Here is a 70,493-nt window from a genome sequence, read left to right as displayed (position 1 = left end):
CTTTCGCATCATCCACTCCGGGATGAATGAAGAGATGTTCTTTAGTATAGCCACGCACAATCTCACTGTGGTCGGAATGGACGTGGAGCTTATCGAAGCCACTTAACACCAATTACCTCATGATTACTCCCGGCCAAACGATGGACGTTTTGGTCTCACGACCAAAATCCCGCCGCTACTATATGGTTTTTAGTCCATTTGTGGACACCAATGCCCCATCAATAAAAACATCACGAGGGGGGTATTCCAATACTAGGGCAGTTATAACCACTCCGGAGACTCCGTGTTAATTGAGCTTCGGGTTTTACCAACAAGAGTGATGCCGGAAACTTCACTATTCAATTGAGGAGTCTGAATAGCAAAAAGAACATCCGTCCAAGGTTCCGACCAAAATCACTAGAACATTATGATGCAGATGTCATGAATCAGCAGCCATGTCCAGCTAATAAAACATGTCTTGGTCCAGGGAACACTACTATGCATTCCGCAGAGAAACTTGAACAACATAAGTTTTTCGGCTCCGTCAATTAGCATTCTCTAGGCATACTACAAGTAAGTAAATTGTTAGACCTGCCAAATTTTATCCTATTTGTTAGGATTGAATATTTCTCTCAAACCGACAGAGTTGATACGGGTTGAAATATTCTTTAAATCAAACACAATTTAACCGGTTAAAAGACCTTTGATGTCTTAAAGGTAATGCGTTAATCAACATCTAAATGTCTCTACAACGTTATGTTTGTGGTGTGTGCAGCAATATAAATGGAGTCTACAACAGAACTTTTCCGGATCAACCACCTACCTTGTTCGACTTCACCGGAAATGTTTCGGCCTTGGGGAAGCTGCCAATGTGACTACAAGTGTTGAAGATTGACTATAATGACGAGGTTGAAATAAGATTCCAGGGGACCAATTTCGGGCAGCGGAGAATCACCCAATGCATTTACACGGGTATAGCTTTTATGTCGTCGGGATGGGCGATGGAAATTTCAGTGAGACCGATATATCAAAAGTATAATACGGTAAATCCACCATATGTCAACACCGTCAGACTGCCCAAAAACGGGTGGGCAGCGATCAGATTCAAAGCCGATAATCCAGGTACTATGATTTTATCGCTACTTGCACGGATTTATACTTGTATACGAATGCATAATTGACAGATTAATCTACTACGGGTGCTTGTAGGAGTGTGGTTCATGCACTGTCACTTAGAACGCCATTCGAGTTGGGGTATGGACGCAGTCCTCATCGTCCGAGATGGGAAGAAAAAACATCAGAAGGTTCGTCCGCCGCCCAAGGACATGCCTCCTTGTTCCGTGTCTTCGTCGTGATGAAGTGTTCTTTGAGTTCATTGACAAGGCAAAGGCAAATTGATATCTCAATGGGAATAAAACATCTGTATCTTCGTTCGATTCATTGTATTCTTTTGCTATAAGCGATTCGAAATGTACTTGCCTGTTGCCGATAATAATTCCAGAAATTTAATCGATAGGGGCAAAATCTTCAACTATGTTGGCTAATAGATGTGCTCTGGAGAAAGGATTGATCACGCAGTCAAATTGTGTGAATTTTGTCTTCCTTGGGACCTTATCTCTAGTGAAGGTTTCATCATATCTGGAATTTTAGATTTAGCTTGTGAACGAGAATTTGTTGCGATTAATCTACTCTTGAACGAGATAGTTAGCATTGCAATGTCGGTATTGCGATAAAAAAGATAAATCATCCCATCGTTCTCGAATACTTAAAGCTATCAAAACGAGAGCAGGGTTTGGTATAGTTCATGTCACTCAACAAAATTAGTATACTAAGTAATGTGACCGGTTGCAAGTGATGAACTTCTCAAATTAGTTAGCATCGTTTCAAAAAATATCTTCACTTAGCTTTAAGATGATGTCGACTGTCACAAAATAATTGAAAGTGCGCACGTGTTTCTTAAAATTTATGTGAAGCATTTAAAAAAGTGCTTAATTAAATTATATTACCTACTTGGCTAAAAAGATGACAGAGTAATTACAGTTGGGACTTTAACTATTTAACTCCAAAACACGTGCGACATGCGTCATTTAATTAGAACCACTTGCTAAATTTTAATGACGACACTTCCACTTGTGCACCAGAAGATGCGGTCAATAGATGATGAATTTTTTTATTTTTTATTTTTTGTCAAAAGACAAACACGTGGTTCTGGGGTTTCGATTATAGTGTGACCATAGTGTGAATAGATTATAGTACTCTTGTTTTATACGAGGGTGGCAAAAGAAAATTGCAAATTGGAGCGGTTGAGGGGAGATACTGAGAAAGAACACTTACTCCATCATTAGTTCACATGAACAGAATTCCTGTTTTGGAGACATCGGGGACCTTCGTCTCGCAACAGCTGATCTTCTTCGTGGAAAAAGATGGAAAGAATCTAAAGGACATTGCACACTTTGCCCCTTTGTGAAACCCACCTTGCTTTCTTTAACCCCCCAAAAAAAAAAAACCACCTTTTTGGGTCCTCAAATGTTGGGATTTATGATTTGAGAATGGCGAAATTGTACATTTTGCTAATTTGATTTGTAATATGATGTCTGGTCCTAATGACATTTAGATACATTGATTCGAAAGTCAGATATACCTCGAAGCAAAGCAATCTACAACCATGTTAATAAATAGCTAAACAATGGTTCTAATCATCATACAATTTTAATTAATTCTTTTTGGGTTTTCTTCAATGAAGACTAATTATATTATATTCTAACTTAAGGTGAACATGCTTGATGTACTATTCTAATGACATATGATATGACTTAATTCTAACATAGCATACAATTTTAATCAAAAGACCTAAATATGCAATCACTATGACATGGAAGTTGTCGGGCAGGGGCTTGCTGCCCGGAGAGGCAGCGAACGGTGTGAGCTTCGGAGGTGTCCAGGAAGTCTCGGCTATGTTGTTTCACTAAGCAGGGCAGCCGCGCTTTGTCGTCGCTTTTTGACTGCAGTAGCGGCGTGATGGACGTTGGCAAGAAGGAGCGCTGAGCAGAGAGGGTAGCGGTGGTGATGATGGGAGAACGGTAATAATTCGAACAATATCGAATCAACGCATCAGAATAAAATAATCTCCCCTCTTGTGTAAACTTAATAGGAATCGATATAGTAGAGTAAAATAAATACCAAGCACGCGAACACAAGACGATTTTTTTACGTGGAAAACCTCCTCGATGTGAGGAGATAAAAACCACTGGGACCCGTAGTCCACACTGAAAATCTTCACTATCAATAAAATTGTTCTTCTCTAGCAAATACTAGAGGTACATAGCAGCAAACACCTCAAGAACATAATTATTGGTAATACACATGAACTTCACAAGAGATCAAGGATAAATCTGACCAAAAACATAGGTTTTGATCAATTCACGAAAAACCTGATGTATAGAGCTTCAAACGAAAATCAAATCGTTCAGATTCGATTAAATTGTGCCACGAACATACTGACAAAAGTTCAGCTCAATCGGACCACGAATCGACCTCCGACGCCAAAACTTGATGTAAATAAGATATTGCCTCAAACCCCATATTTTCTGCTTTCTCTTTTTCTCTTTGTTGTTGTTTCATTTTTTGCTGCTACCCCTTTATATAGATAGTGAGAAAAACCCTATTTCCTCATATAACTTATTATATGGGCTCAAGCCTTTTGGGCTTGCAACTCATTAGGCTTCCTCCACATAGGAGTGAACCCAGCTAACAAATCTCCCCCTCACGACAATGTGGAGGGATTCACCATCCCTACTATCAAACGGCAATGTTCAAGCTTTTTTCTTGGTAGAGTCTTCATCATCATATCGGAGCCATTATGATCCGTATGAATTTTCTCAAGTTCCAACAACTTTTCATCTAGAACATCCATTATCCAATGATATCTAACATCAATAGTTTCGATCTAGAATGAAAAGATGAATTCTTACCAAGATGAATTGCGCTTTGATTATCACAAAATAGCACATACCTCTTTACTTGAACCCAAGTTCTTCTAAGAACTTCTTTATCCATAGCATCTCTTTACTAGCTTCAGTTGCTGCAATAAATTCAGCTTCGGTTGTAAAAAGTGCAACACACTTCTGTAATCTTGACTTTCATGACACAGCTCCACCCGCAAAAGAAATCAAATATCTAAAAGTAGATTTATGAGTATCAATATCTCATGCCAAGTCGGAATCGTGTATCCAACTAACTCAAGTTTCCCGGTCCCGAAACTGAGTTTCAAATTTGAAGTTCCCCGAAGATACCTCATAATCAACTTCACCGCATTCCAGTGCTCTCTACACGGATTTGACAAATAGCGACTAATAACGCCAACGCATGCGCCAAGTCCGGGCATGTACATACCATCGCATACATTAAGCTTCCTATAATCAAGCATATGAAATACTTTCCATATCTTTCTTCTCTTTATCAGTCGTAGGACTTTGCATCATATTTAACTTAAAGTGGGCAGCAAGAGGAGTACTAACCACTTTAGCCTTGTCCATGTAAAATTTCTGAAGGATCTTCTCGATATATTTCTCTTGCGACAAAAATAACTTCTTAGCATCTGTCTCGAGCACTTCGATGCCAAGAATCTGCTTTTTGCCGAGCCCAAGTCTTTCATGGCAAAAGACTTGCTCAACTGTTTCTTTAATAACTCAATTCTTGAAGTATTCTCACAACAATCAGCATATCATTAACATAAAGCAAGAGAATAATAAAGTCATCATCATAAAATTTTTGGACAAACACACAATTATCTCAGGAAGTCTTCTTATGCCCCGTTAAATGTCATAACTAACACAAATTTCTTATACCACTGTCTTAGTGCTTGTTTTCGGCCATAGAGACTTTTCTTCAATTTGCACACATAATCCTCTTTCCCTTTCACTTTGAAACCCTCAAGTTGTTCCATGTATATCTCTTCCTCCAAGTCACCATGTAGGAAGTTCGTTTTTAACATTCATTTGCTCAATTTCTAAATCTAGGCTAGCTGCAAGCCTAGTACCATGGATAAAGACATTTTCACTACCGGAGAAAATATATCATCAAAATCAATACCCTTTCTCCGACCAATCCCTTAACAACCAATCTAGCTTTGAACCGTGGTTGTAAAGTATGTTCATCTTGCTTCAACCTATATACCCACTTGTTCTTCAAAGCTCTTTTACCTTTAGATAACTTCACCAATTCAAAAGTATGATTATCATAAAGTGATCATGCGTCTCATCTCGCATAGCATCGAACTAATTGCTTTTGTACTCATCTTATTGCTTCATATCACTGCGGTTCACCCGCATCGGTCAATAATACATACTCATCTTCGTAATACCTGGTGGAAGGTCATCGGTCTCTAACGGATCTTCGGAGTGGAACATCTAGTGGAACATCTAATTGAGCCTCAGTTCGGAATAGTATTATCTATTTCAACATGTTCGGGAACATGCGTTATTTGGAACATTGACTTCCTGCTGCTCTTCATCAACCTGGGTAGGAATATTTGTAAGAGGAACTGGATCTAAATCAACCAGATTATCACTAACCTGTGGTGCTGAAATCATCTTCGATTTCTCAATATCCTCTATTGTTTGATCTTCCATAAACACAACGTCTCTGCTTCTTACAATTTTCTTTTCAAGTGGATCATAAAATTTGTAGCCAAGCATATCCTGTCCATAACCAATAAATATGCACTGTCGTGTTTTTACATCAAGTTTAGACCTCTCATATTTGAGAACATGCACAAATGCTTTGCACCCAAATACACACAAATAATCATAAGAAACTTCTTTGCCTGTCCAAAATCTATTAGGAACATCAAACTCTAAAGGAACGCATGGAGTAAGATTTAATGTATACACAATTGTACTTAAAGCCTCACCCTAAAAGGATCCAGATAGCTTTGATTGTGAAAGTAAGCATCTTACCCTTTCAACTAGTGTTCTCGTTCATTCTCTCGCCTAAGCCATTTAACCGAGGCGTCTTGGGAGGTGTCTTTTGATGTCGAATACCTTGTTGTCAAAGTATTCATCAAAAAGGTCCAATATACTCTCCCCATTATCAATTCATGCATTTCAATTTCTTTCCAAATCTCTCTCTAACCGAAGCCCGAAATTGCTTAAAAGCATCTAACACTTGATTTTTAGTTTCAAGGTATAAATCCAAATTTTCCTTGAAAAATCATCTATAGAAGTAACAAAATAAAGAGAGCCACCAAGTGATTTTGTTTTCATAGGACTGCAAACATCAAAATGCACTAAATCTAGAATACTTGACTTTCTTGAAGGAGAGGAGCTTTTAAATGCAACTCTGTTCTGTTTTCCTGCTAAACAATGAGCACACTTCTTTAGCGCTGAACTTTTCAATCACGAAAGGAGCTTCTTCTTGGCCAATATTGACAAACCCTTCTCACCGATGTGACCGAGCCTCTTATGCCATAACTCAGCTGCATCTTCACTATCTTGCATTAATTTTGTCTCAAACAACTTTGCCCGCATAATGTATAACGAAGAATATATTTCACCTCTAACCACAACAAGAGAACCTTTGGTAAGTTTCCATTGACCATTACTGAAGGTGCTGCAATACCTCTCATCATCCAACTTACCTGTAGAAATCAAATTCAAGCGGATATCAGGTATATGTTTAATATTATTCAATACTAACCTTGTGCCATTGCTGGTTTCTAGGCACACATCACCGATGCCTACAACTTGAGCTAGTCCATTGTTTCCCATCTTCACGCATCCGAAGTCACCGACCCCGTATGATGTAAAGAAATCCCTACGAGATGTAGCATGAACGGATGCACCACTATCAATTACCCAACCGGTCTCATGAGAAACAAAATTCACCACATCACCATAAAAATAGTGAGAAAGTCTTCTTTAAGTGCAGCGACACGATTGTCATCACTATCATCATCACTTTCTTCTCTTTACCTTTCTCCTTTTGTTTCTCCCTTTTAACCGGTGACAAAACCTCTGAATATGTCCCTTTCCGGTGACAATAATGGCACTCAACATTAGCAAATTTATTATACTTACCTCTCGCTTTTGTCTCGACTTTTATCTCTATTTCTCGGATCTCGAGACTCACTTCTCCCATTTTCTTAACAACCAAGGCATCGAATGTGAAGAGGACGATCCCCGTGTCTTCCTTCTCATCTCTTCATTCAAAAATACTACTCTTGGCTAAATCCATGGTAATTGTACCATCCGAGGCAGAATTAGACAAAGATGTTCGGAACGTCTCCCATGAGTTCGGCAAAGTACCAAGCAACCATAGTGCTTGTATCTCATCATCAAACTTGATTTCCATCGTAGCCAACTGATTTATAATTCCTGAAAAGAATTTAAATGATCACCAAACGAATACCATCATGATATCTCAGAGCCATTATCTGTTTCATCAAAAATAACTTATTATTCCCAGTCTTTCGAGCATATAACTGTTCAAGCTTATCCCATGTACGTGTTTCCTCAATAATATGGTTTAAAACATTATCATCTACCCACTGCCTAATATAACCACACACTTGACGATGAAATATATACCATTCAGCGTTAGTTTTATTCTCTCGTTCCTCCTCAGCAAATACAAGCAAATAAAAATCTTTCACATATAAAAGATCTTCCATCTTCCCTTTCCAGATATGATAATTCGAACCATTCAGTGTAACCATTCTACTCGTATTCGTTTCCATTATTTAACACAAGGCAGAAAAAATCAAGCAATAACCCCGTTGCTCGATACCACTCGATGGGAGAACGGTAATAATTCGAACAATATCGAATCAACGCATCGGAATAAAATAATCTCCCCTCTTGTGTAAACTTAATAGGAATTGATATAGTAGAGTAAAATAAATACAAAGCACGCGAACACAAGACGATTTTTTACATGGAAATCCTCCTCAATGTGAGAAGATAAAAAACCACGGGACCGGAGACCACCTAAAAATCTTCACTATCAATAAAATTGTTCTTCTCTAGCAAATACTAGAGGTACATAGTAGTAAACACCTCAAGAACATAATTCTTGGTAATACACATGAACTTCACAAGAGATCAAGGGTAAATCTGACCAAAAACGCAGGTTTTGATCAATCTACAAAAGACCTTATGTATAAAGCTTCAAACGAAAATCAAACCGTTCATATTCGATTAAATTGCGCCACGAACATGCTGACAAAATTTCAGCTTAATCGGACCACGAATTGACCTCCAATGCCAGCTTGATGTAAATCAGATATTGTTAAACCCCATTTTCTTTCTTTTTTTCTCTTGTTGTTGTTTCCTTTTTTGCTGCTACATCTTTATATGATAGTGAGAAACCCTATTTCCCATATAACTTATTATATAGGCTCAAGCCCTTTTGGGCTTAACTCATTAGGCTTCCTCCACATGGAGTGAACCCGGCTAACGCGTGAGGTGTCCGTGCGCGTGGGGGCAGCGCGAGGGACCCACGATGAACGGAGAAGACTTCTTTCTCTTTTTTTTTCTTATGTCCTCTTTCGCGTTTTCCTTCTGCAGAACGTGCCCACTCTCTCTCCTTGTCCTTTTGTGTGAAAGGGCTCCTCTTCCTTCTCTCTCTCTACTTGCCATCCGTCAATTGTTGTGAACCCCACTAATCGTGAAGACTTCATGATTATACGGTGAAAGAACTAGGTCTAGCTTTATGCTAACGGGCTTAATTTTGGCCTTTCAAAGGTAATGGATTCTAATTTCAAGGCCTTTTACTAATTCCAACTCCTACGAGTTAAAATTAGTTCAATTGAGCTTCCAAATAGGACTCTCCCTCCTTGTCAATTTTCTGACCAGCAGGTATCTATTTTTTTTCTTTTTGTGCAAGCGCATAGGTATCTAATTAGCTTGGCCGAATTTGCTTCTTTCATGAGTTTAGTCCAATCAATTTAAGTTCAGAACTTTGATTCACCGCCGGTCCAATTTTAATGCCATTTATGAACTTATTTATTAATTAATTTTGTTCCTAATACCTATATGTAATATTGTAATTTAACTAATATATTTTTTAAGGAGCTGATTGATTCCTAAATTTCTATATTACTAACCGAGTCGTCAAAACTTAGGTGTCAATAGAGTACTATATAAATAAATAAATTAAATTGCATATAGATATTAAGACATTTTAATTTAGCCTATAAATTGATTTGATTGGTGCGAGACACACCGAGCTCAATTTTTGATAAGCCCGTAATTCCTCCATGGTGGCCGAAATTACTTGTGCCATGCACATGGATGTTCTAAATTGGGAAAGTCGATTTTTGAGAAGTAATTGGGAAATTTTGGTCAAATGGAGTACTTTCTATGCTGGAAAGTTGATTTTTGAAAAGGGAGGGATCCCTTCCTTGCGCACATCCGGGGCCCAAGGCGCGGATGCACCGCCATCCCCCCTCCCCACACACCACCGGCTAGGATCACGGAGCATCTTCGATAGTGCAGGGCCTAGAGAAGACAATATTATGGCTTGGGAGAGGGATGACGGTGCGTCCACGCCTTTGCCCCTACATAACGTGTTTCAAAGCCGTGAGAGCCGAAGCCCCAAAGTAGACAATATTACATAATGGGAGACCTGGGTCCTTACAAATGGTATCGGAGTTGACTCCCGACCGTATGTGGAGCCACAACAAGGATGCTGTGCTCCTAAGGGGTGGAGAGTGTGACGGCCCAGGTGGCGGTGCACAAGGAGGAGGGATGTCGGTGCGTCCACGCATTGGTCCCCAAGCATGCGCAAGGAAGGAATCCCTTTCTTGTCCCACATTGCTTAGAGGAGTCCTAAGTTAGTTTATAAGGCTTGGGTTCTCTAATTTGTGTAACGCGTTTCACACATGCTTCCACTATGCTAAGAACAAAGCCTTGAGGGTCGTCGACTAGGATGGCAGTGCGTTTCGCCTCGCCCCTACATAACGTGTTTTAAAGCCGTAAGGGCTGAAGGCCCAAAGCGGACAATATTACACAAAGGGGAGGCCCGGATCCTTACGAGCACGGTCAATTGAAAGGATGCCTTGTGTTGTGGAGGGAACATGTCAATTGAAAAATGACTGCTTGAGGAATGAATTACGTGCCAATGACATGGTGTCGAAATACATTAGGAAATTCCATACGTTGGGGATCTTCTCCGGTTATGAGGCAATATGGTGGGAATAGCATCAGTTTAAGGAAAGCATCTACACACCTCAATTTGATACTTTCTGTTTCGTTCTTCCTACATTTTTCATCAATTCCAAAAATAGATCTCTAACGAGGGAGATTTTTGGATGCAACGTAAGACATTTCCCGTCCTCCTAAACTAATAATTGTGTGTTGAAATTCATTAGTTTGGGAGAAAAACGAGAAAATACAATTGTACTTAATTTGTAATGATTAATTTGGATGGATTGTTGATGTCATTTAAAGCAAAAAAGTAAAAATTAAACGATTTTTATTTGATTGGTGTATTGGAAGATTTTCCTGAAAAGAAGTCATTTTCTTGATTGAATAACTCCACTTATAGAAAACAAGATTTGCTTGTATGGATGACCAAATCAACAGGATCTTTGATTGTTTTATTTTAACGGCTACCGTAATCTTCTAATCAATTGTCCAATGGCTAAGTATGGAGATTGATTCTAACAGAGTTTGTCCAATCAATGGGAAGTTTTGGATTCGAGAAGTACAAAAGAAGACCAAGGTGCTCAAGAGAGATTTATCAAGAGAAAACAATTCTAAAATTCAAGATAGCTTCACAATCTTTTATTGTCTTAAGAGAGCTTACCATTGTAATCGTTTAAGAAGTGTTAGTAGAGTATTAGTGCAAGATAGTGACACCTATTAGCTTGTGTGTGAGCTTTACCAACTTTGAGAAGAAGTGCTTCTAAATAAGCAGCAGCACTCACTACTAATCCACTTGCCAAACAAATCATATTATAGGGCTTGTGTAACTTGCCAAATAAATCATATTGTAGGGCTTGTGCAACTTGCCAAACAAATCATAAAAACATCCACTAATCCCTTTTGCTAGCCAAATAATGACTCAGACCAGGTGCTTATTAATCAAATCCTTTAATTAGCTACTTGAACATGTTTTACTTAGGCCTCTCGTAAGAGTCTCTGATTCGGATTTTGTTTTTTTATATGTCACGAGTAAGAACAGACAAATATATTTTCTGAACGCTCATGTTTGGCAGAGGAATTGAGACAACTCGAGACAAGTATATACCACACGGAAAATTAGTAGAGTTGCCATGACTGCAAGCCATTATTTTACATTGGAAAAAACAACTTAAATCATTCCAATGTTGGCTTTTACATTCCTATATTTTGCGATAAGGGGTCCAAAATGAGAAGTAATTGAGATTTAAGGCAAGTATACTCTTTCATGTCTACGGCCCTTGTCTCGAATATCCAAAAAGGATTGCTTAGTCTTCATACGCCATTAATTAACATATTAAGACTGTCAGGACTCAGAATTTTTCGGATCCACAGGTTCTACATAAGGTATCGAGCGGAGAGTATATTTGCGAAACCAGATCATCTTATCAAATGAATACTATAATTTGGAAAAATTACCCAATCAGTCCTAACCTACTATATGGATGTTAATTCAGTTCTAAACATTTTTTTTTTTTAAATGTCAACTTTATTTTATTGATGATATTTTTTTAACTTTTTTGTGATTGTGCATATTAGGGGTGAGCAGCGGTCTAGGGTCGACCACAGACCGACCATGGACCGCTTAACCCTGCCGGTCCTAGTCCGGTTCCCAAGGGGATTGGGTCGGTCCTTGGTCCTGAAATTCTAGGACCAACACCGCACGGTTGGTCCTCGGTCCTAAGAGTTTGGTCGGTCCAACCCTAAACCAACCCTGTATATTATATTATATTATATTATATTGAGATGTTCTATCAATAGCACTAATAGTAATGTTAATTTAAAACTTTTGTTGAATATTAATTATGTGTCGTTTGTTTTGTTTTTAGGTGTTCAGAAGTTCAAGTGAATTAACAAGATGTGAAGTTATATATTCATGGTTTATATTAAGTATTTTGAACTTTTTATGGTTTAATTGTATTTTACTAATGAATTTCGGCTGCACTTTGTTTTTCAATTTGTGTCAAATGGTAGAAGTTTTTGAAGAGTAGAGTAATACTGTAGTTGTTACGGTGATTTGCTAGTCAAGTGGTGTAAAGCTCATTTTTTGGTTGAGTGGACTCTACATGATCAAATGCTAGTCAAGTATTGTGAAGTTCATTTTTTGGTTGAGTGGACTTTATATGATCAAATGCAGGAAAACACTTTTGCATATGTTGTTATGAATATTAAAGATAGATTATCACAATAACTTTCCATCTTGTCCCATATCTCGATGAGCGGTTAGCATGTATGAAATTTCTATTATTGTGCCATCTTAAATTTGCTAAATATGTATTGGTATTTATAGTTTAATTGCACAATGCCGCATTGTCAATGGATGTGTAATTTGAATTTGTAGGTTTGCTTTTTTAGGGAGTATAAAAAATAAGACGAAAAAAATTATCAATCGGTCCCGAGTTGACCATGGAACCGGACCAAACCCATTGGGTCGGTCCGGTCCTTGGTCCCAAGCTCAATAGGGTCGGTCCTCGGTCCTAAAAATTGAGGACCGATACTGTACGGGTTGGTTCTAGGGTTAGGGGGTGGCCTGGACCAACCCAGACCATGCTCACCCCTAGTGCATATATTTAAAGATTTTCCATATCCTCGATTGTCCATATCTTGATTGATTGTACTTGATTTGATTACCTTATGTAGAAAATTAATAAAGCATAAAAATAGACTCATATATTTTTTCACTAGTATCATCGAAATATACAAAAAAAATTCAATTTTTCCTTTTACATAAATTTTTGGGAAAATTTCAAATAATGGCCTGAAATACTATCATTTTCCCAAATAAGAGCTCAATGTGAATATTATTTCAAGTGAAGATGTAAAGTGGCAAAATCGTCTAAATTATTCCAACCATCGAAGAAGGGGAATTTTAGTAAAAAAATTCTAAGTATATTTTTAAATTTTTAAATTTTATTTTTTTTTCTTTCCTTTCCTTTTTTTTTTTTTTCCTCTTCCCTCCCTTGGCCATCATCGCGCCTTGTTGATGGTCGACAAAGGTTGCCAACCTCAAGTGAGGGTTGCCCTCACCGATATCAAGTGAGGGTAGCACATACGAGGGCGAGGGTGAAGGCATTCCTACTAGATCTAACAAGGGCATTCCTCATTGAATCCAACAAGGGTTGCCCTCACTAGTGTCAAGCGAGGGTCGCCTTGGTTAGGCTAGGTGGGCAAGGGCGACCCTCACCAAATTCCGGCATGGGCAACCCTTGCCCGAGTCTAGCCTTTGCCATGGTTGGCGAAAGGAAGAGGAAAAGAAAAGAAGAAGAAAATAAGGAAAATAAAGAAAATAATTTTAAAAAATAAATGATAAAAATGTCATTCGACTAGTGAGGTTAGGCTATTCTTTAAGATTTACATGATTACTTCAAACTCTTATTTGAAACAAGTTTTATTTCAAATCTTTATTTGAAAAAAATTAAGGCACTTCATGCTTTTATTTAAAAAAAATATTCATTTTAGATCTTTATTTGAAAAAATAAGAACACTTCTGGCTCTTATTTGAAGTTTTCCTAAATTTTCTTGTCTATAGTTATGGGCCTCCATAGATGTACATAAGTGACTTAATACTTCTTCTATTGTTGCGTACCCACACACAAGAACACTGGAATCCTTACAACGCAAACACCCCCTCCATCAATGTCTGTTGTCACTACACAGTTGTCACGGTGTTGTCAATCTCCCGTGCACCACTTCAGATCAAGGATGAAATAGCACTTTCAACTTTCCCATCATCATTGTTGCGTAGTGTCAAATCCCTAAGAATCTAACTTTTTTTCTTGTGACTTGTTAACTAGATCCTAAGAAAAAATTATGAATGAGTAACATAATTATACACTGGAATTAGAGACTAATATTCAAATTTTTGCAATCTCAATATTCGACTCAAGCAGAAAACAGTACATTCTTCAAAGAAAGCTTGTCACTTAAAAAAACAAGTGATTTTTATTCGACAAAATCCATTAGTACATCACAAATTAGAAAACAACCTACTAAGAACATAACGATTTTCCTTATCGATGCACTCGTCAATAGAGAGATCCTTCTGAGGGACATGAACGATGGGCTCATCTGAATCAGTTTGCTAGTTTTTGGGCTCATCAATAATGGTTCGCATCTAAAACATCTGGATCATTTGCCCAAACCATACATGTCCTTGACTCTAGCAACTATCGATGACATAATTCAGCATACAACTGTAAAAGGAAATAGCAACAAAAATCACAATTTATTGCCAAGGATAAACGAACATGAAGAGAAAATAAAACCAGAACATCGAAAGAAGCAAAAAAAAAAAAAGGACTGGTATGTAACATGCTGCCCCAATTCTGTAACTAGGCTTAAGGACATGTTTGTCAAAACAGTGGGGTTTCAGCTGGGAAAACTTAGGCCCAGTTTACATTGCACGCTCTTATAAATTACGTCATTTGGAAGAGATAGAAGAAGCAGATTCAATTTCACCCTACTCTCAATGTCAGTTTATTTTCTTCGGATCTAACTTTCCCACAATGACATTGTTTAAAAAGCCATTAGGGGTAAATGTGTCACTTGATGGACCAGTAAAATTAGTTTACTATTAATGTATCATTGGCATAGAAGTTTGAATTTTGTGGTGTTATTATGCCATGCTTTATTAGAAATTTTCCTCGACGGTAACAAATTTGTGCCCGAGTGGACACCTATCTACCTAGAGTATGAAATGCATAGCCCAATTTTTTAAATGAAAGATAAGCACTTATTGGCTGTTCCGTCTAAATAAAAACTCTTTTACGAAAAATTATAATGAAATTCTACGTTATTCAAATTACCTTCTTGTCAATATTATGATTGTGAAAATTTGAGGGTGTCCACTATAAATTAAATTCTGAAACCCTAGAGGCACAAAGCATAAACTTAATCCTAGAAGCAAAACTTCCCTAACAAACGAAAGATACAATCAAAAGTGAGGGTTTCAAGTATCTTATCGCACCATATCCTCTGTAACATGCAGATGAAGGAATAAATCAGGATATTACTTTCTCAAATTACTTCAACAGATGAAGACAGTCTTGACCCTTTTTTTGTTTTTTGTATTAGCAGGGGTTTGATGTGCTTCACAAAAGAAATCACATAGAACATGCATGGACTGTCATGAAGGAAATAAAGCAAGAGATAAGACACTGTTGAGTGGTCAACCTGAAAGCTTATTGACAAATAAGCATCCATGCCTCCTTATAGAGCTGGCGTTGTCCTATTAACTGGTCTTTGGTTCCATCTCGAAATCATCAAATGCCGTTGATTTAACTAATATTCTTCTGTTAATTGGCATCCTGATTAAAAATATATATAATAAGTGTTGTAGGAGTGCTTGTTAATTAAATAAATAAGGAAAATTTCATTGCATCACTGCCGTATCAAATAAGAATAGTGATTTGAAAGTCGAACGAATTTCTTATTAAGCATGATTGATGGGACCAATGGAAAATACACAACCACAAAACTTAGAAAAGTTGAAAAGAAAAGGATAAGTGCACCTCAAACACTAAGAAAAGTTATACCCGACCACAAACAAACAACAAAAGAAGAAATTTTTGTGGGTCATGTAACATTCATGCAAGTTTTCACTATTAATATAGATGTTTTATCATTTACAAATTACAATTAATCCGTTTTCTTGTGTACTATAATTAGCAATTGAATAAGAGTGTGATTCTATAATCCCCTGTAGCAAGTAAAGATAATCCAAAATAGGTACCTGCCGAAACCAAGCACTTTTTGACTCTATCTATGGAATTATTATTTGGCTCAAGATATAAAAAGAAAACAAGAATCAAAAAAAGGAAAAAGCCCCGCACTGCGGCCTTGTATATATGACCTGTATGCCCTCTCCGCCATGGATTTTCTCTTGTCCTTGCCTTCTTCCATTCCCTTTAAATTAAATTACTCCTCCTCTTTGATCCCAAGCACAGAGAGAGAGAGAGAGAGAGAGAGAGAGAGAGAGAGCAGCGAAGAGGTTAAGGAGACTCTTCGATGGACCAAGCTCCCAACCGAGGAAGCTAGAAATCTCCAAGGGCAAAGGTAAGTGCATCGAGCTTTAGTATCATCCCAAGTTTCGATTTCCCAAGAACTCGAGTCATGTGTGATGTGATGCTATGGTTATTTCAGAAATAGGTAAAGGATCAAAGGAAAAAAGAATAAACGTGACAAGATGACCCATGGCTTTGCAGGTTTTGACTATCAAGCTCAAAGAAAATGTCATGTTTGGGCTGGGTAATCTGAAATTGGACTTGCCTGGCTCCCTGAATGCCATCTAAGAAGCAGTTTTGCCAAAGACAGAGTTGGCAACGTCCTTAGTTGGCATGAGGGGAGCCATGCAGGCCCTAATGCATACATAACCCATTACAAGCAGGCAAGCCCCGGTCATCAACATCCTCAGATAAGTCGTTAATTTCACTGGCTTAATTTCTCGTTCACTCCTCGTTAGCCAAGAGCAGCATGTCAAAGGTAGCAAGCTAGGATAAGTCGTTAATTTCACTGACTTAATTTTTCGTTCACTGCTCATTAGCCAAGACGACTTATCCTAGCTTGTATCCTTTGACATGCTGGTCTTCATTAAGAGGATATGCACGACATTTCCAGGATTGTGTGTACGCTTCTTTCTTGTTATTTGTGGATGAGTTAAGCTTTTCTCAACAACATGCATAGATGCGACGGTTCAGATTGAAAATCTTTGCAAAATGGTCCACATAAACTTTAGAGAAGCGTGGTGGGGCTTTAAGACCTTACCACATTGCGGCCTCGCCCTTAAATTGGTCCTCTCTCTCCCTCTATATTTTTGTACTTCCAATACTCTTTTGCTTCTTCCCACTTAAGGGATAACATAGGCCGGTGATACAAATCGAAGTATAAAACTTCTAAGTGAACCCTAAAGGGGCCAGTTCCAGAGAATTTAGAATCAGAACTTGCAACTCCCTGCATGCATGTTGAACTAATTCTAACCTAGCAATATAGTCTAGCTTTAAATGATAAAGAAACCAGTAGGGCCCTGTATTTCCACTTGAATTGATGAGAGGTAATTATGCCCTCAAAATAATGTTGCTCAATTTTTCATTCAATCCTACTTATTGGACCGTCATCTTATATGATATTTCGTGTTTCGTGACATTGCTTATCTTGTTTTCATTTCATTGATTGATCAGACTTCTTGTGTTTTTACTAAAGCACATATAGCATTTTGAATCTTTTCTCCAAATTTCATTTGGCTTCTTTTATGTCACAATGAGTTCAAAAGGATATTAGATATAATTAGAAGATTTTCCATATCTTCCTTGATTTTCCTTATTTCAATGTTCATATACCGTTCTCGAATATGCAGATTTTACATTGATTATAATTGATATTTCCATAAATAATCATTTTAAAAATTAATAAATATCTCATGCAATTTTTATTCTGGAATACGCAATAATTACAAAATTCTTTTCCACACTTTCCGATCTTTCTTGATCGCTCTGCAAACTCTTTTTTGACAGATTGCTTCCACATAATGAGATGAACGATTGATTTGATGTTTCGTATGGATCATACAGAACCGGACTAGATGCTTTGCCCTACTTCCAGGTTCCAATTCTCATCTTTCAGGTCATATTCAGGTTAAAATTGGACGGTACGTACAGTGATGTCGTGTCCAATATTGTCAGCTACATTATTTGTTGGAATTTTGTGCTCCTGTCATTTTCTAAAACCAAAACAAAAAACAAAATCCTCCGGAGACGTTGATTTCCATATTCCACAGGAGCCAAATATGCATGATACAAGATATATATTGATCTTAATAAATTATCTGGGGTCGGTCCTTGACAATATATTATCTGTTCATACAATAAAGTGGCCTTTTTATTTCCGCTAAAGGTCAAATCCTTTGCAGGATTTCTGAATAACATGGTGATAATAAGTGGAAGAGAAGACAGACGTGTAATGCAGGGTGGTCTTATGGGGACGCTGGCTTTCAGGCTTTCCATGTAATATTAGGTATTGATTCCAAGTGAGAGAGATCTTTCCCATTTCGGGACCGACCGTGTAAAAGGAATCTACAAATATGGCATCAAGATAGCATTACATGCAGCTCTTATCTAAGATTAATGTGCTGTGCTTTTTTTTTTTTTGGTAAAGTAATGTGCTGTGCTTAATCATCGCGTTTTTTGATATGGTAATTTAAATAAATATAGTGAAGGTTGTTTTTATTTGTGAATGAATTTTCCTTCTCCAATGACAATTTTTGGTACTCAAGTATCAAAATAGGAGGACTCGATTTTGTTCCAATCCAAGATTAAGATTGTGTCTAAGTCTAATTTATTTTCTATGGTGGTGGACAGTAGTCACTATTGTCAGGTCCTGCTTCAATCATTTTAGGGATCAGTCAATTCTTTATCGGCCCTTGTATCTCCAAAAAGGATTGGCTTCATGGACTTTGGATAAGATTGTTTCATGGAAAATTAAATGATTTGAAAATTATTTTTATAAAAATGATCACTTATGTTGCTCAAAAAAATGAATGAATGAAAAATATTTTCATCATTTATTAAAATATTAAGAAATGAATTGTTGTCGATTATGAAAATATTATTTTTTCAACTAATTATTTCAAACGAAATAAACGAATATTTTTAAAAATTATTTTTTAAATCATCAATTTTCGTGAAATAAACATAACTCTTATCCTTTCTGAATTGGAATAGCTGCTTGCAAGTGGGGATTTGCTACATGCTGTCATACATAAGTCATAACAATAATAGTTCGGAGACTTTTGGATTTTATTTTCACTAGCTCTTGAGAAAACGCTCAGCCATTGTCGAGTAGCCTTTCAATTTTCTTTTATAGTTTCGGAAAAGTAATCCAAACATTACAAATATGAACTTTCTTCTTGAGAAGTAAACTCAAAAACATCCACCAAACTTTTGCCAAAAAATTCATAAAGTCCGTGCAAAAGAAGCATTTCATTTCATTAGAGTGTCATGAGCAGGATACATAGTAGGAGCATCAGAAATTGAGGAGCCCAAAGGCTTGAGGGTAGGCTTGAGACCTGACTTTTCGGCAATCGAGAGGCTGAAGATGATGAGCAGCAAGAGGAGTTCTCATAGTGGAAGGAAGGAAAGAACAGAAAAAATAAAGGGAAAAAACATAGAAAGGTCAGAAGAAGAATGGCGTCGTTTTGTCCACCTCACGCTGTCACCTTTATACACAGGACAACCGACAAAAACTCACTGCGACGTCAGATAAGTGTACAATATCTTTTTTCAAAATTAAAATTATTTATCTCGCCTACAACCAAATCGAAATTCTTGGTCCTTAATGGGCATAAAAAGTGAGATTGGTTCGACCCTTCGTGTGACCTGATTCCTGTTACAATATTTTTTATTATGATCCCAATTTTGTATATTTCAATTAATTTTGATTTATTGCTCAATTTATTACCCTAATTTATTATATAATATTTACCCATTAATATGTTACCAATTTTGATGGAAGATGTCGATAATATAAGAAGTGGAATAAAACATCAAGTCATCTAGTCATAACCCATAACTGCAAAAAACACACCATCATGTTTGATAGGTATTGGTTGGTTAGTGAAACAGAACATTAGTGTTTCCATATTCGTAAATTGATCATGCTTCATGAATCCGTCCAAGGTCTTAAGATTTTCCGTATTTGTAAATTTTCATTAATAGCTGGAGGTATGCTAATCTTTACGTTTCCTCAAATCAATCTCGAATTTTGTACGAATTTATCTATGAATGATAAATCGGAATCGTCAGATTTTATGTAGATTTAGTCTTATAGTTGGCATCAGAGTATGTTTATAATCTTTGCCTTGGTGAAAATTTTAGAATTTTTGTATGTTTTCACTTAATTATGTATGGTAAAATTCAAATCTTTTGTGGCTTGGAACGGAATTTCAAATTTCGGCCAAATTCGTGGGACCCATCACGCGATAATGAATTTACATGATCACATCGCCATCAGGAAGAAAAACCCTTAAGATTATTCGGTATATTATTTATCGTCGGAGGTTAATTGAGAGGTGAAACTTTTGGTTGTTAGGGTTTTAGGGTAGATCATTTTAGGCTTAATTATGGTCAATTTGTTGGTCTTTTTGCTAGATCTTGAAACTATACGTTCATCTCGACATTCTCTTTGAAACCCATTGATCAATTTGGTCAAACATGGGTTGTGGAAGGAGACCCAGGCGGTGGAACAAAGTTGGTCACGATAGAGTAGCAGTAGAAGAAGAGAAGCATGTTGCATGTGCTTAAGAAGGGAATAGCGCTCATGTGTTGCACGTGTGTCATGGTGTTTTCTCGATTTTTGCCCCCTACTTTTTGTAGAATTGCAATTCTGCCATCTATCGACTAAAATTATGATCTTGCCCCTCCGCATTAAGGAAAATTGCGATTCTGCCCTAGACGCATAAAATTCTGGTTTTGCCCCCTCTGGGGGTGAAAATTTACAATTTTGCCCTATTGGGCGTAAAATTCCAGTTTTACCCCCCTCTTGCACGCGATTTTACTGTTTTGCCCGTACGTTTAATTTTGTGAATATTTTCTCGTGAAATTAAATGTTTAGTGATCCGTATATATTTAATTAATTAAAGATTAGTCACAATATCTTTGATTATATTAAATCGTATACATTAAGAGCCTTTGGATTACATATAGTCAAAGATAACAATTGTGATTAGTCACATTAATATTATGAATTTCATTCCACAAGAATTTTCAATATGTTAATGAGATTAATTAGGATGGAATATTATTTTATCTTTCTTAATTTATCCACAAGAATTAAGGAATGAAATATTATTTGATTGTTTCATCATGAAATAATTTTGAATCTATTTAAATTAGAAACTTAGCCCACAAGTAGTTTTTGATAGTATGTGATTCGTATTTTATAACATGTCTTACATTGGTAAAATATGATTTAATTTTATTTGCCTAAAATATATTGATACATAAGTTTTTCTTTTATTATGATGCAATCTTACCACCTACGATTAATTTGGGTATAATTGTTCCCAAGCTTAATGGAAATAACTACTGAGAATAACACTCGAGCTTAATATACTATTTATGCATGATGGGAGTGGTCCAGCCGTCTCAGTGTGATGTACAAAAAGACAAAACTTTTTGCTAGTATTCGAAGTTCAGTCATTCAAGATAACAATGCCAAGTAATTGCTGGAGGCTATTGATGCACAATATGAGTTTTCAGAGAAGGTGTATGCTATGACTCTGATTATGAAATTCTCATCATTGAAGCTTACTAGTGTAAGAGGTATACGTGAGCACATCATGAAGATGAAGGACATTGTAGCTCAGCTAAAGAATCTTGAGGCTGGGATATCAGAATTCTTTCTTGTATACTATATCATAAACACTCTCCCACAAGAGCATGCCCCTTTCAAGATCTCTTACAATACACATAACACTAAATGGTCAATTAATGAACTCATGACCATGTGTGTTCAAGAGGAAGAGAGGCTGCTAATGGAGAAATGAGAAAGTGTTCATATGGCAACACATGATAAGTATAAAGGGTAAGGCAAGTAGAAAGGAAAATGTAAAATGCCTCTATCTCCCCAAGTGCTTCTTCTATAAAAAGAATGAATACATGAAAAAGGATTATGCCAAATTTAAGACTTGACTCAAGAAAAAAGGTAACTTACTCTCATATGTTTGTTACGAATCTAATATGGTTGATGTAAGTCACAATACTTGATGGATTGGTTTTAGTTCCACAATCCACATTTCAAATTCCTTGCAGGATTTTCGAAACCAGCGGAAATCAATGGAAAATGAACAAAGCATCTATTCGAGAAACAAGATGTGACCACTTATGGAAGCTATTGGGACATGCAAACTAATTCTCAATAGTGGTTTTATTTTAATTTTAGAAATAATCTTTTATATTCCTAGTTTCTCTAAGAATATAATTTCAGTTTCAAGACTTGTATTTTTGGGATACTCCTTTAAATTTTTAGATTCAATATTTAGTTTATCATATAAATATGATTGTTGGGAGTTGTATTTTGTCTGATGGTCTCTTTCGAATTGATCTACCAGACAATGCTATTCGTAACGTGATGCACGTTCACAATAATGCTGGCATAAAGCGATGTGTTGTGAATGAGGATTCCTCTATGTTGTGGCACCGGAGATTGAGATATATCTCCATAGATAGAATTAAGCGATTAGTAAATGATAGAATACTTAGTACTCTAGACTTTATTGATTATAACATTTGTGTGGGTTACATAAAGGGAAAGCAGACTAACAAGTCAAAAAAATGTGCTAAGAGGAGTACCGAAATATTAGAAATCATACATATAGATATTTGCAGTCCAGATATGGACTCAAATGGTCAGAGATACTTCATCTCTTTCATAGACGATTATTCACGATTCAAGTATCTCTACTTACTTCATAATAAGCATGAAGTGCTAGATGCCTTTAAGATATTTAAAATCAAAGTAGAAGAACAATGCAACAAGTTAATTAAGATCGTGAGATCAGGTAAATGTGGAGAATATTATGGTAGATACACGAAGATGGACAAGCACTTAGTCCATTTGCGAAGTTTCTTAAAGAGTATGAGATTATTGCCCAATACACTATGCCTAGTTCTCCAGACCAAAATGGTATCACAAAAAGAAGAAATCGAACATTATTGGCATGGTGCAGAGTATGCTCGGCAACTCCAAATTTCCTAAGTTCTTGTGGACTGATGCTCTTAAAATGACAATGTATGTATTAAACTAAGATCCAACCAAGGTCATTCCAAAGACGCCTTTTGAGTTATTCAAAGGTCAAAAATCGAGTTTGCAACATGTACGCGTTTAGGGATGTTAATCTGAAATAATAATCTACAATCCACAAGAAAAGAAATTAAATGCAAGGACTATAAGTAGGTATTTTGTTGGATATGCCGAAGTCCAAAGGATACAAGTTTTATTGTCCATCTCACACCACTAAATTTGTGGAATTGAAAAATACTAAATTTCTTGAGAATGACCTAATCAGTGGGAGCAATCAATTCAGAGACCTTATTTTCAAAGAAGATCATTCAGATATTCAACCTTCCACCTCAGGGATTGGATTGGTTGTTGTTTACAACGCCCATTCAGTTCAACTGACCATTGAACAACCAATCATTAAAGATCCACAACCTACTGATATTGATCCAATAGACCCAATTGTTCAGCAATTACTAGATATTATTGAGCTTCCAGTTGAATAATAAACTCCTCAGAAGAATGTTGATGCAACATTAAGAATGTCTACTAGAATTAAGAAATCAGCAATCTCTAATGACTATATTGTGTATTTGCTAGAATCTAACTACAATGTTGGAATTGAAAATGATCTTGAGACGTTTTTACAAGCCATGAGTTGTGATAAATCTAATTTGTGGTACAGTACCATGAAAGAAGAGATGAGTTTTATAGCATCTAATGAGGTCTGGGATTTAATTGAGTTGTCTAATGATGCAAAGGTTGTTGGTTGTAAATGGGTCTTTCAAATTAAGAATGATTCATTAGGCAATATTGAGAGATACAAAGTCAGACTCGTTGCCAAGGGACTCACTCAAAAGGAAAGAATTAATTATATAGTGAACTTTTTCTCTCGTATCCAAGAAAGATTCTCTTCATATTATTTTGGCATTAGTTGCTCATTTTGATATGCAGTTACTTCAAATGAATGTAAAAACAGCATTCTTCAATGGAAAATTAGAAGAAGTGGTTTACATGAAACAACCATAAGGATTATTCTCTAGTACTGGTGAGCATTTGGTATGCAAGCTTAAGAAGTCTCTATATATCTTGAAACAAACATCCCGCCAATTGTACTTAAGATTTCATGAGGCCATATCTTCATTCGGTTTTGTAGATAATGTCATGGATCAATGTATATATCAGAAGGTTAGTGGGAGCAAAATTTGTTTCTTTATGCTATATGTGGATGACATTTTACTTGCAACTAATGATAATGGGTTTTTATATGAGATGAAACAATTTCTCTCTAAAAGTTTTGACATGAAGGATATGGGTGAAGTGTCTTATATCATTGGCATTAAGATCCATAGTGATAGACCTCAAGGTATATTAGGACTATCTCAATAAACCTATATCAATAAGGTCTTAGAGAGATTTCGAATGAAAGATTATTCACCAAGTATAACACCAATTATGAAGAGTGACGGGTGTAATTTGAACTAATGCTCAAATAACAACTTTGAAAGGGAACAAATAAAGAACATCTCATATGCTTATGCTGTCGGAAGCTTGATGTATACTCAAATTTGCACTCAACCTAACATTGCTTTTGTTGTAGGAATGTTAGGAAGATACCAAAGTAATCTAGGTATAGACCACTGGAGAGTTGCAAAGAAGGTGATGAGGTACCTTCAAGGAACAAAGGGACACATGCTTATGTATAGAAGAACGAACAACTTGGAGGTAGTTAGTTACTCGTACTCAGACTTTGCTAGCTACGTTGATTCCCATAAATTAATATCAAGATATATTTTTATGTTTGTTGATGGAGCTGGATCCTGGAGAAGTGCAAAACAAATCTTGGTTCTCACTTTCATTATGGAGGCAGAGTTCGTTTCCTGTTTTGAGACTACCTCACATGGTATATGGTTGAAAACTCTCATATCAGGACATAGAGTTGTGGATTCCATTCTAGGCCATTGAGAATGTTTCGCGACAATTCAGTTGCAGTTTTCAAGGTTAAGAACAAAAAAAGTGGTAGTCGAAGTAAGCACATCGACATCAAGTATTTAGCCATTAGAGAACATGTTAAAGAGAAGAAATTGATCATAAAACACGTGAGTACTGGATTGATGATAACTGATTTTTTAACTAAAGGCATGCCACCAATGAGTTATAAGGATCATGAATTCATAATGGATATTGGTCCAATCATGTACATTTTTCTTTATATGAAAGAATTTGTGAGGCTTTTATTCATTTGTAGTGTTTTTCTCAATACAGTTATATACATTCAGTTATTCTACGAAAAACAATTACGTTTGACATGGAGTAAACATAAGGTTTATTCATTAAGTTATGTTATCACATATGAGCTCATGAAATGCATTGTGATACACAGAATATAATACTCGTTCTAAGAGGACTCATCGCTATGAGTCATGTGTTTTATTTTAGCATGAAGCTTATGGGTTTGGGTTAATATTTCATTTGATGGAATATTGGGATTAAGTGAGAGGATGCTATAATATATTTTATTATTCTAAATATGGTCCTAATTTTATATTTCCCAATTAATTCCAATTTATTGCTCACTTTATTACCCGTGTTTATTACATGATATTTGCCTATTAATATGTTACCATAATATTATTGATGGAAGGTGTCGGTAATGTAAGAAATGGAACGAAATGTCAGGTTGTCTAGTCCTAACCCATCGCTACAAAAAACACACCATCTTGTTTGGTGGGTATTGGCTAGTGAGACAGAATGTTAGTGTTTCCATATTCGCAGATTGATCGTGCTTCATGGATCCGTCCAAGGTCTTAGGATTTTCCGCATTTGTAAATTTTTATCGATGGCTGAAGGTATGTTGATCTTTACGTTTCTACAAATCGATCTCAAATTTTGTATGAATTTATCCGTGAATGATAAATCGGAATGGTCAGATTTTATTTAGATTTAGTCTTACAATTCCATCATCTTGGGATGCAAGCAAAATGCAAAGGGAGGCCAGAATGTCATGTAGGCGAAGAGAGAACTTATGTAGTTCATGACTTTGGAACCAGTATTCGACGCGTTCCATGAAAGTCTTGGTCCTTCGATAACACTAAATAAATGGCACATGCAAAAACCCACCTCCCGCACCGAAACTTCTGGGTCAAAGCAATGGAAGCTAACCAATATGGCATCAAATTGAAGATCTTGTTCATACTATCTTGCAAAAGATAATGCGAAAAGCCTTAACGAAGAAGACAAAGAGCTGTACGCGTCGAGGTCTTGAAGCAATGGAGCAGGCAGGCAGTGATCTGCTCCCGTATAAATAAGCGGTCGCAAGAGCTTTCGTTTTCATCCTCGAGCTAAGCTCTTGCGACTGTCTTCACTCGGCCAAATCAGATCAGAAGAATCTCAACAAGAGAGACAGTACGAAGGTCAGAGCTTGCTTTTGCGGGGAGCTGTGTTCTTGTGTGTTTTGTCTCACTAAAATGGTACTGTTTTCATACATCTGCAGATGAAGATTGTGATGCAGGTCCAGATGAAATGCGGGAAGTGCAGGACCAAGGCATTGCAGATCGCTGCTCAAGCACATGGTGATTCATTGTCCCTACACTGCATAAACCTCGCATTACGATGCGTTTTCTCTATGTATTTCACAATTCTCATCCGGCCTCTGGCCTTGTCGTTTCTTGGTGCACTCTGCAGTGTTTTTGATGCAGATAACTGGGATTAAGTTGGTCGTCGTTGTATCTGCAGGTACGGAATTCGTGGGGTTCAACGGAGAGCGTCAAGATGAAGTGGTGGTGATAGGGAGAGGAGTTGATGCTGTGGAGATTGTGAGCGCAATGAGGAAGAAGGTTGGGACGACGAGGCTACTAAGCGTTGAGGATTGATTGAGGAAGCCTAAAGCTAGATCGAGATGGGCCTATCGAGTTTAGAAGATTTCAGAATTTTCTATTAAGCACATAGATAGATTTGATTCTTCTTTCCATACATATTCTCTTTCGTCCTGTCGTAGAAAAAGTGAAGCCAGATACTTTAATTCTTGGACTGTCAATTACATATTATGTTATTCATGCATGCTTATACTTTGAATAATTGAGTTACGCTGAGTTTGTTCATTGATTACCTGTAATCTGCCGTATACATATTAATTACTTGTTATCGATCAAAGATCGACTCACAAAAAGTTATTAAGTGAAAATAGGGGTGAGCAACGGTCTCTGTTCAATTCGGGAATCCATCAGAATTGGCCTTGCCGGTTTGGTTCAAGATTGGTTTCCAGGACAATCGAATAATTCCATCGGCTGAAAATCTGGGGATCAGTGAGGTTCAATTAAATTCCATGGTTGAGCCTTAAACCCAACGGTTCTACTAGGAACCGAACCTACAAGGTCGGTTTCACGGTAGAACCAGTCTTGAACCAAATCACCAAATTTTTCTTAGAAAGCTATAGCAAGTTAACAACTTAGAATAAATAAATAAATAAATAAGAGGCCCCCAAAGACATGCAACTGAACAAAATCACGTTCACAATCTGAGCCCACATCCATCTCTTTCTAATCAAAATAAAATTTATAATACAGATTAAAAATTCAAACTCATGGCTCTTGCTTCACTCTTTCTTTTCTTCTGTTTCCTCCCGTTCCGCTTCTCCTATCTCTCTCTGTTCTCTTGCTCTCAGTCTCTCATTTCTCCGGTTTCCCTCTCGGTTCGGTCTCTTGCCGTCTCGAATGCGGACCCAAGATAGATCGGTACTTAAAATCACTACTTGCTAACTTAAATTGAGAATTAGAAGTTAATATAAATAGGAGTTCCCAGCTCTAAGGTACTCGATTCAGTGCCTGATTCTAGATTTTCTGGGACCAGCCCCAGTCTAGCTCCATAAAAGGACCATATGGATCATACTCACTCCTAAGTGACAAGAACATATAGAACCTAATCAGTGCTTAAGATCATAATAATCAAAAAAAAAAAACCTCAGTTATTAGGCATTGGACCAAGGGCTCAAAACACAGATTGTCAGAAAAGGTTTTTTAATGAGAATGTTTTCTAGCTACAAAATAATTTTCCTGAAACGAGTGGATCCGCAATACTTGACCATCCACTGTTACTCTTGATCTATTAGGTTTAAGTATGAAAACTTCTTAGGTATTCCAAGTGCATAAGCCCCGGTAAATCACAAATTTTAATATTGTAGGTCCACATGATTAAAAAATAATTGGATGATTTTGTAGTGAGTTCAAACTAGGGGTAAGCATGGTCCAGATTGGACCGGTCCACTCCCTAACCCTAGGACAGACCCACATAGTATTGGTCCTTAATTTTTGAGACGGAGGACCGACCCTATTAAACTTGAGACTGAGGACCGGACCGATCCAGTGGGTTCAGTTATGATCAGTCCGGTTCCAGGGTCAACCTGAGACCAATCGATAAGTTTTTGTTTCATTTTTCGTACTCCTTAAAAAGACAAATCTACTATTTCATTTTAAGTAAATTCATGTACGAAGCACATATAATCTCCTCAATCACTCATATATTCCAATTGTAATTTAAATCTCTTTCCTAAATACAATCAGATTCATCCACAATGAACGAAACAAAATCTATCATTTTGTGTGCATATCTCTATGATTGTTTTACATGCATATGCGTGTGATTCTGTGCTAGTACGTACATGGTAATAAACGAGTTGTGAAATATAGGTACACATTATTCTTATATGTACATATTTTATCCGATATATTAACTAAAATGTGGGTATCAATTTTTTGGATCAAGCTCGAGACCTTTAATTCTGATGTTATGTGCTTGCACAATATGATAAAAAAAATAATTCCTTTTTATTCTGCTCCCGTGAATAACTTCAAGTATTTTAAGGCGTTTGGTAACCGTCTAAAATTTCTATTCCTAAAATAGAATTGTGTTTGACATCGTCCTCAAAATTTCTACTCCAAATCTTTTGCTTTTAATTTATTAATAATTGTATCATTTTTCCCTTTTTTTTTTTTTCTTTCCCTTCTTCTTCTTCAAACTTTGGCCACGCCAACCTTGGGATGACCAGACCGGCTAGACAAGGGCCAACAACCTTGTCGAGCATTGCTGGCCTTCAGGTGAGGCCACACCTCGTCGACGAACCTTGGTTGGGCTAGCAACCTCACCCAAATCTGGCAAGGCCGAGCATGCCTAGCCGCCAATGGGGCTTGACCTCACCTAGCCACCGCAAGGTCAACCTCACCTTGGCCGAGTGATGCCAACCTCACGATGGCCCTACGAGGTAGAGCCCTGCCAGCGGCTAGGCGAGCTTGACCTCGCTAGATTTGGGCAAGGTCAACCCTCGCCTAGCCATGGCTCAGCCATGCCTTGCCCAGCCAGGCGAGGCTCGTCGATGGCCGAGAGAGGCCCAGGCCACCGATGGCTAGGCGAGCCTTTGGGGAGCTCGCCGAGCCTCACCCAACTGGTCACTGACGTTGGTGGATGACAGCGGCAGTGGTAGTGGAAGAAGGAGAGAGAAGGAAGAAGAACAAGAAGAAAAGAAAAACAAAATTGAATTGACTTGATTCTGGAATTGTTTCCGAGAATAAAAAATTAATTTTTTTTTTTACTTCTCGATTCTACTTCAAATCTAATTCCCGGGAACAAAAATATTACCAAATAGATTTCTGTTCCAAATCTACCCCGGAACAAAAGAATATAAATTTTACTCTTTAGCATGTTGCCAAACACACCCTTAATCTTAATATCCAAGAGAGAATTTATGTAATTCATTGCTTTAGAACACGTATCGGACACGTTCTATGATAGTCTAGATGCTTCTTATTAATACTAAGATCAATGGCACATGCAAAGACCCCCTACACGCGCCAAAAATCTTGGGTCAACCTTTGCAACCAACGTAGCGTACCGCCAGCCACGTCGAGCGTTACGTGCAACTTCGCAGCAATGGCGCGAAGTGGAATGACGATCTACTTACGGCTGCAGTAGAGTCATAGTGACGATCTCGTTCACACTGTTCTTTCGAAGAAGAGGAAGAAAACAAAAGAAGAGCCTTAACGACGAAGACAGCTGTCCGCGTCGAGGTCTAGAAGCAATGGAGCATTTGCGTGATCTGCTCGCGTATAAATAAGCAGGTCCGAAGAGCTTTCGTTTTCGTCGCTCATAACTCCTCGAACCAAGCTTTCGCAGGTGTCTTTACAAGCCAAATTCGATCAGAAGAATCCCAGCGAGAGAGACAGCGCGAAGGTCTATGCATACTTGGCTATTCCAGTGAGATCTGTTCTGTTGTATTCTGTGTCTAATGTGGTCTTGTCCTCTTTTATTTCCCGTCATTTCCAGATGAAGATCGTGATGAAGGTAGAGGTGAATTGCTGGAAGTGCAGGACCAAAGCATTGCAGATCGCTACTCAAGTAGATGGTGATTACTTATCCCTACACCTCTTTCTCTTTGTTTCTATTTGTAGATAGACACGATGCATGTTGATATACTTCGCAATTCTCATTCGCCCTTCGGCCAGTTGTTTTGTGAATTAGTCCGAGTTTCTAAAATTTCTCTTTTCAGTACTGCCAAAATACGGAAACAAACCGAACTGAATCAGCCGTCTTTCGGTGCATTTTGTGGTGCCTGATGAAAAGAACTGGGATTGATCTGACCTTTCCTCGTTGTGCTCGTAGGTGCGGAATTCGTGGGGTTCGACGAGGAGCGTCAGGACGAAGTGGTCGTGATAGGGAGAGGAGTTGATGCTGTGAAGATTGTGGGAGCATTGAGGAAGAAGGTTGGGAAGACGAGGCTGATAAGCGTTGAGAATTAATTGATGGAGCCTAAAGCTTAGAACGAGGACATATAGAGTTCAGAAGATTTCAGGATTTTCTATTACGCACATATCGCCCTTGATGTTCACACAGATATGATTACTTCTTTCCATGCAAATTCTCATTCTTCCTGCAGAAAAAGTGAAGTCAGATACATCTGTTCTTGGACTGTCAATTACATATTTTGTTGTTCATGTACGTATGCTGTTAAAAATCATATGTGCTTGTAGTTTGCCCTCGTGCTTTGTATAATTGAGTAACATAGTTTGATTATTGATTACCTGTTGTCTGTCCTAAATGTATTAATTACTTGTTATCGGGCATAGAGTAACTCACAAAAATTATAAAGTGAAAATAAGGGTGAGTAACATGTGTCTGTTTAATTCGGAAACTGGTCAAAACCTGTCTGGCCAGTCTGGTTCAAGGCTGATTCTCTAGACAACCTAGTAAGCTCATGAGTTGAAAACCTTGGAATTGACCAGGTTTGGTTCAGTTCAGTTCTAGAGTCGAGCCTTAAATCTATTGGTTTTACTTGGAATAGAACTGATCAGATCGGTTTCATGGTAAAATTCATCTTGAACCAATTAGCAAGTTTTTCTTAGAGAAAAATTCTAACAAGTTTAACAACTTTAAAATCATAAGAGGCTCTAGAGATATGCAATTGATTTAGATTACATGCACAGCCTGAGCTCACATCCTTCTCTTTTTAATCAAAATATAATTTACCGTACAAATTTAAAAGTCAAACTCCTAGCTCTTACTTCACTCTTTCTCTTTCTTTTTCTTCCTCCTGTCCCACCTCTCTCTCTCTCTCTCTCTGTACGGTCTCTTTCTGTCTCGGATGCGCACTCAAGATAGATTGGCACTTAAAATTATTAATTACTAACATAAATTGAGAATTACAAACTAATTTAAATAGGGAGTTATATAAGGCAGGATGATTCCCAATTTGTCCGGTTCCAGATTTTCTTGAACCAGACTCTAGAATAAGATAACCCATATCATATTCACTTCTAAGTGTTACGAGTGTGTGGAACCTAATTAGTGCTTCAGATCTACATAATCATCCATAAAATAACTTCATATACTAGACATTCACCAAGGATTTAAAACCCAAATGATGTAAAGAAGTTTTTTGATTTAAATGTTTTCCAGCTACAAAATAATTTTCTCACCCACGTTCAAAGTAGGCATCCGGATATATCATCTACGTCATATTTTGGCCTTGTCCAACGGCCACATTAGTTGAATTTGGTTGGATTTAATAAACACGATGTCGTAATTTGAGTACAGGTTCCCATCCCCATGAAATGCTCCAGCTATATCATTTTGCCAAGGGCGTCTTGTGGGTGCACGCGAAGCTTTCGCTAAGAAGACTTTTTCTTAAGTCAACTTTAAATTAATCAGCCGAATAACGGAAGTTCGCCGAGTCTTTACGCTCTCAATCGGACCAAATCAAAAGGGCACACGACGATCATGTAGAGAACGTCAAATTGAATGATTTTGTGCATTAATAGACACGAATTTGCCTTAGGGAAGCAGCTATATAGCTGTACGAATATCTCCAAGTTCATACAGCTTCATTTTTTGCCACAAATCGCTGACATAAACAGCGGCCGTCACGAATGAGTCATGAAAAATATGTATACATTACTCTTACGTATGCTTCTGACTTTGACCTTGAGTGCACTTTGATAATAGACTCATAGAATGCATTTTGCATCTGATATATTAACTACAATTTGACCAATTTTAATTGGAGTCAAGCTTGAGATCTCTAAATCTAATTCCATGACTTTAGAGCATGTATTGGACAGTTCTAGGAATGTCATAGTCCTTCTTATTAAATACTAATTAAATGGAAAATGCAAAAACTCCCGACGCGCACCGAAATTTTGGATCAAAGCGATGGAAATGACAGCTAAAGAATGTGACACATCAATGCAAACCTGCATGCAATCCTAAGTTATCCGAAGAGGAGATATAATGATCAAAAGAAGAGGCATTTCAAGTTAAAATAATGGGATTACCTTAAATAAATTTCAGCCCAAAACCAAGCATTGACCAAGACTGAAGTCCACTCCACGTGGCGTACATCCCACATCGCAGCTTCGTAGCAATGGCGTGAGAGTGACGATCACATTCGTGGAAATAGCGCCAAAGCGAAGATCTGTAACGCGTCGAGGTCCTGAAGCAATGGAGCATTTGGGTGATCTGCATGGCGTATAAACGAGTCGCCAAGAAAGCTATCACTTTCATCACTAATAGCTCGAGCTAAGCACTGGTGCAGGACCAATGCATTGCAGATCGCTGCTCAAGCACATGGTGATGCATTATCCCTGCACCACATAAACCTCGCATTCCATGTCTTTTTGGATTTTATATATTTCGGAATGCTCTGGAAACGGAGTGAGTCGGAAGCGTCGGACCGGGTCGGAGGACGAGCTCTTTGACTAGATCTGCAACCTTGTACTGGTCTTCTTCTTCCATTGTAGAGAGAGAATGAGGGGGAGAGAGAGAGAGAGAGAGTTGGGTGGGGGCGAGTAAGAGTGGTGGTGGCTTCTTTTTTATTGTTTAAGGGCGCGGAAATGATGGATTTCGTAAATTTTTTGGAAAATTGAAATGAAAAGTTGACCACCTTGCAAGATTGAGAAAGTAATTCGAGAGAGAAAAATGTACTAGGTTGTTTCCTTTTATACGAGGTCTTGGCTTAACTTTACTCAAACGGTCGTGTTGTTTCTTTTTGTACATTTGCTTCATAGTTCAATCCCTTGTACAATTAAATTTACCCCTTTTTTTCACTAAAAAGGCAAAATTGCCTTAACGTATGCAATTGCATTTTAAAGTGATAGACCCAAATTTACTTTCCTTCTTTTTTGTTCTTTTTCTATTTTTATTTAGAATCTAGTTGTCATAATTAAACATTTCATATGTTTTGTATTTGTTTAATGTGGCTATCTCGTGCATATTAAAGGTATTATGCTTTCTTTCTTTTTTTCTTTCTTCTTTTTAGATTTTACTTCCAAAAAGAAAGTTCTATTGAGAAGAACAATTTCTCAGAAATCTTTTACCAACTTTTTTATATATAATTTTACCACAAAAACAATTTCTCAGAAATCTAATTCTTTTTACATTGTTGAGCAAATTAATGAGTTAATTGTCAAGTAGAATCTAGAAATTAACATTGACAATTTTGTTATAAAAAAAAAAAACTTATCTTCATAACCTTTTACTTCTGTTGTGCATATCACCATCAAATTCTTCCTTTTCTTGATATTTTTTGAAAACACTTCATGAATGATAATAATTTTTTGTCAATTCAAATCGATGAGATTTCATTGGCATTTAAAGAAAACATTTGTTATTTAATAAATGTTGTGATTTAATTACGTTTAATCTTTTAAAATTTCACATTGAAGAATATAAATATGATTTTATTTTAGAAATTCTTTATTTATTTATTTATTTCATCGATCATCCCATTATATGTCTATGTGTACAACAAATAATTTAAAGGGAAAATCTCAAATAAGGGCCTGAAATGGGTTTATTTTCTCAAAAAAGGATTCGGTGGACACTGTATCAAATAAGGACCCAAAGTGGCTAATTTTGTCTCAAATAAGGACCCAAACTTTTAATCTTATTTATAGCTTGGGGTAGTTTTGTCCAAGAACACTTTTTCTTTAATTTTTTTTCTTTCTTCATCTTCCTCACACCTCCTCCTTCGCTCTACATTGCCTCCTTCTTCAACACCATAATCAGGGCCCCTACCAGCAACCTCGTGAGCTTCATGTCATCACGCAATTGGTCCTAGTGACAAGAATTCGGATTGGAGTTATTTGCTACTGGCCACCTTCTCAGATGCTAAAATCCTCGCCCTCAAGATGCATCAAATCTCGGCTCGCTTGTGCTCAGCCTAAAGCTTGGATTGACCTCCATTTGACAATGACGATGTTGGATTTTCTATTAGGGGCAGCGGTCAATGAGGTTGAGAGCTCGAATAGAACCTGTCAATGGCGGCAATGGAGCAATGAAGTACAACAATTTCTATAGTTAATGATGTCAGATACGATTACTGATCAATCTCAAGATGGGGGTATCGATTGAGGAGAAGAGCTATGTCAATGAGAATGGCAAGAGTGTGAGTGGGTGTCTCTAGACTAGGGATTATTGAAAGGAGCCATTGACATTGCAAAGGGGAAGGGGGATCTTTGAAAAATTGAATTTACGCAAGAGAGGCAAACCTAAATTTGAAATTGATGAGGCAAACTCTTGCCAAGGTTGAAATAGTTGCCAGCTGCAACAAAAATTGTTCTTTGGCGTGAAATTGTTGATCACCAAGTGTTAATTGAATAGAGGCATAAGTTAGTCAAACAAGACGATCTGGCGATGCTTGGATATTGCTACTCTGTTATTGGCAAGCAGGATCGAAAACAACACAAAAAATTGCAGTTGCTGGGTTAGCGGAAGGCCCGAAATAAGTGGAGTTTGATGCACTCTCAAGGTGAGAGAAATACGTCACCAAAGGGATTAGTTGCGTAACTTGGGAGTTGGACAAGAAGTTGAGTCTTAGCAAAAGCACATTCATATTATGGCTTTGAGATTAGAATTTGCGATGAATGTTGGAATAAAAAGAACTTATTTTTGAAAGCTCATTTCAGCTTCGTGGAATTGTCTACAAACCATTTTGAGGAGTGAAATTTGATATTGCTAGTATAAACACCTAGAGGGGGGGTGAATAGGCGCACAAACAATTTGTCTCAAATACAGAAGCAATTCTTAACAAATTGAAATACGATCGAGGTATAGAGAGTAAGGAAGAGAAAATTGAACACAGGATTTATAGTGGTTCGGCTTATTCCAAGCCTACGTCCACTCTTCCGCACTGACAGCCCACTGGCTGGATTTTACTATGATCAAAAGAGAAGTTACAGCACAGCTTTGCCTTGTTTCCACAAAGTGTAGATGTTCTACCACACCTCCTCAAGGTCTCTCACAAATATAGACTCTCTTTGTATACAAGTATTCGCTCAAAGGATTTATCTAAACAAATAGGAGCTTCGTACTTTGGAATTCTTCTATCGCGCACTTCTTGAACAACTAAGAACATCTTCCTTATATACTCCTTTATGCCATCATACCCGTTGGCACTTACCAAAGGAATTCCTCCAATCTACCCGTTGGACGGAATCAATTAGGAAGATTGTTCGAGCTATTAAAGGAACGTGTTGATAGCCCATCAATCCCGTTCGCCCATACAATCGTGATCTCGGTTTCCATAAGTAGAACCTTCCAATAATATTTAGACAATCATCGAATCTTCAGTCATTGAATCAAACTTGATCAATCAAAGGATTCTGATATGTCTTCTCCAGCCACGAGATCTTCTCCAGAAGATAAGGTTAAATCCTGAACAAAACATCCAGTTCTGGATAACCTTTCTTCAACGGATTAGAGACTGTCAATGAGGATAGACTTTGAGTCTTGAGTCTGGCTGTCCTGAAGTCTTCGTACTTTAACTAGCGTAGTCGCACCTTCATACTAGATCGATGGAAACGTTTTGTCAACTTCAAAACACTTTCACCGAGATTTCTCCAACAATCTCCCCTTTTGATGGTGACAAAACCTTCCCGCAGATTTGGATAACTTTGACCCGCAAAACATTTCTCAAACACATATGCATATCTTATAGAAATAAATGGCTAATAGAATAACACTATAATCTGCAAACTACGAAAATAGGTTAGTCCAAGATATGATTAAGCCATTCATAAGATATCAATATTGATTAATAGAAGCAAACCAAGTCAAGTCCAAGTCTAGGCAGTTCTTATCCGACACAAAACAAACAAAACAAAGTCAAACAGTTCAAACAGTTCAAACCATAAACCTCAAAACAATCCAACAAAAAGTTTAATGAAAAGATTTTGAATCAAATCTTGCGAATCACTTGCATCTCTCCCCCTTTTTGTCATCATTAAAAAGGATGAGATGAAGTTAAGATTGCTTGGGAACGCGGACAAGCTGGATATCTTCCATAGACTGAACGATGCCTTCCAGCCTTTTAAAGTCTTCCTTCAGCTGTACAACCTCCTCACTCTTGGCATTTGCCTCGATTCTCAATAGAGAGGGCTTGCATCTTATCATTCAATGAACAGAAGAAGTTTGACTTTCATTCTTCAAACTTTGAACTTCACATCCCAAGGCATAAATCTGACCTTTCATCTCCAAGAGAATATCCATGATTCTCGCAAAATCTGCTCCATTATCGGGCCCGAGTACTTGCTTCGGCTCGATCTCGATGGAGTAAAAGGACGATGGTGGATCAGCATAATCTTGCAGTTTGGCGATGAAGCTTCATGACCTTCCTCTCGGAAACCGAGATGCATAAACATCTTCGGGTCCGCAGCGAGCGACCGACTCCTTCACTTGCATCGATATGAAGACGTCACTCCTTTCTCCCGATCTCCCCGTTTCCATGCCTACGTGGAGAAGAGATTTCCTCGTTCTCCTTCTTCTCTTCTTTCTTCTTCAGGTCTTTCTTTCTCTCTCGCTTCTTGCTCGCTTCTCTTTCTTCTTCTTCCTTCTCCTCTCGCTTCTTTCGTCTTTTGTTCCGATTCTTTCGTGGAACAGACGACCTAAATTCTTCAAAGCCATTGCAGAGATGGTGATGTCTTCATCATCATCTTCATCCTCAACGAGGAGAGCTCTTCTTCTTCTTTGATGAAGCAGCCATGGGCTCCTTCCCTTTTCTCTTAGCAAACAGAAGAGAGTTGATGAGATTTGGTAGGAGTCTTCTCCTTGAATTTCTCCAATTCCTTGCTCGCTTCCTTCTGACGCATTTTGGTCACCATTTTCAGTCCTACCACCATATGATCGCATGATCGAACACAAAAGATTTGCGGAGGCTGAATATTCGATGTCCGAATAACTTCGTAACAAGGCTTGGGTAAGGGAGTTGACCTCGTCCTTCATCACCGCTCTATACATGTGAAACATAACAAGATGAGGGAGAGAGAACTTCTTACCACAGAGGATGGCATACATCAACTTTGCCTCGTAGCTTGAAACATCGCTTTGGAAGTTGATTTCGGCCGAAGGCAATTGATCACAATCTTGTGAAGCAAGATGTTGAATGCATTCATCCGTGAGTAGGTAATCTTCTCATCTGTTCTCCCGTCCTTCACCGCCCAAGTGTGGCCCCAAAGAATGGAAACTTTGATTGGTTGATATCCGCCTCTCAACTTCTAACACATCCGCCAAAGATATTCATATCCACAACATAGTCTTGTTCTTTAACGCTGAAGGAGAATCTATTCGCATCCAAAAAGCTAAGATTTTAATAGAAATATGCAAATAATTCAGCATAAGCCTTAGTTGAGTCGAGCAAAACTTTTCAAGTTGAAGATAACCGAACTTTTCCCCTCAAGTTCACTTTCACAAACTCCCGTAAAATCAAAGTCCACACTCCTAGGTTTATTACCCCACGCTTCAGAATTTCGAGTACAGATCCTTTTGTTCCTTTGATCTCGAACAAATCTCCCCTTTTTCCTTGAATTTCAGCCGCAATACCCATTTTCGGTTGAAATAGACCGAACAGATTGTCATCGTCATTCCCATCTACAGATTCGGTCCCCAAATACGAGGATCACTTGGGATATTCGCAAGGGTTTCCTCCCACCCATTTACGAGCGATTCCCAAACTTTCCATTTTTCGCAAAAGATATATTCGTTCCTATATCCTTTGTCTCTAAGAAACTCATCAACATAGTTCAAAAGAGTACGAATTCCTTTTAAGGCACGATATAGCTTGTAAATAAAAGCGGGCTTTTGAACTCTTACGGGGTCTACATCCTCGATGATTTCTTCTTGATGCTGATTAACAACGCCTTGAGGACTAGATGGTGGAGAATGACGCTGCTGAGAATGTTGTGGGCTCGGTTGCCGATCCGGAGTAACTTCATCTTCGCAAGATCGAAGTGCGTAGGCCCTCACTCATTCTCTCGTGGTCCCCGCTTGCGATTCTTGAGGACTTTCGTGAAGATGACATCTTTCTTAGTGTTTGGAAGATTCCTTGCTTGACTTTTCCAGAAAAGATGACAACTTTTTGAAGATTGAGCGAAGAAGACAAACGGGAATTGAGGATCGATGCTTTCTAGGGTTTTTGAGAGAAAAGTGAATAGAAAAGTGAAGAGAAATTGACAAAGTGCACAATCGGTTAAAAAGAAGAGTAAACGAACCGTCACAAAGGAAATAAAAATATGCCTTTTCAAAATAATCGTTTTATCCGCAAAAGTAGTTATTTCAAAAATAACTTCCTTTTGAAAATGAATCGATGCAATATTTACATTAATTAAATATAGCAACAATTTAAACAAGTCTCGATGATCGTACCTTTTCAAGATAAGATTGAGAGAGAAAGACTTACAAATTGAAGGTCGAGCCAAGATCAGATAAAGTCTTGTAAGCCCGAGTCCGAAAGTCTTTAGACTTTGATATCCTCATACCTCAAAATGTTGAGTCTGGACCGTATAGACTCAAATTGATTTTTCTCCAAAGGCTTTGTGAGTATATCAGCCAGCTTGATTCTTTGAGTCAACAAATTGAATTGAAACATCTCCATTTTGAACATGATCTCTAATAAAGTGATGTCGAATCTCTATATGCTTTGCTCTTGAGTGAAGAATTGGATTTTTGGTGAAGTTGATAGCGCTGGTGTTGTCGCAATTAATCTCCGTGCATGAGTCTTCAATTTCAAAATCTCTTAGCTGTTGTTTTATCCATAGAATTTGCGAACAGCAGCCTTCCAAGAGCTACATACTCGCTTCGTTGTTGAAAGAGACACAAAGGCTTTGTTTCCTTGAAAACCAAGACACCGTCCTACTTCCAAGCAACCGGCAAGTTCCCCGAAGTGCTCTTTCTATCAACTCGCAACCGCCAGATCTCGTCTCTAAATATCCTTAAGTTTAAAGTCTCCTTCTTAGGATACCAAAGACTCGATGCTTGATGATGAAGCGATGTATTTAATGATGCGTTTCGCAAAGACCGAGATGAGATTCTCTAGGATCCGATTGAAACCTAGCACGATGCAAACACTCAACAAAATATCGTGGTCTAGAGGCGCTAGATAAAGAAGTGATCCAATAATGCTCATGTACAGCTTTTGATCAACTTTCTTCCCTTCTTCATCTTTGTCTATCTTTAAAGAACTTGACATTGGTATGTCGGTCTTTTTGCACTTTTCCTGTCCAAACCTTTTGACAAGATCATTAACATATTTTTCTTGATAAATAAAAGTTCCTTCCTTCAATTGTTTTACTTGAAGACCAAGAAAGAATGTTAACTCTCCCATCATACTCATTTCAAACTCATCCCGCATAGACTTTGAAAATTTCTTGCACGTACTTTCATTAGAGGATCCAAAAATAATATCATCCACATATATTTGAACAAGTAAGAAACTTTTTGTTTTCCTTCTTGATAAATAAAGTCGTATCTACTTTACCTTTGACAAAACCATTTTGTATTAGGAACTTACTTAACTCGTCGTACCAAGCCCGAGGTGCTTGCTTTAAACCATACAAAGCCTTTTTCAATCCAAGACCGAGTCCGGCTTCTTTGGGTCTTCAAACCCCGGTGGTTGTTCCACATAAACTTCCTCATGGATAAATCCATTTAGGAAGGCGCTTTTGACGTCCATTTGGAATAACCTGAAATTCTTATAACAAGCAAAAGCAAGTAATAGTCGAATAGCTTCTAACCTTGCTACTGGTGCGTAAGTCTCATCATAGTCTATTCCTTCTTCTTGCGTATATCCCTTGGCCACGAGTCTTGCTTTATTTCGTACTACTTTTCCTTTCTCATTCATCTTGTTTCTGAACACCCATTGAGCTCCAATAACAATTTTACCTTTTGGTTTGGATGTCAATTCCCAGACATCATTAATGCTGAACTGCTCGAGCTCTTCTTGCATAGCTTCAATCCAGCTTTCATCGACAAAGCTTCTTCTATGCTCTTTGGTTCAATTTCAGAAACGAGTGCCACAAAGACTAGACTCTTCTCGCCTTTTGATCTGGTGCGAATTCCTTCATAAATTTCGCCAATTATAAGATCTTTGGGATGACCGGACTTATGCTTCCAGCTACTTGTTGATTTGTCTCGGTTGATGATCTCTTTCTTTATTTGGATCTTCACTAACAACCCGATGCTGGTTTTCCGTAGTCTCGAGATGCTTCTTGAGTTGTAGACTTTGAGGGTTCGGGAGCAGTTCCGTACTCTTCTTGATGAGTCTCGATTTGATTCATCTTGCGTTGAGTCTTGAAATTTGACATTCATTGACTCCTCTACATCGACTCTTCTTGTTATAGACTCCGTAAGCTTTGCTTGAAGTAGAATATCCAAGGAAGATACCTTCATCCGATCTTTCTTCAAACTTACCAACTCGATCTTTTGCATTTTTCAATATAAAACATTTGCAACCAAATACATTAAAGTATGAAACAATAGGCTTCTTTTCTTTGAATAACTCATAAGGGTTTTCCTCAAGAATAGATCTTAAGAAGACTCTATTGATGATATAGCAAGCTGTTGAAACAAATTTCAGCCCAAAATCGAGAAGAAATTTTACTTTCAATTAAAAGAGTTCTAGCCATTTCTTGAAGAGATCTGTTCTTTCTTTCCACAACTCCATTTTGCTTAGGAGTATATGGAGAGGAAAACACATGCTTACAGCCGATTCATCACAGAATTTTGTAAAATCTTGATTTTCAAATTCACCTCCATGATCTGTTCTTATACTAGAGATAACACATCCTTTTTCATTTTGAACCAATTTAGCAAATTTTTCAAAATACGAAAAGGTTTCGAACTTACTTGCAAGGAAATATACCCAAGTAAAACGGAGTAATCATCAACAATTACTAGGCAATACTTCTTACCCCCAATACTTTGAGTTCTGGTGGTCCGAAGAGATCCATATGCAGCAACCGTAGTACATGATTAGTAGAGACATAATTAATTGGCTTAAAAGAATTTCTTACCTGCTTTCCCAGAATACATGGAGTGCATGAATCAATCTTTTGGTATGGCAATCTGGGTAGTCCTCGAACAAGCTGTTTTGAAGAAATTTTGGCTAATTGCTTCATGTTGACATGACCAAGCTTTTTGTGCCATAAGCTTGCTTCGTCTTGAATTGAGATAAGGCTTTGCGATTCATTTGGTTTCACATCCGTAAGATAGATATTTCCATGTCTTCGACCCATGAAAGACTCGAGTAGAGTCTTTATTGATTCCGTAACATGTTCCTTCTGAAAGAAGATCTTGAAACCAAGATCACACAATTGACTAATGCTGAGAAGATTGTAATTGAGTCCTTCCACTAAGGAAACATTACTTATTGTGAGAGTTCCAATTTTCACGGTTCCAAATCCCACAATACTTCCTTTGCTGTTTCCTCCAAATGAAACTTTTCCACCATTTACTTGAGCAATCTTTATAAAGCAATTTGAGTCTCCCGTCATGTGTCTTGAGCATCCGCCGTCAAGATACCACTTTACTCGTTTCTTGACTGAGACCCGCATTTAAAATAAAGTCTCAAGCTTTCTTTGGTACCCAAATTTTCTTGGGTCCTTTGGTGTTAGTAAGATAAACAATATTAGCCCATACTTTCTTAACAGGTTTCCATACCATAGGACACTCTTTTTCAAAGTGATCCTGGACACACTTAGAACATCCGAGAGCATTTCTACCTACAAAGTTTTACAAAAACTTTCTTGAAGTGATTTTTGTAAACCTCACTCGAAAGCCTTTTCTTAATTCTTTCTTTTTACTTTAGGAAAATCAATCAAGGGGATTGTTTCTTCTGTCATACCTAGACCAGACTTATTGAAGTAAGGTCTTTGTGCTGAAAGAATTTTCTCAAGTTTTTCAGACCCTATAGAAAATTTCTTTGATATATTTGATAAGTCTGTTTTTAAAAAAGTATTTTCTTTTAAAAGATTATCTTCATTTTCTTTAAGATTGGAAACAATGCAGTCTAGACTTTTAACTCTTTCTCGCTAAAACATTTTCCTTTTGTTTTAGAGCTAAGTTTTCTTTTTCAGTTCGGAAATTCTTTTTAAGAGAAGTCTTAAGACTAAAGCATAGTTCATCAATATATTTAGAAACTTTGACAGGAATTTTAAAATCACTTGCCTCAAATTCACCGTCGAGTCCGATCCCGAGTCCGATCCAGTCCGAGTCCGATTGTGCCATCGACATAGATTGGCATATTCATTATCACTTTCTTCACACTCGCATCACTCCGTGCTTTAAGCTTTGAGAGCTTTTCAAAATTTTTCATCTTTTCCTCTCTTCTTCTTCGAAGAGGATAGTTGGGTCCGATGTGTCCCTTTTTCTTGCATTCAAAGCGTACTACATCTTTATTTGGTTCCTCATCATCACCGTACTTGGTCTCTGTCTTTGAAAGCTTTGTTTCTTTTGAGTTGAACCTTCTTCCTTTTCTATTTAGTTTTCTGAATCTTCTTATCATGAGAGCAAGCTCCTCATCATCCATATCATCTTCAGACCGTATCATCAAAATCATCATTTGATTTTAATGCAATAGATTTCTTACCTTTTGGATCTTCATCTTCATTGATTCTTTCCACTTCATAGGATCAAGAGTTCCAATCGCCTCGTCGACGATAGTGGCATGATTCTCTCGGCCTCTCTTATCGAAGTCTTTATGTGATTCCAATCCTCGGAGAGTCCACGCAGAGCTTGTTTACCTTCATGGGATCAGAAGTTGGTTGACCTTGATTTTCAAGACCATTCACAATATCTCAGAAACGACTAAACATGTCGATATTGATTCTCCCGGTTTCATTCTCAAGGCTTCGATTGACCGAGAAGAATGTTGATTCTTGTTTCCTTCACTGACCGCTCCTTCATAGGTGATATGCAATCTGTCCCAAACTTCTTTTGCTGTACCACAAGAAGATATTCTATTATATTCAGTTGGTGATAAAGCACAATATAATGAGTAAATTGCTTTTGCATCGAGTGTTTGTCTCTTGATTATTTCTTCCCGAGACATTCCGCCGGTTTCTTCAGCTTTCTTTTCCTCTTTCGTAGACTCGATGCAAAGGGTAGGAGTAATTCATTCTTCTACAACATCCCATTCCGAGGATCCTTTGATCGTAGGAAAGCTTTCATCTTGTTCTTCCGTATGTTGTAATCCTTTCCATCAAAGTAGGGTGGTCTCGGTATTGCTTTGCCCTTACATCAGCCCCGGTGCTAGCATACTAGCCATGGATCTTTTACTATGAAGTAAAACACTTCAAATAAAGTAAGTACACAAAGTGCTCGATACCAATTGATATTGCTAGTATAAACACCTAGAGGGGGGTGAATAGGCGCACAAACAATTTGTCTCAAATACGTAAGCAATTCTTAACAAATTGAAATACGATCGAGGTATAGAGAGTAAGGAAGAGAAAATTGAACACAGGATTTATAGTGGTTCGGCTTATTCCAAGCCTACGTCCACTCTTCCGCACTAACAACCCACCGGCTGAATTTCACTATGATCAAAAGAGAAGTTACAAGACAGCCTTGCCTTGATTCCACAAAGGTAGATGTTCTACCACACCTCCTCAAGGTCTCTCACAAATATAGACTCTTTTTGTATACAAGTATTCGCTCAAAGGATTTATCTAAACAAATAGGAGCTTCGACTTTGGAATTCTTCTATCGCGCACTTCTTGAACAACTAAGAACATCTTCCTTATATACTCCTTTATGCCATCATACCCGTTGGCACTTACCAAAGGAATTCCTCCAATCTACCCGTTGGACGGAATCAATTAGGAAGATTGTTCGAGCTATTAAAGGAACGTGTTGATAGCCCATCAATCATGTTCGCCCATACAATCGGGATCTCGCTTCCATAAGTAGAACCTTCCAATAATATTTAGACAATCATCGAATCTTCAGTCATTGAATCAAACTTGATCAATCAAAGGATTCTAATATGTCTTCTCCAGCCACGAGATCTTCTCCAGAAGATAAGGTTAAATCCTGAACAAAACATCCAGCCTGATAACCTTTCTTCAACGGATTAGAGACTCACAATGAGGATAGACTTTGAGTCTTGAGTCTCGGCTGTTCGGAAGTCTTCGACTTTAACTAGCGTAGTCCGCACCTTCGACTAGACTCGATGGAAACGTTTTGTCAACTTCAAAACACTTTCACTGAGATTTCTCCAACAAAATTTAAAATTTTCAACGAGTTAGACTACATTGTAATGGCTCGTGTTAAAGAAAACCCAATCTTGGTCATACAACAAGATGACACAAAGAGCGATAGAGGGGCTGATAATAGAGGTGATGTAGAGAGGAGAAAGATGAAGAAAGAAAAAGAAGAAAGACAAAGACAAAAAAAAAAAAAAAACAACAACAACAACAATGTTCTTGGACAAAAGTACCCTGGCTGTGAATAAAATTAGAAGTTCATGTCCTTAATTGAGAGTAAGTTAGTCACTCTGAGTTCTTATTTGAAACAAAGGCTGTCCTCTTTAGATCCTTTTTCGAGAAAATGGCTCAACTTCAGTCCTTATTTGATATTTTTCCTAATTTAAAAGAAAGAGTTTGTGAAAGTTTATAAACAAATTATTACATTAAAAAAATTGTATGTTAAAATTTTTCTAGATTCTACTTGTCAATTAATCCACAAATCTGTTAAACAACTTTGGAAAAATTAGATTTCTTGAAAATTTCTTTTTGACAAAACTAATCTCTACATTAATAAAATCTAACAATAAATTGAAAACACAATACCTTTAATATACATGGCGTACCCACAAAAGAAAAAACACGTGAAATCTTAATTATGGCAATTAGATGCTACATAGAAATAGAAAACTAGAAAAAAAGAAGGAATGTAAGTAAGTAGGGGCCACCACTTTAAATTACAATTGATGATTGATGGCGATTGTGTTTCTTTGATGAAAATTGGGTGGATTAATCATATAAGGGGTGGAAATAGGGCCCCTAGTGCTATATGGATATTAAAAATGCACAATCAATAGTTCAAATCGAAAACCTCACATCAAATATGTATTAATAACCAATCATTAAACAAAATATTAAGATCTTGTTTATATGTAGCTGAAAACCAAAGCCTATACTTGTTTAATGATTTGTTCATGGATATTAAACCACACAATTAGTTATCAAAAACCGAAAAACGTCAAATCAAATAATGTATTAGCAACCGTGCGTTAACCAATATATTAAGATCTGGTATATAATTAGCTGAAAACCAAAGCCATACCTATTTCATGATATGTGGATGACTTGTGTCGAACTTTCACTACCACCTTCACGCTCCCATCCTTAATCCTACCCCCGAGCTCTCTCATTAACTCAATAAGTCAATCCATGGATCCATTTATTTTTCAAAGGTGACAATATTAAGGAGGAAAAAAAAATGCTAAAAGTGAATCCCAAGTCGGGTCGGGTCAGATATGGGTTGAGCGCCCACACATTTGACTAGCGTACCTAAATGCAAGTTCAAACTCGAGAAATTTAATGTTAATTTCATGATATCTATGTTTCTGCAGGCATGAGTTGATTCAATTCAAAAAGTTCATATGAAAGCGAATGCATTTTTTCTTTCTCCCTACTTTTGGACTTTTTGTACCAAAGCAATGGCTTGATTTTGCTCGTGCACGATATGCCTATTGGATGATGTGGACCACCCGATTGAGCTCGGGCTCACTGCCCCTGGTGCACCCATTTGTATTTCCACACGATCTAAGGGCTAGGAGTCCACAAGCACTTGTTGCATTGCACCTAACAATATTTTGCTGAGCACAACCCACTCCCTCCTCTCCACCGCATGTCTTTCAGGAATTCCTGCTCCGGAAAGTTTGCTCCATGGGAATAAGTATAGTCATATAAAAGGTCGCGAATTTTCAAGAATTCCAGCCGAGAAGGCCGAGGATTGAGAATCCAGTCTTCACAACTTGTGAATGAGCTTCATTAAGCCAACGCATTACTGAAGGTCTTAGTCCTCGTTTAAAAATATAAAATTCAGGTCTTTGTTGCTTTAATCATACTACAATTTCACATAGCACCAATACTATCCTTTGCATATGGGGAATCCACATAATATGTGATTGGGTCAAAAGAAATTACTTTTCGTTCATGTACTTTCACAACTTTTTCTAGTTAATTTTATATACTTTCTATTTGTCTAATTGAATCCTAGCTTCACAAATTTTCTAACCAAGTCCTCCTGACATCAAATCCAGCTCCAAGTCAGCATCGGCATACTTTATCAACATCACAACATCACGCAACAGTTACGTTAGTTGAAGTTACTCGGACTTGGCATTCGAGGATCTCGAGATGTAAATCCAAGTCCCCATTTCCATGAAATGCTCTAGCCAATACCATTGTGCAGTGGACGTCTTGCTGGAGCACGTGAAGCTTTCACTAAGGAGACTTCCTCTTAGTCAACTTTAAATTAATCAGCTAGGTAATGGTAGTCCACCGAGTCTTTCTGCTCTCAACCGGACCGAATCAAAAGGCCACATGACCACGAAGTAGAGAACGTCGAATTGAAGATTTTGCACGTTCATGCAAACGAAATTTGCCTTAGGGAAGCAGCTAACTAGCTGTAACGCGTCGAAGTCTTAGGAGCACGTCCGAGTTCGTATTATATAAGAAGCACTGCAGGGGTCCCTTTTGTTTTTCCTCGTTCATCTGAGCATAAGCATTTCGTCCAACGTGTCTTTTTGGCAGAGAAACTGATAACAGAGACGACATGACCAAGGTAAGTACTTGCACTAACTTCTTGCACTAGTATAGTCGATAGTTTTTATCTATTTATTTTGTGTTTGTGTTCGCATTCGTTGTTTGCTAATCAACTCCATCATTTTGCAGAGGAAGATTGTGATTAAGCTTGGCGTGCAGGGCCAGAGATACAAGACCAGGGCACTTCAGATTGCAACTACAGCCGATGGTGACCGACCCTAGAAATCATATATCATAGTCAAGATACCTCATTACCCAATTTAATCCCGAAAAATATTTTTATCATGTCATAGATATTTAATATTACTTCACAAGGAGTACTCTTTACACAAATTGGTATCAGAAAGATGGCTTTTATTGTAACGATTTTTAGATGGCACGATTTTTTTATTGATTATCTTTTCTAATACTATATAAGAGTCCACATCTTTAAATAATAGATCTGCGTAGAGGTAATTTAGCATGCTCTATGTCATTGTAGGGGTGGAATCTGTGAGTTTTCTTGAAGAGCGTGAAGAGGAGATGGTGGTGATAGGGAAAGGAGTTGATGCAGTGACGATCGTCAGCAAATTAAGGAAGAAAGTTGGGAAGTCAACCAAGTTACTAAGCGTTGAGGATCTTGTGGATTAATTAATGAAACCAAAAGCTAAAACCAGCATGGAAGACATTGTCCTAGATTCCATCCTTACTTTTCTAGGGCATTTACATTATTGCTTTGTTCTTCGTGAACTATTTTACTAGTCGTGCGTGTGTATTTGTATTCTAAGTCCAAGTTCTTTGGCCGCTTGGACTTGTCTTTATCCCGCATATTAGATAGCACTTTTGTTTTACGGACTAGTTTCTTTGATCTATCCTTCTAAATAATATTTCCTTTTCGTCCGCTTTTAATGATTATGTGCATGAGCATGACCTCTTCTTTTTCTTTTCTTTTTTCCATTTAATGGTTATGGATAGTGCACACAATATCTTTTACCAGGGGTTCTAGTCAACATATCGGTTGAAAGACATTGTGTGAAGTATCAGTTGACTAGTAGGAGTCTAAACTTCACAAGGCTTTACCAGTGATAATCTAGTAATTCGACACCCTACCTAGATGCTACACCTTTTTAATGTCCAATGGCCTGCACAACCTTGTCTCCTAATTCCCCACTAGTCTTTTCTTCCTAGCGGCGTGGGAATACAGGAGGTGACATTGGGAAGCCCCAGCCCTCAGCGGTTCTTCACTCTGTTTTTTCTCCTATGAGCCTTTTAAGGACTTGCTCAGGTCTACAAATCTATCATTATATCCGCATTTTAGATGGCATCTTTTTTCTACGAACTAGTTTCTTTAGGGGCTGTTTGTAACCATTCAAATAATGGCTGATTCTAATTTTTTGTTCCTAGGAATAGTTTTAGAACATAATCACGTTTGGAAAAAATTTTGTTCCTGGGAACAAATTTATATTTTTTTTATTCCCAAAAGTAGATTTGGAATAAAATCAAGAATAAAAAAAGTTGATTCTTGCGGAGAACAAATCTAAAAATCAAGACCATATTTCTCTTCTTCTTCCCTTTCTCTTCTTCTTCTTCTTCCCTTTTCTTCTTCTTCATCTACCACCATCCCATGGTTGCCATTCGCCGCCATCCGCCGTCCGCTACCGTCGGTTGCCAACAACCGATACGACAAGCTCGCTAGGCTAGGGCAAGGTCCGACAAGCTCGCCGGAGGCAAACCCAGCCACGACGAGGAGGCCGAGCCTTGCCGCGGGCCAAGCGGGTCTCATCCGCCCCCAAGCAAGGCCTGCCTAGCCACCGGCGAAGGCCGATGACGCCTAATGAGGTCGCTGGCCCTCGTCGGCTAGTCGTCGGACCGTCGACCAACCACTTGAAGAAGAAGAACAAGAGAGAGAAAGGAAAAAAAGAAAATTAAAAATTAAAAATTAAAAAAAAAATGATTTGGAGTAGAAATTTTGAGTACGATACCAAACGCAATTTTATTCCATAATAAAAATTTTGGACAGTTACCAAATGGCTTAAAATGCTAAGAAATTATTCCGGGGAACAAAATAAAAAATAATCATTTCTGATCAGAATTTGTTCTTGAGAACAGAATCGTTACCAAACGCACCATTCGTCTATCTTTCTTAATAATATCTCATTTTTCATCCGCTTTTTATCGTTTAGTGCATGAGCATGGCTTATTCTTTTTTCTTTTTTTCTTTTTCATTTTATGGTTGTAGGTAGTGCCAAATAACAAGGGAAAAGCCATCAAGACCATTATGGAGTCATGGATGCATCCTATCCTAGCATTATCTCAAAACCCCGACTGTTTGACTTGGCTGAAGCATTCTTCGAGTGTGTTCTCGGTGGCGTCAGCTTGGCAAGCCATCCGTCCCAAGAGAAATTTGGTCCCGTGGTGCTACTTCGTATGGAACAAAACTCTTATCCCACGGTACCAAGTCCACCTTTGGCTCACAACCAAGCATCGACTACCTACCCAGTCCTTCTACTATCCTATGGTAGAATTGTTGATACTTCTTGTGCTTTTTGTAACTCTAGACCGAATTCGATCGATCATCTATTTTTTTATCACCACATTACAGCTGGTCTTGCCATGTTTTGGGCTGCTAGATGCAACCTTCCTTGGCATAACAAGGGGTGGATGGACAATCTTCAATGGGCCATCAAGTGTATCCTAGGCAGTGACTTTTATCAAAGTATTGTGAGGTACTCTTCCGGTGCTCTATGCCACACCATTTGGAAGATGCTGAATGACATACTCGTCCAGGGCCAAGCCCTGTTCATTCCTGCAATGAAAAAATATCTCATCAAAGTTGTGAAGGATAAGGCACTTACCTTCAATCACGTTCTCGACACACCGAAAACAGGAGGATCCAAAGAAGTTGGGGACTCGACCCCACTATCTTCTCTTTGGCGGCGTCTATTCCCTCTTAGTAATTTTGTTGAGGGTTGTTCGTGCTTGACTTCCCTTTTCGTTTCCTTTTTTTTTCTTTTCTCGGCATCCTTCCACTCATTATGACTTGTATGCCATTATGAGTGTAAGTTTTGGTGCCAAGCCCCCCATTGTATAGCCGTGTTTGGTTAAAAGTTAATACAATGCTTACATTACCAAATATACATATATATATATATATATATATATATATATATATAACAGGGGAAAAGTGTTTAAAAAGTCATAAACCTTTTGTATTTATGTCAATTTAGTCCTAAACATTTTTACTTGATATCAATTCAGTTCTTTCGGACTAATTTTTACTGGATTTTGTTAATGGGGTGCCGACCGACCGATGTGGCACGATCAACGTTGATGTTGGCAACTTTTAATAATACTTTAATATTTTTGAATTGTTTATATTCTTTTTTCATTTTTTTTCTTTTCCTTCTCCTCCTCGTTCCTCCAAATAGTCAACAAACCTCGCCGACCAACCGAAGCGACAACCAACGAGTTCAAGGTCGACCTCATCGGCCTCGGCAAGGCTCGCTAGTGGGCTGCGAGGGTGGCCTCACACTAGACGACAAGGCTCACCTCGCCAGATTTTTGGCAAGGGTCAAGCCTTGCCAACCATGGCTGAGGCTTGACCTCGCTAGATTTGACGAGGTCGAGCCTCGCCCAAGCCTCACCCAGCCTTTGGCAAAGCCAACTTAAGGCTACCCAGGCCACAAGGGTGATCTCGCTCTAGGCTAGCGAGGGTCAAGCCTCGCCGAGGTTGGGTGAGGCATGACCCTTGCTAGATCTACCGAGGGCAAGCATTGCCACCCCACTTGAGGCTGCCCTCACGGCCACTAGTGAGGGCTTGAGCCTCGCTAGTAGCCGACGAGGTCGAGGTCCAAAGTGATCGACGGAGGAATGAGGTGGAAAAGGAAAAAAGAAAATATAAGAAAAAGAAAAGGAAAATTAAAAAGAAAAAAATTAAAAAAATTAAAATATTATTAATAGTTATCCATGTCAACTGACTAGCACTTAGTTTAGCAAAATCTTGCCAAAATTAGCCAAAAAGGACTCAATCGACACTAAGTGAAAAGGTTTATGATTAAATTAGTACTAATAAAAGGTTTATGACTAAATTAACATAAATGCAAAGGTTTCTGACTTTTTTTTTAACACTTTTCCCCAAATAACAAGGAGAATAACAAATTCTATTATTTGATACTCGAGAGGAGAAATTACTAGACAAAATTCACAATGAATATTAAGGACACAAGATATTTAGTTGGTTTAGCTTGAGTATTGATAATTATTCTATGGGGAGAGTCGGGCCGCAAATAAATTCATTATGAGTCCAGAGAATTATAAAGTTGCAATACTCAAACACTTAAATGTTTTTGAATTTTAGATTACACCCAAAGCGAATGTAGAAGTGTTATCTCATAATATCTCACAAGATTTGCTCGAAAAATTCTTGAAGACAAAATCCTAACACTCCTATCAATTGCTTTGAAGTGTAATAACCAAGCAGAATAACCCACATGCATGTGTCACGGGCCGAGAGTTTCCTTGGCCTCGGAACGACCCACGAGCGCCTAGCAAGTGGAATGATTCGCCAGGCCAGCCTTCCTTCTTTAGTTGTTCCAACAAACGATACGGTGAATGATTCTTCGTGCGAGATTGTACCACACCCAACTTCGCTCGGGTGTCTAGTCCATCGAGTGAGACAGTAGATCTCTTTAGGATCAACAACTGGTTTCAGCCTGCTATGGCCTTGTCAAGAGAGCGGCATCAGCTCCCAACCAGTTTGTGAACGGGAGGCCTACCTCGTCTTCAGAACTCCTAAGTGATATAATCCTTCTATCCTAGAACTCCTAGGACCAACCGTCCTGACGCTACTCCCGTAGACCAGTTGTGTTCTACCCTACTGACTCACACTCTTCACCAAATAACCTCAAGCGCCACTCACAAGTGTCACGAGTACGGGAGGATTTATGGACCGTGACATTCTCCCCCATTCAATTCACAACGCTCTCATTGCGATCTATTATGTCGCTTCCTTGCGTCCATTAACCATTGATGTGCCACTTTTGGGATTTCACATCGAATGGTCACGCTCACCCAACAAAACAGGTTTTGCTCCATCGGTAGCCTCTTTTGATCTCAGCCGCTCGACCATTCGGTCACTTGCGCTTTCTAGCAAGTGTGGCATTTTTTGCCAACCGCATCTTTTGATAGCACCATTTCAGCCTAACCAGCATCTTGACCCCAGCAAACCAGATGGAGGTTCTTTCTTTGTTGAAAACATGATAGTAGACCTCTTCTTCGAATTCACCAATCGATCCAAAAACGTTATCCCTATTCAGCAAGGGTTCGGTACTTCTCGAACTCCCTAGCAGCTCTGCGAGGAACTGACTCGTCCTAGTACCATTGCCATCCTAGGAGCAGAGAGCACAGCTTCGTTCAAGCATATTTTACCCCGGCCATTCACTTTCCGCCCACTAGGACCAGATCAGGCACTCATCAGTTCGATGCACTAAAGTGAGAAGCTCGATTCTTCGACTTGCTCACCTACTAGAGGGATTCCTGCTCTGATACCACTTGTCATGGGCCGAGAGTTTCCTTGTCCTCGGAACGACCCGCGGGCGCCTGGCGAGTGGAATGATTCCCCAGGCCAGCCTTCCTTCTTTAGCTGTTCCAATGAACGATACAACGAATGATTCTTCGTGCAAGATCGTACCACGCCTAGCTTCGCTCGGACGTCTAGTCCATCGAGTGAGACAGCAGATCTCTTTAGGATCAACAATTGGTTTCAGCCTGCCATGGCTTCGTTAGGAGAGTGGCATCAGCTCCAGACCAGTTTATGCACAGGAGGCCTACCCCGTCTTCAAAGTTCCTAAGTGATATAATCCTTCATCCTAGAACTCCTAGAACCAATCGTCCTAACGCCACTCCTGCGGACCAGTTGTGTTCTACCCTACTCACACTCTTCACCAGATAACCCCAAACGCTACTCACAAGTGTTACGAGTACGGGAGGATTCACGAACCATGACACATGCTTTTTATTCTGGTTCACTTCACTTGCCTAGAATTTGAAATCAAGAATGATTAAGCAACTAAAACAAATCCAAGGGAAATCATAGCCTTGCTTACTCAAACATGGAATGCATCATTTATTCAATGCAAGATCGACTCCAAATTTTGGACTTCACCTAATTTGGTTGGAGACAAAGTCGAAAAGTACCAAAAAGTGTTAAGCATATTGCATTGGTACCAATTCAGTCCTAAACTTTTCAATTAGACCAATTCAGTCCTAAACCTTTTTACATCGGTACCAATTCAGTCCATTCGGTCAATTTTGGCTTGTTGGTGCTAACATGGACATCAGCCGATGACCAGACACTGACGTGGCAGTTTTTTTAATAATTTTTTTTTTGAATTTTTTTGAATTTTTTCCTTTTTCTTTCCTTTTCCTTTCTTTTTTCCTTCCTTCCTCCTTGACTGTTCCCGGCGATGGCCGACAAGCCTTTGATGAGGCTCGCCAGCCACCGGGCGAGGACCTCAAAGCCCTCGCCTCGCAGCCGGCCAAGAAGAGTCGCGGCCCTCACCCGGCCTCCCAAGGCCGTGGGTGAGGCCGGGCAAGGGCCGCGACCCTCGCCGGCAGCTGGCAAGGACTTCACGGCCCTCACTTGGCCTCACTCAGATCTGGGTGAGGCCAGCCTCCCCCTGGCCTTGTCGCAGGCGATGGCTGCGTTTGCCTACAGCAAGGCCATGGCAAGGCCGAGTGAGGGCCATGAAGCCCTCGCCAACCGCCCATGAGGGCCGCGACCCGCCGACGGCTGGCGAGGACTTCACGGCCCTCGCTTGGCCTCACTGGATCTGGGCGAGGCCGGCCTCCCCCGGCCTTGCCGCAAGCGATGGCCACCTTTGCCCACAGCAAGGCCTGGCAAGGGTCATGTTGGTCTTGCCAGCCGCAAGTGAGGCCGCCTTCGCCCGCGGCAAGGCCAAGGTGAGGTTGGCCTCACCTAGATCTGCGTGAAGCCGCCTCACCTATGACCTTAGGAGAGGCCGAGCAAGGGCCGCGATCCTCGCCAATGGCAGGCGAGGGCTTCAAGGCCCTTGCCCAGTGGCCGGCAAGCCTCATTGAGGCTTGCCAAGCACCGCCGGAATAGTCCAAGGAGGAAGAAGGAAGAAAAGAAAAAGGAAAAAATTCAAAAAAATTATTGAAAAAATTGCCACGTAAGTGTCCGGTCACTGGCCGATATCCACGTTAGCATTGGCAGGCCAAAATTGGCCGGATGGACTGAATTGGTACCGATATAAAAAGGTTTAGGACTGAATTGGTCCAATTGAAAAGTTTATGACTGAATTGGTACCAATGCAATAAGTTTATGACTTTTTTGGTACTTTTCCCGAGAAAGTCCAATTAAGACTTTGCTTGATAAACGCCGCATCTGATATGACTTGCACTCTACTGGTAGAGCTACAATCTCCCATTCAGGTGGTGTCATGTTTGTAAATCTATCAAAATGGGTTCGAAATTCATTTATCAACATTATTTAGAAGGGTTATACTAAACTTTGCGGATGAGAATAATGGGTTTGCAAAATAAAGAGGTCAAAATAAGTGGGTTATAGGGTTGCAAATGGGTCATAAAACAGTTTATGATTGGATCGACTAAAATGCGATTTATGTGGTCATAATATAACTAACAAAAAGATGTTCCCAATATCTATTATGTCAATGCTAACTAAGCTTAAAATAATATTTTATATAGAGGTCGGGTCAACTCCTAATTTCCTTATACGATATATGATTATATATGATAATCAAAATTTATGTGTCAATAACGGTTCAAGATATTGATGTCATAGTGATAATATCATATGGATTTTCCCTTTAGGGAAATGAGTAAAGAATTTTCTTGCCCATTATTAGATGAATAAATATGATATTTTTTTAAGTTATGTTTCGATTTCAAGCTAAGTACAAAATTCCATCGATTTGAAGTTTTTGATTTGTTCAAAATATGGTGTGCATCTTTTAATCTTGCGCAAATCTAGATTACTCGGGCGAAGGAAGTTGATATTTTATCTTCGACCGGTTTGACTTCTTGGGCTTTATTTATATTGCGTAGACAATTTCTTTGGACATGTGCAAAAGAAACGTATATATAAATATATACATGTACGTGTGGGCCAAGGGAAGTCTGAGGAAAGGCAAGTAAAAACAAGGGTTTTGCTTTTTCCTTCTTGCCTGCAGTAGCCGCATATAAAAAAAGAAACAGAAATCGTGGGTTTCTTTTCTTCATTGAAGAAGAAGCCACACGGTGAGCTCTCGACATAGCCGCACAAAGACGAACGCAAAGCAAACGAAGCGAACGTTGTGTTCGACAGCCGTACGATGAGCTTTACATTCCATTGAATTATTTACATGTAAACATGTTAATTGAAACACTCGAACGCGTAAGTAATTATAACTTTAATTTTCTAATTATAGTAGATTATTTATCATTATTCGCTCTATTTATGAATACAGGTACCGACACTCAGATCGAATTATATAAATTTGTGTCTTTTATTGTTTTTCATTTATTTCACGGTGATTTCACATTGACTTAAATTTCAAGATATGATATTTTCTGTGTTAGTCTTATAACACTATGATACTTAATAGTAAATAAAATGGTAGTAAAGATGCGTAAATATAGATGCCATCTTATGATTCAATTTTAATGAATTATTCTCATTCTGAGATGATGTACTTTCATTAGCTAAAATAACTCAAATCAAATTATCATTTCTTTTTTCACTTTCTTTTGGTGCACATACATAAATGAGCCCCCTTCTTGCCTATCACACTTAGAGCAAACCCCAGCAACGTTTTCAATATCAAACCTTCACATAGATATTCCATACCCTACAAGTCCATGTCCGCGTATAAATGAATGATGGACGGATTTGTATTTTAAGAAAATTCATGTATTAAACATATATATAATCCTCTAAATCACTCATATATTCCGATTGTAATTTAAATCTCTTTCCCAAATACGATTTGATTCATCGACAATCAACAGAACAAATTTATCAATCTGTGTGCTTATCTCAATGATTGTTTTAAATGCATATGCGTGTGCTCTTGTGCTAGTACGTACATGGTAATAAAAGAGTTGTGAAATATATGTACACATTATTCTTATCAGTACATATTTATCCGATATATTAACTAAAATGTCAGTATCAATTTTATTGGATCAAGCTCGAGACCTTTGATTATGATGTTATGCACGTGCGCACTTAGTCTTGATATGTAAAGAGTGGCAAAAATGTCAAATGGGCAAAGAGAGAATTTATGTAATTCATGGCTTTAGAACCCGTATTGGACGCGTTCTATGGTAGTCTAGAACCTTCTTATTAATACTAAGATCAATGGCACATGCCAAGACCCCTAGACGCACCAAAAATCTTGGGTCAACCTTTGCATCCAATCCTAAATAGCCAGCATTGAAGTCAACTCCACGTAGCGTGCAGCCAGCCACGTCGAGCGTCTTGTGCTACTTCGCGGTAATGGCGTCGAAGTGGAGTCACAATCTCCTTACGGGTGCAGTAGCATCATAGTGACGATCTCGTTCACACTGTTCTTTGAAAGAAGAGGGAAAAAAACAAAAGAAGAGCCTTCACGACGAAGACAAAGAGCTGTCCGCGTCAAGGTCTTGAAGCAATGGAGTATTTGCGTGATCTGCTCGCGTATATATAAGCGGGGCGCAAGACCTCTCGTTTTCATCACTCATAACTACTCGAGCCAAGCTCTCGCGGGTGTCTTCACTCAGCCAAATTCGATCTGAAGAATCCCAGCGAGAGAGACAGCACGAAGGTCTGTGCATACTTTGCTATTGCAGTGAGATCTGTTCTGTTGTATCTGTGTCTAATGTGGTCTTGTCCTCTTTTATTTCCCGTCGTTTCCAGATGAAGATCGTGATGAAGGTAGAGATGAATTGCGGGAAGTGCAGGACCAAGGCATTGCAGATCGCTACTCAAGCAGATGGTGATTTCTTATCCCTACACCTCTTTCTCTTTGTTTTCCTTTGTAGATAGACACGATGCATGTTGATATACTTCGCAATTCTCATTCGCCCTTTGGCCCAGTTGTTTTGTGAGTTAGTCCGAGTTTCTAAAATCTCTCTTTCACTACTGCCAAAATACGGAAACAAACCGAACTGAATCAGTCGTCTTTCGGTGCATTTTGTGGTGCCTAATGCAAAGAACTGGGATTGATCTGACCTTTCCTCGTTGTGCTCGCAGGTGCGGAATTCGTGGGGTTCGACGAGAAGCGTCAGGACGAATTGGTCGTGACAGGGAAAGGAGTTGATGCTGTGAAGATTGTGGGAGCATTGAGGAAGAAGGTTGGGAAGACGAGTCTGATAAGCGTTGAGGATGATGTGACGGAGCCTAAAGCTTAGAACGAGACGGACATACAGAGTTCGGAAGATTTCAGGATTTTCTATTACGCACATATCGCCCTTGATGTTCACATGGATTTGATTACTTCTTTCCACGCAGATTCTCATTCTTCCTATAGAAAAAGTGTAGCCAGATATATATGTTCTTGGACTGTCAATTACATTTTTTGTTATTCATGCATGCATGCTGTTAAAAATCATATGTGCTTGTAGTTTGCCCTCATGCTTTGAATAATTGAGTAACACAGTTTGATTATTGATTATCTGTTGTCTTTCCTATATCTATTAATTACTTGTTACCAGGCATAGATTAACTCACAAAAATTATAAAGTAAAAGTAAGGGTGAGTAACATGTGTCCGTTTAATTCGGAAATTGGTCAAAACCGGCCTTGCCAATCCAGTTCAAGGCTGATTCTCTAGACAACATAGTAAGCTCATGTGTTGAAAACCTTGGAATTGACCAGGTTCAGTTGAGTTCAGGTCTAGAGTTGAGCCTTAAATCTACTGGTTTTACTTGGGATAAAACTTATCAGATCGGTTTCATGGCAAAATCCATCTTAAACCGATTAGCAAGTTTTTATTAGAGAAAAATTCTAACAAGTTTAACAATTTTAAAATCATAAGAGGCTCTAGAGACTTGAAATTGATTTAGATTACATGCACAGCCTGAGCTCACATCCTTCTCTTTTTAATCAAAATATAATTTACCGTACAAATTTAAAAGTCAAACTCCTAGCTCTTACTTCACTCTTTCTTTTGTTTTTCTTCCTCCTGTCCCAACTCTCTCTCTCTCTCTCTCTCTCTCTCTCTCTCTCTCTCTGTACGGTCTCCTGCTGTCTCGGATGCGGACTCAAGATAGATTGGCATTTAAAGTTATTAATTACTAACATAAATTGAGAATTACAAACTAATTTAAATAGGGAGTTATAGATGAAAAAAATAAGGCAGGATGGTTCCCAATTTGTCCGATTCCAGATTTTCTTGAACCAGCCTCTATAACAAGATAACCCAGATCATATTCACTTCAGATCGAGATAATCATCCATAAAATAACTTCATATACTAGACATTCACCAAGGATATAAAACCCAAATGATGTAAAGAAGTTTTTTGATTAAAATGTTTTCCAGCTACAAAATAATTTTCTCGCCCACGTCCAAGTAGGCATCCGGATATACCATCCACGTCATATTTTGGCCTTGTCCAACGGCCACATTAGTTGAATTTGGTTGGATTTAATAAACACGATGTCGTAATTTGAGTCCAGGTTCCCATCCCCATGGAATGCTCCAGCTATATCATTTTGAGAAGGACGTCTTGTGGGTGCACGTGAAGCTTTCGCTTAGAAGACTTTTTCTTAAGTCAACTTTAAATTAATCAGCCGACTAACGGAAGTTCGCCGAGTCTTAACGCTCTCAATCGGACCAAATCAAAGGGCACATGACGATCATGTAGAGAACGTCAATTGAATGATTTTGTGCACTAATAGATACGAATTTGCCTTAGGGAAGCAGCTATATAGCTGTACAAATATCTCCAAGTTCATAGACCTCCATTTTTTGTCACAAATTGCTGACGGCAGCCGTCACAAATGAGTCATGAAAAATATGTATACATTACTCTTACTTATGCTTCTGACTTTGACCATGAGTGCACTTTGATAATTGACTCATAGAACGCATTTTGCATCCGATATATTGACTACAATTTTGAGACCAATTCTAATTGGAATCAAGCTTGAGACCTCTAAATCTAATTCCATGACTTTAGAGCATGTATTGGACGGCTCTATGAATGTCATAGTCCTTCTTATTAAATACTAATTAAATGGCACTTGCAAAAACTCCTGACACGCACCGAAATTTTGGGTCAAAACGATGGAAATGACAGCTAATGAACGCGACACATCAATGCAAACCTGCATGCAATCCCAAGTTATCCGAAGAGGAGAGATATTGATCAAAAGAACCTGTTGGCTAGAGGCATTTCAAGTTAAAATAATGGGATTACCTTAAATAAATTTCAGCCCGAAACCAAGCATTGACCAGGACTAAAGTCCACTCCACGTGGCGTACATCCCACATCGCAGCTTCCTAGCAATGGCGTGAGAGTGACGGTCACGTTCGTGGAAATAGCGCCAAAGCGAAGATCTGTAATGCGTCGAGGTCCTGAAGCAATGGAGCATTTGGGTGATGTGCTTGGCGTATAAATAAGTCGCCAAGAAAGCTCTCACTTTCATCACTCATAGCTCGAGCTAAGCACTTGTGCGAGACCAAGGCATCGCAGATCGCTGCTCGAGCACATGGTGATTCATTATCCCTGCACCACATAAACCTCGCATTCCATGTATTTTTGCATTTGATATATTTGGGAATTCTCAGTCGCTCTCTGGCTCGGTTGCTTTCCAAATTAATCCGAGTTCCTAATGCTTCTCTTGCAAAAGCAGACCCGAACCGAACCGGTCGTCCTTTGGTGCACTTTGTGGTGCATGATGATGCAAGTAACTGGGATTAATCTGGTCTTTTATCGTTGTACTTGCAGGTGCGGAATTCGTGGGGTTTGATGGTGATAGGGAGAGGAGTTGATGCTGTGGAGATTGTGGGCGCGTCGAGGAAGAAGGTTGGGAAGAGAAGGCTGATAAGCGTTGAGGATTAATCGACGAAGCCTAAAGCTAGAAAACGAGACAGAATATACACAGCTCAAGAGATTTTAAAATGATATTCTAAGCACATATTACACTCGGTTGTCACGTAGATTTGCTTACTTCTTTCCTTGCAAATTCTTATTTTTCCTATTGTAGAAAAAGTTCAGTCTGATGTACTTGTAGTTTACCCTCGTACATTGACTAATCGAGTTCCTGAATTTGTTTAGTAACTGCTTCTTATCTGCCCTATATTTATTTAATACTTGTTATATGTCAAAGTCCGGCTCACAGAAATTATTAGTATTAGGGGTGGGGGTGCGGCAGTGCCTGTTAAATCTAGAAACCAGACAAAACCAGCCTTGCTGGTGTTGTTTGAGGCTGGTTCCTAGGACAGCAAGGTGAGTTCATGGGCTTAAAACCTGGGAACCAATCAAGTTTAAATCGGTCGGTTTCAATTCTCGGGTATAGCTGAATCCTGGATCAACTTTGAATGGCTCATCAATTTCTTTCTTAGAAAATTATAGATAGTAACTTTACAATAACGAAAGTCCCACGAAGACATATGCATTTGCCAAGATGACATGCCCAGCCTCGAGGTCATAGCCATCTCTTTGCAATCTAGATAAAGTTCGCAATTTTACAATTAAATATCAAAACCCTAACTCTCACTTTGCTCTTGCCTTTTATTTTATTTCTTCCATTTTTGCCTCTCACTCTCAATCTCATCTCTCTGTGTCTCTTTATTCTCTAGCCATTGCTCCGTCTCTCTCGCTCTTTGGGTCGTGGCTCTCACTATCTAAAATGTGAATCAAACTAACATAAATTGTGAATTACAAGTGAATTGAAATATAGTATTGAAGAAAAAATTAATAATAAGGGGAGGTTGTTAACAATTTTAGGGTAAGTCTAGTTTGTTGCTCGGTTCCAAATTTTCAAAAACTGACCCCTTTCGTTCAACTCTTGGTTCAAGCTATGGATCATCAAAATCGCCCGAACTATACCCATTCCTAAGTGGAAGAAGTGCAGAGAACCGATTGTACCTCAAGATTATGATAAATAATCTTCGCTAGAAAAGTCCAATTATTATAAATTAATCCAGATGGTCGGAGAAAATTCTTTCATGAAACATGTTTTCCAACAACAAAGTAATTGTCTTGAAAAAAGTGAATCCATAACACTTAAACCATTATTGTCTCTCTTTATTTATTAGGTTACGTATGGAAAACTTGCACGATCCCGATGTGGCGAGCCCAAACTCACCGGCACCATTAGATGATGTGGACGACCCGATGGGAGCTCGGGCCCACTGCACCTGGCGCATCCGTTTATCTTTCCACATGATCTAAGGGCTACGAGTCCAGATACACCTGTTGGATTGCACCTAACAATGTTTCGCTAAGTACACCCAATTCCCCCCTCTCCACTTCATGTCTTTCAGAAATTCTTGCTCGGGAAAGTTTGCTCCATGGGAATAAGTCATAGTTATATAGAAGGTCGTGAGATGGTCGTGAATTCGCAAGAATTCTAGCCGAAAAGGCTGACGATCGAGAATATAGTCCGCACAACTTGTCAACGAGCTTGATTAAGCCAACGCACTAGTGAAGGTCTTAGTCCTCTTTTAAAAATATGAAATTAAGTCTTCGTTGCTTTAATCATACTACAATTTCACATTGCACCAATACTATCTATTGCATATGGGGAATCCACGTAATATGTGATTGGGTCAAAAGGAATTACTTTTTGTCCATGTGCTTTCACAACTTTTTCTAGTTAATTTTAGATACTTTCTATTTGTCTGATCAGATCCCACTTTTACAAATTTCCTAATCAAGTCCTCCCGACATCAAATCCAGCTCCAAGGGAACATCAGCATACTCTATCAACATCATAATTGGCATCGTCCAACAGTTACGTTAGCTGAAATTACTCAGACTTGGCATTCAAGGATCTCGAGATGTCAATGCAAGCCGGTCTCCATGAAATGCTCTAGCTATGCCATTATGCAATGGACGTCTTGCTGTAGTACATGAAGCTCTAACTAAGGAGACTTCTTTTGAGTCAACTTCAAATTAATCAGCTAATTACCGGAAGTCTACCGAGTCTTTCCGCTCTCAGCCGGACCAAATCAAAAGGCCACATGACCACGGTGTAGAGAACGTCGAATTGAAGATTCTGCACATTCATACGAACGAATTTTGCCTTAGGGAAGCAGCTAACTAGCTGTAACGCGTCGAAATCTTAAAAGCACTTCCGAGTTCGTATTATTTAAGCAGCACTGCAGAGGTCCCTTTTGTTTTTCCTCGTTCATCCGAGCATAAGCATTTCGTTCGACGTGTCTTTTTGGCAGAGAAAGAGATCGCAGAGACGACATGACCAAGGTTAGTATTTGCACTAACTTATTCTAATAGTATAGTTGATAGTTTTTATTTATTTTATTTTGTGTTTGTGTAAATTCATTATTTGCTAATCAATGTTCTAAGTTTTCTCCATCATTATGCAGAGGAAGATCGTGATTAAGCTTGGTTTGCAGGGCCAAAGATACAGGACCAGGGCATTTCAGATTGCAACTACAGCGGATGGTGACAAACCCTAGAAATCGTATATAGTAATCAAGATACCCCATTACACAATTTAAACCCCAAAAATATTATGATCGCATTTTAAGTATTTAACATTATTCACAAGAAGTACTCTTTACACAAATTGGTACTGTAAAGATGGTTTTTGTGGTAACAGCTTTTAGTTTTGTGCATATATCTTTGACACAATATAAAAGTGCTTTTAGAGAGAACAATTTTTTCATGGACGCTATTTACTACTACTATATATCCACATCTTTATGTAATGGATCTGCGTAGAGCTAATTTAGAATGCTTCTATGTCATTGCAGGTGTGGAATCCGTGAAGTTTGATGAAGAACGTGAAGACGAGATGGTGGTGATAGGGAAAGGAGTTGATGCAGTGACGATCGTCGGCAAATTAAGGAAGAAAGTTGGGAAGTCAACCAAGTTATTAAGCGTTGAGGATCTTGTGGATTAATTAATGAAACCAAAAGCTAAAGCCCACATGGAAGACATTGTCCTAGATTCAAACCTTACTTTTCTAGCACATTTACTTTACTGCTTTGTTCTTCGTGAACTACTTTAGTGGTCGATGTTCTTTCGTCGCTTGGATTTGTCTTTATACCAACATTTTAGACGGCACTTCTTTTTTCTTTTTTTTACGGACTAGTTTCTTTAGTCTAATCATCTTTCATCCGCTTTTAATGATTAAGTAAATGAGCATGACTTCTTCCTTTTTTTCTTTTTTTTTTTTTTTTTTTTCTTTTAACGGTTGTGGGTGGTGCAAAATAACAAGGAGAATAACAAATTTTGTAATTCGATACACAAGAGGGGAAATTACTAGAGAAAGTTCAAAATGAACAATAAGGACACCGAATAATTATTTGGTTCAATCTGAATATTGATGGCTATTCTTTGAGGAGAGTCGGCCACAAATAAATTCACTATGAGTCCAGAAAATCATAAATGTAATGCTTAATCACTTAAATATTTTACAATATTAGATTACACCCAAAGCGAATGCAGAAGTGTTATCTCACAATATCTCACAAGATTTGCTTAAAGAATTCATAAAGACAAAATCCTAACTCTCCTGTTGATTGCTTTAAAGTGTAATAACCAAGCAGAATAACCCACATGCGTGTTTTATTCTGGTTCACTGCACTTGCTTGGAATGAAACCAAGTAGAATTAAGCAACTGAAACAAATCCAAGCTAAATCATAGACTTGCCGACTCAAACATGGAATGCATGTTTTATTCAATGCAAGATCAGACCCCACCAAATTTTGGATTTCACCTCAAGACAAAGTCCAATTAAGACTTTGCTTTGTAAACACCACATCCGATATCACTCACACTCTACAATCTCCAATTCGAGTGGTATCATGTTTGTAAACCTTTCAAAATGGGTTCTAAATTCATTTAGTAACCCAACATTATAAAAATGGGTCATACTAAATTTTGCAAACCAAAATAATGGGTTTACAAAATAAAGAGTTCAAAATAAGTGGGCTATAGGGCTTATAAATGGGTCCATTATTAACCCATCTACAGCTCACTTAACCAATTCATCTTCTTCTTCTTCAGTTCTTAGGTCTCACACGAATCCAAATTGGGCAACGGCCCCAAGTAATCAAGCCCGCTGTTCGCACTGCTCCAATCCTCGGCCACTGTTTTGTGCAATTGAAGAACCGCCCACTTATTGTTGACGCTTCCTGGGCCAGTCTTGGAGGCAAATTTGGCGAACAGATCGGCAAAGCGAGGGTTTGAGAGGACTTAACTAGTGTGGCGAGCCGATACTTGATTGACTCTGAGAGGGCGGCAGCATCGGGGGTGAGCTGGGTGGATTGGATGCGGAATGCGTAGCAGAGCGAGCTCTGGAAACGGAGCGAGTCGGGAGCGTCGGGCGGGGGCGCTGGGGTTCTGGGAGAGCAAGCGGAGGACGAGCTGTTTGACTAGATCTGCGACCTTGTACTGGTCTTCTTTTTCCATTGTAGAACGTGGAGAGAGAGAATGAGGGGGCGAGAGAGAGAGAGAGAGTTGGGTTGGGGCGAGTAAGAGTGGTGGCTTCTTTTTTATTGTTTAAGGTCGGGAAATAATGAAATTCTTAATTATTAGGAAAATTGAAATTAAAAATTGACCACCTTCCAAGATTGAGAAAGTTGTTCGAGAGAGAAAAATGTACTAGGTTGTTTCCTTTTTGACGAGTTCTTGTGTTAACTTTATTCAATACGGCTCATGCTGTTTCTTTTTAAAACATTTGCTTCATAGTTCCATCCCTTGTATAATTAAATTCACCCCATTTTTTACTGAAAAGGAAAAATTGGCTGAACGTATTCAGTTGCATTTTAAAGTGGTAGACCCAAATTTACTTTCCTTCTTTTTTGTTCTTTTTCTATTTTTATTTAGAATTTAGTTGTCATAATTAAACATTTTTCACATGTTTTGTATTTGTTTAATGTGGCTATCTCGTGTATATTAAAGGTATTATGCATTCCTCTCTTTTTTTAGATTTTACTTCCAAAAAGAAAGTTTTGTTGAAAAGAACAATTTCTCAAAAACCTGATTCTTTTTACACTGTTGAGCAAATTAATGAGTTAATTGTCAAGCATATGCCATGACCTACCTCTCAGGAGAGGGAACAGGTTTAGTGATATTACCTAAAAAACGGGCCTATGACTAATGATCAAGTATAGGTTTTTCCAAGTCCATACCCCACGCGACATTAGGGTATTCATAAGAATTTTGTAATAATAAATTGCCACTAATTTATCGGGGTTGGCTCGAAACCAATTGAGGCATAAGAGTATATCACACTTCTTACGCAACTAGAGAATATAGGGTTGAGAACTTAATTACATTAATTAAGTGATTAGTACCATTTTTGATACCTAATCTTGTTCGTGTCTTTGTCAGGCAGTTTAGATTAATTTGAATCCTATCCACTAATATATGAGGTGATCATGCAAATGCGTAATCATTAAAATAACAAATAATAACCAAAGAAGGCATTGAATAAATTGCAGGGCAAAGAAGCATCTAACAACTAAGAGAAATTAAGTGCCATTCCTAACTAAGCTAAAGAGGAGACATAATAAATCATAGTTATCTTTCTCTGAGAGTAATCGAAACCCTATGATAGAGCTCTAAAGGCTTGTTCAATTGAGTACGATTTTCACCAACGCTTTTAACAGGTTTAAAGAAAAGACTACCCAAAAAAGACTTCTTGAGCCATTTTCAAGGAAACTAAAAAAAAAATTTGAAAATTTTCTTGATTTTTAGGAAATTTAGGTTTTTATATATTTTTATGTTTTTGGATTTTCAAAAAGCAATTTATTTTTTCTAATTTTTTAATTTTCCAAGGATTCTTATGGATAAAATTTTTCGAATTTTTTAATTTTCCAAGGATTCTTATGGATTTTTTAATTTTGAAAATTTTTCTGAATTTTTAAGTATTTTTATTGTTTTCTGAAATTTTTATTTTTTTAGAATTTTCTGGATTTGTTATATTTTTAATATTAAAAGACAATTCGGACCGGGTCAAGAGACCCGGCCTACTAAACCGACCCGAACCATATCCGTCCGGGTTGGACTAAAACCAGGCTGGCCTCAAGCCCACTTTAAAAAAAGAAAGGCCCACGCGGATTTTTTAAAAGGGACGGCCCCAGCCCACTTAGATTCTAAACTGCTTTACTGCGGCCCACATCACACCAGCCCATCCACCAGCCCAAGCAGACAAACCACAACCCATTTTCTCTTTTCTTTCATTCTTTTTTAATTTAATTTTTTTAACTTTTTTTTCAATTTCTAGTCTTCCTTTTCTTTTTATTCAATTTTTTTTTTTTAATCTTCGGGTCTCCTTCTACTACAGCTTCATTACCCGAAGCTCCCCGATCACCCGAAGTGTGTGCTCTTCACCAAAACCCAACCAAAGCCACACTAGCCTCACAACGTGTGATCCCTGGCTCCCTTCCATCGCCGAACCACCACCGTCCACCGGTCATCCATTCCGACCAGCTACCTACACCTGTTGGAACCAAAAGGACTTGGAGGGAGAGAGTACACACACAAAGAGAGATTATATTACACAATATACCTTTGTAAAGGCTTAAGAGAGTACACACTAACTTTGCTAAGTTTAAAACTCTCTCTAAAATTTCACTCTCTCACACACACTAAAACTAACGTAAACCCCTATATCTAAAAGTACTTCACTGCATGGACTTCAAACTTGCAAGAGTTAAAGTTAAACTTTTCTTCTTGGCAGTCAAAAAAGGTGGGCTGCATATCTCTTCTTCTTGCAGTCTTCAGAGAGAATAAAATATTACTAGCCACAAGTTCACCTCCCTTCGTACTTCTTGAGATCTCCAGCAGCAAGGACTTGTACTTTCTTCATGATTTTTCTTCTCTGGCGGCTTAAAGAGACGTGGTGCTATAGCACACGTTTCTTTGACGGTTTACAAACCGAATAACACTTGCTTACACACACATAGCCAAAAAATAATTAAAAGACAAATAAGCTAATCAAAACACAAAACACAAAATCAATTTTACTATTTTCTAACAGCCTCCCTTAAAATTGATTTTGTAAGACTACGACACCAAGCATTGTCTTCAATTTCTCGAACAAATCTGCCTTCAATGGTTTTGTCAAAATATCCGCAATCGATCTTCGGTTTACAGAAATCAAGTTCAATCTCACCTTCTTTAATCAGCTCACGAATATAATGATACTTGATGTCGATATGTTTACTCCTGCCATGAAATACGGGATTCTTGGCCAATGCAATCGCTGACTTGTTATCACACATCAATTTAGTAGGACATAATTTGTTCATGCATAAGCTCAAAAAGCATCCTTCAAAGCCACATCACCTGACATGCTGCTGAAGATACTGCAATGTATTCTGCTTCAGCTGTTGAGAGTGCAATAACTTGTTGTTTCTTTGATAACCAAGAAATTATTCCTAATCCAAGAAAGAATGCATATCCGGAAGTGCTCTTCCGTGTTTCAGTATCACCTGCCCAATCACCGTGTCGTATACCCCACTAAACTGAAGTTGTCGGTGTAAGAATATAAAATTCCATGATCACGAGTTCCACCGACATACCTTAAAATTCTTTTGCTGCTTGCAAATGTGATTGGTATGGTTTCTCCATAAACCGACTAATAATTCCCACGCCATAAGTTATATCTGGCCTAGTGGTAGCCAAATATCTTAAACTGCCAACAATACTTTTGAAATAAGTGGGATTTACTAGTTCACCGGTTCCTTCTTTCTTCAACTCCAACCGTTCTGCTACAGGAGTTCGAATTGATTTGAGCGTTTCCATATTGAATCGCTTCAAAATATCATTAGCATACTTTTGCTGTGAAACAAATATGCCTTCATTTGTCTGCTTCTCTTCAAGGCCCAGAAAATAGGACATTAATCCCAAATCTGTCATCTCAAATTGACTTGTCATGGCCTCCCTGAATTCAGCAAACATCTTCTCACAGCTTCTTGTAAATATCAAATCATCAACATAAAGGCAAATAATTATAATATCGTCGTTAGTATTTGATTTGATATACAGTGTATGCTCATAAGGGCACTTTTGAAAGCCATGCTCCAACAGGTAAGTATCAATCCTCGTGTACCAAGCTCGAGGTGCCTGTTTTAGCCCATACAATGCTTTCTTCAGTTTATAAACTTGATTTTCACACCCTTTCTTCACATAACCTTGTGGTTGCTCCACATATACTTCCTCATCGAGAAAACCATTAAGGAATGCCAATTTCACATCCATTTGATGGATTTTCCAACGGTTACCGAGCTGCAAGTGCCAAGATCATTCGAATGGTATCCATTCGAGCCACTGCAAATACTTCAAAATAATCAATACCTGGCTTTTGCTTGTAGCCTTTCACCACCGGTCTAGCTTTGTAACGGTCCACCTGACTGTTGGGTTTGCACTTCATTTTGTACACCCACTTGACACCTATAGGCTTCTTACCAGGTGGTAAAGAAGTTAGCACCCACGTGTCATTCTTTTCAATGGAGTGGATTTCTTCATCCATTGCTTGGTTCCACTTCTCATCTGTTGCTGCATCATCATAGGATATGGGGTCACATTCGGTAAATAAACAAAAGTTTACCATTGTTTCATCGTTGATTTCGTCATTGTCATTATGATCAACTCTTGTGACCACATAATCCTTGAATTTTACTGGCGTCTTCTGCAGTCGTTGTGAACGACGAATCAATGGTTCTGCAGTTGTTGCTGGTGAGGAAGATGAACTACCAGGTGAAAGTAATGGATCTTCAATTGAAGATTCTTCGGTCTCCCTCACTAATGGTTCATCTTCCATAGTAATGTCTTTCTGGTCAGCCTTTTGATTCCGGTCCCCCAGGCTTCATCTTCAAAAATTAAACATCCTCGCTAAATAATTACCTTCTCCGTGACAGGATTATACAGCTTATAACCCTTAGTCACATTACCATATCCAATGAAAATGCACTTCTCGCTTTTATCATCCAACTTTTTTCTTCGTTCGTCCGGTATATGGGGATATGCTACGCACCCAAATACCCGTAGGAACGAAACATCTGGCTTGTTGCCGCTCCAAGCCTCTTGTGGAGTTCTTCCAAGAACACTCCTTGTTGGACACCCGTTTATCACAAATACAGCACAAGCAACGGCCGCCCAAAACTTCTTCGGTAATGCTTTAGCCTTTAGCATACTTCTTGCCATTTCAAAAATTGTTCTATTATTTCTTTCTGCTATACCGTTTTGCTTGAGGAGTATAGCTAGCAGTCAACTGACGTTTCACTCCATGAATTTTACAATAATTGTCAAATTCATTGGAAGTAAACTCTCCACCTCTATCCGATCTCAATGTCTTTAAATTAAAGCCACTCTATTTCTCAACATAGACTTTGAATTCTTTAAATTTCCCAAAAGCTTCGAATTTTTCTCTCAAAAAATAAGCCCATGTTTTTCTAGTAAAATCATCGACAAAAATTAGCGTGTACCCTTTTTGTCCCAATGATTCCACCTCAACAGGCCACAGATATCTGTATGTACCAACTCCGTGGGTTGCTTGGCTCTTCTAGCTCTCCCAATTGGAAAAGACTTCCGATGTTGCTTTCCAACGAGACATCCTTCACATGAGCGGTGCGGAGCGTCGATCAAGAGGCATGCCAGTCACCATCTTTTTTGGACTAGTAATTTAAGTCCACGAAAATTTAGATGACCGAACCGAAGATGCCATAGCCACTTGCTATCTTTTGTCGTTGCTTGGAAACTCAATAAAGTCTTCGTCTGAAGGGATAGAGGAAACATCCGGTTCTTCGTCATTTGTGTTGTCGTAATCAACTTATTGTTTGCGCCTCTAA

At 38.4% G+C, this 70,493-nt stretch overlaps 2 protein-coding genes and 1 long non-coding RNA gene across 3 annotated transcripts; all 3 read left to right on the top strand.

Annotated features, from left to right (window-relative positions):
• Positions 1–26,273: 26,273 nt before the first annotated feature.
• Positions 26,274–27,004, top strand: LOC120293307. The gene is made up of 3 exons (XR_005551062.1): positions 26,274–26,341; positions 26,422–26,500; positions 26,664–27,004. It is a non-coding gene; the product is annotated as an uncharacterized LOC120293307 (long non-coding RNA).
• Positions 27,005–30,073: 3,069 nt separating this feature from the next.
• LOC120293304 (heavy metal-associated isoprenylated plant protein 47-like) lies at positions 30,074–58,085 on the top strand. The gene is made up of 3 exons (XM_039312393.1): positions 30,074–30,149; positions 57,414–57,492; positions 57,750–58,085. The coding sequence occupies exons 2-3, from the start codon at positions 57,414–57,416 to the stop codon at positions 57,905–57,907; spliced, it is 237 nt and encodes a 78-aa protein (XP_039168327.1). The 5' UTR covers positions 30,074–30,149; the 3' UTR covers positions 57,908–58,085.
• Positions 47,464–48,329, top strand: LOC120293305 (heavy metal-associated isoprenylated plant protein 47-like). The gene is made up of 3 exons (XM_039312394.1): positions 47,464–47,534; positions 47,645–47,723; positions 47,997–48,329. The coding sequence occupies exons 1-3, from the start codon at positions 47,526–47,528 to the stop codon at positions 48,143–48,145; spliced, it is 237 nt and encodes a 78-aa protein (XP_039168328.1). The 5' UTR covers positions 47,464–47,525; the 3' UTR covers positions 48,146–48,329.
• Positions 58,086–70,493: the final 12,408 nt, after the last annotated feature.

Source organism: Eucalyptus grandis, chromosome 5 (genome assembly GCF_016545825.1).
Source record: "Eucalyptus grandis isolate ANBG69807.140 chromosome 5, ASM1654582v1, whole genome shotgun sequence".
Classification (NCBI taxonomy): Eukaryota; Viridiplantae; Streptophyta; class Magnoliopsida; order Myrtales; family Myrtaceae; genus Eucalyptus; species Eucalyptus grandis.
This window is presented reverse-complemented; position numbering and strand designations above follow the sequence as displayed.

What these genes read in the sequence shown, in the direction of transcription:
- LOC120293304 (XM_039312393.1), top strand. Translation starts at nt 57,414, where the DNA reads ATGAAGATCGTGATGAAGGTAGAGATGAATTGCGGGAAGTGCAGGACC. An exon ending in GATCGCTACTCAAGCAGATG is followed by an intron (nt 57,493 to 57,749) that starts GTGATTTCTTAT and finishes TTGTGCTCGCAG; the next exon opens with GTGCGGAATTCGTGGGGTTC.
- LOC120293305 (XM_039312394.1), top strand. An exon ending in GATTGCAACTACAGCCGATG is followed by an intron (nt 47,724 to 47,996) that starts GTGACCGACCCT and finishes ATGTCATTGTAG; the next exon opens with GGGTGGAATCTGTGAGTTTT.